This window comes from Gossypium raimondii, chromosome 8 (assembly GCF_025698545.1).
Source record: "Gossypium raimondii isolate GPD5lz chromosome 8, ASM2569854v1, whole genome shotgun sequence".
In the NCBI taxonomy this organism is placed as follows: Eukaryota; Viridiplantae; Streptophyta; class Magnoliopsida; order Malvales; family Malvaceae; genus Gossypium; species Gossypium raimondii.
The window spans coordinates 41,597,608-41,669,696 of NC_068572.1; the positions used below are offsets into that span (position 1 = coordinate 41,597,608).

General features: G+C 34.4%; 4 protein-coding genes and 1 pseudogene across 5 annotated transcripts; 3 read left to right on the plus strand and 2 right to left on the minus strand.

Annotated features, from left to right (window-relative positions):
- Positions 1-6,437: 6,437 nt before the first annotated feature.
- Positions 6,438-8,923, plus strand: LOC105791487 (S-adenosylmethionine synthase 2). Its single transcript, XM_012619567.2, has 2 exons — positions 6,438-6,586; positions 7,501-8,923. The coding sequence occupies exon 2, from the start codon at positions 7,510-7,512 to the stop codon at positions 8,689-8,691; it is 1,182 nt and encodes a 393-aa protein (XP_012475021.1). The 5' UTR covers positions 6,438-6,586; positions 7,501-7,509; the 3' UTR covers positions 8,692-8,923.
- Positions 8,924-27,988: 19,065 nt separating this feature from the next.
- LOC105791488 (pectinesterase) lies at positions 27,989-30,460 on the plus strand. Its single transcript, XM_012619569.2, has 2 exons — positions 27,989-29,157; positions 29,506-30,460. Exons 1-2 carry the CDS (start codon positions 28,182-28,184, stop codon positions 30,201-30,203), a joined length of 1,674 nt encoding a protein of 557 aa, XP_012475023.1. The 5' UTR covers positions 27,989-28,181; the 3' UTR covers positions 30,204-30,460.
- A 22,515-nt stretch (positions 30,461-52,975) lies between these two features.
- LOC105793326 (uncharacterized) lies at positions 52,976-54,094 on the minus strand. Its single transcript, XM_012622248.1, has one exon. The coding sequence runs from the start codon at positions 54,092-54,094 to the stop codon at positions 52,976-52,978; it is 1,119 nt and encodes a 372-aa protein (XP_012477702.1).
- A 1,705-nt stretch (positions 54,095-55,799) lies between these two features.
- Positions 55,800-56,594, plus strand: LOC105793328 (protein translation factor SUI1 homolog; annotated as a pseudogene).
- Positions 56,595-65,454: 8,860 nt separating this feature from the next.
- Positions 65,455-67,082, minus strand: LOC105791489 (two-pore potassium channel 5). Of its 2 annotated transcripts, XM_012619572.2 has the most exons (3): positions 66,707-67,082; positions 65,996-66,584; positions 65,455-65,912 (listed from the first exon to the last, which is right to left on the minus strand). In XM_012619572.2, the coding sequence occupies exons 1-3, from the start codon at positions 67,065-67,067 to the stop codon at positions 65,765-65,767; spliced, it is 1,098 nt and encodes a 365-aa protein (XP_012475026.1). In that variant the 5' UTR covers positions 67,068-67,082; the 3' UTR covers positions 65,455-65,764. The 2 variants fall into 2 exon arrangements, with proteins under 2 accessions (XP_012475026.1, XP_012475024.1); XM_012619570.2 differs by having other exon boundaries at positions 65,996-67,008.
- Between the last annotated feature and the right edge of the window lie 5,007 nt (positions 67,083-72,089).

Sequence of the window (72,089 nt, forward strand, 5' to 3'; positions counted from 1 at the left end):
GTATGAGAGAGTTTCGGTGGAGTTGGAATTTTGAGTTAGTAGGATAGTGGGGAGGAATTTGAGGGATTGCTAGGATATTTTTTTAATTTTATTTTTTCAAAATTCCTCTCTTTCCAGGAACACTGATGTCAAATTTTCTTTTGTTTTCCTCTGTTCTTTTATTCATCACTTTTTTTTGTTACTTCCTCTATTTTGCTTCGACCCGTCAACGAATCTTTGTATTTTGCTGTTCTATTTTCTTTCGATTGTTCGGTAAGTGGGGTTCTAACGCTTCTGTAGTTTTTTTTCCAAATTGCCGGTTGTAGCCTTATTTTTCTATTTTGGCAGCGGTGAATCGTGAAGTGAGAGGCTCTCCTCTTGTGGATTTGTAGTCGAAATCATTCGAGGTGTTGGGGTAAGTGATGAACGTTTGAATCGAACTTTTTTTGGTTTCGTGGTTTCGGATTAATCATAAACTAAGACTGATTTTGGAGTTTGGTTTGTTAATTTTAGGTTCTAGTGACCTCGGGTGTGTTTTTGCATCAAAATCGAAACAGGTGTGTACTCGAAATGCAGAAAACTAAACTTCGATAAAAGCTAAAAAACTGTTCTGTCGACACCGCACGGGCGTATGGTCGCTCGTGCAGTTGGTCGTATGCGAGACATGACCGTGTGATTGACGAGGGCATGGTCATGTGCAAGACAAGGCTGTGTGGGCCACACAGGCTAGGCCAAGTTGGGCATGTGGGCCACACGGGCAAGGCCAATCTGGGCGTGTGGGCCACACGGGCGTGTGGGCCCACATGGGCATGTGAGCCTAAATTTTTAAAATTTTTCCTAGGGTTGCACGGGTCGTTCCGATCGACTGTGAGCCTACTGTAGGGTCGGTAAGGGCTAACCAAACCCTAGATTATGTGATTTGATATTCTGATAGTATGCTTTTTATGTATGATTGACTATTCTGATATATATATATATATATATATATGATATTTGTACACAACCATGATAAGCATGTTATATCTATATTTGAATCTGTATTCTGTATCTGCTTTTGGGGTAGGATTGTATATATGGAGGAAGTGTTTTAAAAGGCGACCCTCGTCTATATTCTGACAGCTTGGCTGCATATTATCTGATACGTGTCGTAATGACACAATACGGTGTGTAGGGATGGGTGGGTGTTTTTAACCGTACATGGTGTGTTGGGATGGTCGAATATGATGTGTAGAGGATGGTCGAATATGGTGTGTAGGATTCTGCATAACTAATTTTGTTATCTTTTTCTGTAAAGGACTGAGATCCTATATGAATCTGAATGTATATGTGAATCTGTATAAATTGTATATCTATTTCTGTTGGGTTACACACTGAGTTTACGAAAACTCACATCTATTTGTCTGCTTTGTTCAGGTAATCTACAGACTTAGGCGGATCGGTGCGGCGGAGACTCAGCGGTGACCACTCGATCGTAAACTATTTAAACTTAGTAATTTATGGTTTATTTAAAATTCAAGATTCATTTGAGAGTTTGTAATTTCTAGGACTTTCTGGATTGTATGGTTTTTAACTGTTGATTTTTGGTTTGTTTGATAATTTGCATGCTTTGATAAAATGTTTTATGAAAACGATGGTTTTACGCAAATAAATGTTTTTCTAAAAATATAAACCGGATTTCCAAAATGTATCGATTTTATTAAACCTCCGCTATAATATGTGTTTTGGCAAATGAACTAATCAAATGACGTTTTCAATAATAATCATGAATGAATATGAGTTATAAAAGTTGAACGGTTTATCGAAACAGCTCGATTTTCAAAACCCATTCCTTGTGACATTTTTGGATTCGGCAATAACGTTTAGGCCGGGTCTAGGGTGCTACACAGATCTTGTATTTAATATAAATATTTATATATTTATATTTGTTTGCTAACATGTTTTTTCTTATAGAATTGCCTATTCAACGCCATAAGGAATAAGACTTCAAAAAAAATTCCTTAAATACCCATGAAATCAACAAGCACTGAACTCAACCACAACAATACAACAACCCAAAATTTCAGTTTTATAACTTAAAAATATTAGAGGGAATCAAAATATAAGTAATTCCTCCATAAGGAAAAAAAAACTCTCCTACAATTAAATGCAAGCAAGAACAAAATGTCAAAGAAATCTATGAAAGATGATTCAAGAAGGAGATTTATAGTACTTGAAAGAACATATGTTTCCTCCCTAGTTATTAGTTAATTTGTCTCCATTTAGTTATCTTTAGCATATATTTTAGCATTTTCAGTTCAGTAATTTACATTTTATAACTCAGTGGATCTTAACTTATTTATCCTTAATTTTGTCATATTTTGGTACTGATGTCACTGCATGAGTATTTCCAGATTGAGCCCAGAATTGCCTCTGCACTTGACAACTGTCCAGATAAGAACAAAAATACGTGAGCTGTCCAGTCTGGTACAACTAACTTGTACGTATAGAGGCAACATGATTCTGATGAAAGGACACCTGTGCTATTTGGAAAAAAAAATATATTGACGTGAAAAGAAAAAAGGGGGGGGGAGAGTTTTTTGGATCATCTTCTTCAACCTATCCCTTGAAGCTTTCGGCTATGGTAGCTTAAGCTCCTACAGGTGAACCGACATGAAAAGGATGCAGCTTAGCTCTTGACGAGGAGCCCTGAGTGCGACACAAAAGGGAATAGAAAGATTAAGTCAAGTTGTCTAAGAATAGCTATGTTGCAATTTAGTCCAACACACAAGTTGTCTATTTACTATATAAGGACCTCCAATTTAAAATTCTATAGCTATTTAGTACTTTTAGCTATTAGAACTCAATTTTTGCACTTAATGCAATTTAGTTCTTTTTATCAAATTAGGCATGTAAACGGTAAAATTTCTTAACGAAATTTTTATACAATATTTCTATCATACTATAAACCATATGATAAAAATAAATTTTTCAGACTTTGGATTTGTGGTCCCGAAACCACTGTTCCGATTTCTCTGAAAACGGACAATTACAAAATCTATTAACTTACATAAGGCTTCCGCCAAATGTTTTATCTAAAGATGTTTTTACTTGGCGTACTACTAATTTGATTTTTTTTGTCATAATAAGGTTTACTCCAAGACCTCGATACTTTTAAAAATTTTCAAGTGTTTTGTTAAACTCTAATAGTTTTATGTTGTGACATACCATACCTGGATCCTAAGATTAGGACGGGTGTGGGTGTTACATTGACCGTTAAAATAAATTAACAGACCAATCAGATGGTGACACGTGGTAGCTTCTAGTTTAATTTAATATTTTTCCATAAAAAATATTAACAAATTAGAAAAAAATATTAAATATTAAAAAATGAAAATTGATATAAGCTTATAAAAATTATCAAAATATAAAAATTCTAATAAATTATAAAAAATTATAAAATTAATAAAATATATTTAAAATTTTATAAAAATGTATTAAAATTATATAAAAATCATAAAAACTTTAATTGGATTAAATCAATCGGTTGGATCGATTAGACCAAAATCAATAAGGGTATCGATCCAGAGAAAACCATGAGATCGGCTGACCTGGGAACCAGACGATTGAACTAATTTTTCTAAAAATAATTTTTACTTAATTGATTTAGACAAATCAATTGAACTAGTCAATCGATGGCTTGACCAATTCGACCACCGATTCAATTTTGAAAACCTTGGTCAAAATATTTCATTCTAACATATGTTATTAGTTAGATACTGAAATTTTTGTTTGATAATAAACATTAAAAAATAAAATTCAGTTAAATTGCCCCGTTCCCAGGTCAACCTGTTTAATGGCTTTCTCGTGACTAATACTCTTGTTGATTTAGGCTATCTGGTCCTATTCAAGTTTTTATTTTTTTTATAAGTTTATATCAATTTTAATGTTTTCAATTTAAATAAAATTTACAATTTTTATTATTTCTTAAAGAATTCTAATACATTTTTTATTTTAAATACTTTAAATAATTTTATAATTTATTATATTTTTATAATATTTATAAGTTTTTATAATTTTATATCAATTTTATTATTTTTTAAATATTGGTATTTTATATTTTTTTTCTATTTTTACAATTATTTTTATAGGAAAATATTAGATTAAACTAGAAGCTACCATGTGTCACTATCTAATTGGTCTATCAATTTATTTTAATGGTCAACGTGGCCAATCACAGAAACCATTAATGAAGGAGCTTAATTGATTGTTTTAGTTAACGTAGGGGCTTAATTGGGTGCAAATTTAATACAAGAACTTAATTGATTTTTTTTTGCATTTTCTTAAAGGTTTTTCTGACATATAAACCATAAAAAATAAAATTAAGTAAAAACTAAGCAAACAAATATTTAAATCCTTTAACCTTATGTTTGAATTTATATTTAATGCATTGATAGTATATAATTTTATTTATTGTTAGCAAGATGAAGCCATAAATACAATTGAAGGGGCCGGAGGTGTATATATTGTAAAAACCTAAAATGTACCTTATTTATTTAAATACAGAAAACAATATTAATATTAAAAAGTTTCAAATTACAAAATCTAAAAGATAATCAAAATAGAATTTTAAAAGGATGAAAGCATAATTTTATATAAATTTAAATAATAATATAATATTTGTAAATAAAACTAAAAACAATTGATTAACCCATACATAATCCATATTTCATTCTTTTATGTAAACTATTTATTAAAAAGTTGAAAGAATTATTATAATTGCTTTTGATTCAGTGGCAAGGTTGAGGGCATGAGGACTTTTAGATTTTATGTTTGAGTCCTATTGTATGTGAACGTGTAATTTTTTTTTAGATTTATTTTGGTTATAATGATTAATTTTAGTTGGAACAGTTGATATAGTTGTAACTTTGAATAAATAAATAAATTATTTTTTTATTTTTCATTTTTAACCATACGAAAAATAACTATTTTTTAACTTACAATTCACACCTATAATAATTAACTCAACAAATTAAGTTAATTGAATAAATCTAGTGACTTTATTTTTTCCCAATTTATATATATGTTTCCAAGTATAGTGTTTACAAATATTGTAACAATAAGACTTGAGGTGGAATTGGTTGAACTTCCAAGTTTTGTGTTGAATCGTTATCGTTATAATTTAATCACTTTTAAACAATAAATTAATAATAATTAAAAGATTAAAATATAGAAAATATCTTTTAAAAGTCAAAGATAAAAAAGAAAACCCAAAATTACTTTATAAAAGCAAAAATAAATAAAAATTAAATGTTGAATTTTTTTATCATTTAAAACCGTTCTAGTTATTGGGGTCTCAATCAACGAACTTATCCTTCAATTCTAACTTGGTGAGGTTGATGTTTATATATGCAGGTAAAACAAAATTGAAAAAGTTGATGTAGCCACAATTGAATATTAACAATAGTAAAAGAAAATGAATATCATATTTTAAATTCCACTTCTATGGGCTGCAGTGCACTGCCACTGCCAGCCAACTAGGATTATTTATTTTCTTGGCAAGAAGAACACAGGGATTGGAGGCCATCTCACCAACCATACCAACCGTCACGTGGCGGTTATCCCCTCCCAAGCTTTTGGGAAAATCTCGGCTACCAAACCTTGTTTCTTGGTTCCTACGTAGGATCCCACCTAAACCCACTACTTTTGTGGGCTGAAGCTGCTACCTTAGCTTCTTTGGCACTTCTCTCTCGGCTTCAACATTGCTCAACTTGGTTGGTGGAAAGTGTGAACCAATTTTACTTAAAAAAAATAGCTATCTCTTTAACATCTAAAATTATAATAGATAAATGAGATTGTGCAATAATAGAACGATTGTAGAGAAGATTGATATATCATTAATTAATTGGATGAGAAGATGATAATCCTTAAGTAAAAATCAATACATAAATTTATACAATTACGTAAAATTTTAAAGAGTCATTAGATGATAAGCCACTTAAACGGAAACAATTAGGCATTCTATGTGGCTGAAGGCGAATTGCCGGAAAAGGTTGGTGATTGACTGGAGTTCCCCCTAAAATTGCGAGTTTTGCTAATGAAAATAGTACACAAATATAAATTATAAAAAAGTTAAAAGTTTTAAAAATAATTAAATAACAAAAATGAATGAAAAACTTGTACTTCATTTACCTTTCTTAATTTTACTATAATCTAATCTTCTTTTAATATTATTTATAAAATCTAAAATTTGATTCAAATTATATTGAATAATTTTACAAAGAAAAGAAACAAATGTCATTTTCTTCCACCAACCCCAAAAACCAAACCCCAGTCAGACAATCCCCCTGACATCCAACGGCTACTTTCGCTCCTCCCAAACTCTCATCTCACCCGTCAGATTCTGATTTTACCCAATTCCTACCCAACACCAAAAATATATATAAATAAATAATCCACACTGACTAAACCGGTAACCCGTAAGAGCCAATCCATTTTCTCTATAAATAGCCGCGTTCGAGGCTATTTTCATTGTGCCGTTGAGTTCCGCTGCTTTAGAGTTCTGGTCTGCTCAACACTCTTCCTTCTCTCTAAATCTAATACTCAGATCCGCGAGTAATTTTTGTCACAGGTTCCCTTTTTTACCCTTTTTTTTTAAAAAAAGAAAAAGATATTGTTTCTTTGTTTATTCATTTTATCCGTCGTTTTTGTTTGGAGATTTTGTTCTGTTGTTATTAGTAGCAGAGGGAAATGAGTGTTCTGACTTTGTGTTTTCCGTTTCTATCTCGTTTTTTCGTTGATTTTTTTGCTGAAATATTTGTAGATCTGTGCGGCTTTTGTGTTTGTTTGGAGTTTTTAGCGTGTATGTATGTTTTTATAATAAGATGCGAGATTTTGAGGTTTGACTATGGATTGTTTATGGAAGTTATATTGCAAAAAACGGTTCATTTTGTAAAGCTTTGAGTTGACATGAGTAAATAAATGTTGCCGCGCGATGACTTAAACTTTAATTGGTTTTACTTTTTTTTTTTTTTTACTTAAAGAGTAGCTAAGTTTTGAGTGGGATCTACTAGATCTGTAAATTTTACATCATTTTGTCTTTTAAATTGAGTGTAAAATATATATGGACAGTGATTTATATGTCGGTCAGTCATTTCTGTGCAGGCTTAAATTCTGCCCCTCTGAAAGTGAATAATTCCAAAGGCTGTGACAATAAGGTTCTTTCTTTATGATGTCGGAAAGAATAGGATAGGAAAGAGAGAAAATTTTGTTCAGCTGTTTCTGAGAATGAGAACTTACAGTGAAAAACTGTTAAATTGCAACAGCTTCCATGACTTTTCCTAAATTATTGTTCACAGTTCTGACTTTAAAGCATGGAGCTGTTGTGTGTTATGTTGATTCTATTGTTTCTTAAATTATTTTTTTATTTTGTTCTTATTGTTTTTATTTGCATCATATTCTATTGGCCTGCCACACTAAGTTTCATTTCATCAAGATGCTTCAGCCGTTGTACTAAGGATTATTTGGTGTTCTTGCAATATGCAGCTCGTTAGAATGGAGACCTTTCTATTCACATCTGAATCAGTGAACGAGGGTCACCCCGACAAGCTCTGCGACCAGATCTCTGATGCTGTGCTGGACGCTTGCCTTGCCCAGGACCCCGACAGCAAGGTTGCCTGTGAAACATGCACCAAGACCAACATGGTCATGGTCTTTGGAGAGATTACCACCAAAGCCAATGTAGATTATGAGAAGATTGTCCGTGACACATGCCGCTCTATCGGATTTGTTTCTGATGATGTGGGTCTTGATGCTGACAACTGCAAGGTCCTGGTCAATATTGAGCAACAGAGCCCTGATATTGCCCAGGGTGTCCATGGCCACTTCACCAAGCGCCCAGAAGAAATTGGAGCTGGTGACCAGGGCCATATGTTTGGGTATGCCACTGATGAGACCCCAGAACTCATGCCCCTTAGCCATGTCCTTGCAACTAAGCTTGGGGCTCGTCTTACTGAGGTTAGGAAGAATGGCACCTGCCCCTGGCTAAGGCCTGATGGTAAAACCCAGGTTACTGTTGAGTACTACAATGACAAGGGTGCCATGGTTCCCGTTCGTGTTCACACTGTCCTCATTTCCACCCAACATGACGAAACTGTTACAAATGATGAAATTGCTGCTGACCTCAAAGAGCATGTCATCAAGCCTGTCATCCCTGAAAAGTACCTAGATGAGAAAACAATCTTCCACCTTAACCCATCTGGCCGCTTTGTCATTGGTGGTCCTCACGGTGATGCAGGTCTCACTGGTCGTAAGATCATTATTGACACCTATGGTGGCTGGGGAGCCCATGGTGGCGGTGCTTTCTCTGGAAAGGACCCTACCAAGGTGGACAGGAGTGGTGCTTACATTGTTAGGCAGGCTGCCAAGAGCATTGTGGCTAATGGGCTTGCCCGAAGGTGCATCGTGCAGGTCTCTTATGCTATTGGTGTGCCTGAGCCCTTGTCTGTCTTTGTAGACAGCTATGGAACTGGAAAGATTCCTGACAAAGAAATCCTCCAAATTGTGAAGGAGAACTTCGACTTCAGGCCCGGTATGATCACCATCAACCTGGATCTCAAGAGGGGTGGCAATGGCCGGTTTTTGAAGACAGCTGCCTACGGACACTTTGGAAGGGACGACCCGGACTTCACCTGGGAAGTTGTGAAGCCCCTCAAGTGGGAGAAGCCTCAGTCTTAAAATCCAGCTTTGGCTGTCCTCGAATGTCTCTAATCTCATACATATGATGCCCCCCATTCATTTTCATTTTCATTTTCATTTTCTTATTTGTTCTCTTTCACCTTTAATTGTGTCCTTTTGTCAATGTCGTGTTGCAAAAATGTATGAGAATTTTGCTTATATTGATGCCACTGGAAGTAAACAATCTTCCTCTTATGATTGCTTAATGGAATTCTTGGCTACCTTAATCAAATTATTGTTGAAATGCCCTCTTTTCTATATATCACATTATTCGCTGCAATTCCATATTTCAGGCTTCGGTGCGCACACTTGACCTATGATATGCACGAAATATGGGTAAAATAGGGTCTCACCCTCTTTGCATTTTCACCTTGTTTCTGTTGCACGAAATCTCAGTAATCCCCCTTAAGTGAAATAATAAGTTAAGTGATATAATAAGTTGGGCTCTTTACAAAAGTTATAAAATATAATAAAATAAAATTATATAGTGGTAATTTCATTAAAATAATAAGTTTTATGACATTAAGTAAATAATATATTTTTAACAATTAAAAGAACATTTTTCATTCAATCTACTCCTATGTCATCAACTACAAAAACACAAAAAATTATTAAAAATGGGTTCTACATGCATTTTGAGATGCAAAATTATCAATGATAACATCAACATCAATGTTTTCCAAAAAGTCCCTCTTGATTTTTATTTTAAAATTAATTACTACTAATAAAAGGAATAAAACTCAAAATTACATGCAATTTTAGTCTAATGTGTAATGTTATACATGACTATTAAGTGAGTATCTTTTTATTTTAAATATCATATTAGTGAACTTATTAAAAAATTGACGGAGTTAACAATTGAATTTAAATTTTAAAATATGAAATGTAAAAGGATTAAATTTCAAATAAACAAAAAGTATAAGGATTTAAAAGCATATTTTAAACTATTATATATATAGTAGCTATTTTAGTTTTTTTTTTGAATAAATCGATTGAAATATATATAGATATAAAAACTTAAGCCAAATTGACTTGAAGGTTCAATAAAGCAGGCCTAATACATAAACTAAAAACATAAAACAGACTAGGCCTCTAACAATTGGCCCGAAATAAACTAAAAAAACAAATAAAGAAAAGGAATCCTATTCTAGAAAAGGAATCTTATCTAGGAATAAAACGAAAGCCGACATTTTGAAAATGGGTTTTTGTGTTTTGAATGTCTCTAATGATTGCTCCGATAGTCAATCTCTCGTATTCTGAACTTTGGCATTTTGTAATAACCGTCTTGAATCTCATATTATTTGTAAAACATTAAATCCCATAGAAATCCCTAATTTTAAGGCTTGTAACCCTGCATGTGCTTCTGTTGCAAATGGAGTTGCAATATTGGTATGGATAATTGACTTGGAAGCCAATATTTCACCCCCCACATTTCAAACTACCAGCCTCGAGGCAGATCTTAAGAGTTGTTGATCAAAAGTCACATTAAAGTAAGACGCCACACTCGTTCTCCTCTCGTCAGACTTAGGACCCCTGCTTGCCTCTATGATAAGTGTCTTCTCATCAACTCCTCTTAATTTTGAAATGTAACTTGAGATTTGTGTTGAGATATTCCTGCTTGTTGTGTGGTTGTTTCGTATATTAACTTATTTCGGCTTGTCCAGATTATCCAAATCCCACAGCAGAAAAGGCGACACTGTTCATTTGTCCCTTGGCTGAAAACCCAGGTTAGCCAGTTCCATACACTATCGATGTTACTATAAAGTATCCAAGAAAACTTTAAAAACCTCCATACTTCTATTGTTGTAGGGCATCGGCGAAAGACATGATTACTATCCTCCTCCTCCTGATTACACCGGGGACAGCGAGCATCAGCAACTACTCTTCTTATCTTTAGGTTAACAAAAGTTGGGATGTAAAAATATACAATGAAATCTTTAGGTTAACAAAATTTTTGAACGAAATTTTCACGAAATCTTTTCGTGAAATTGTAGGCCATAAAAATATAGTAAAAATAATTTTTCCTTATCGGATTTGTGGTCCCGAAACCACTATTCTGACTAGGCCCTAAATCAGGATGTTAAATTTCTCCCCCCTTTTAGGGATTTTCATCCCCGAAAATCTTACCTGTGAAAAGATTTGGGTACTATTCCATAATACTTTCAGAAGTGCAATACTTTTGTTCCTTAGTTGCTTGGTCTCTCGAGCTAATATCTTTACCGGTTCTTCATTGTAAGTCATGTTTGGCTGAATCTCAACCTCTGTCTGAGAAATCACATGTGACGGATCTGAACGATAACGACGTAACATGGACACATGGAACACATCATGAATCTTCTCTAACTCAGTCGGCAAAGCTAACCGATATGTTAAAGGCCCAACTCTTTCAAAAATACCCTATCACCAACTTGGAACTCAATCTCTTTTCTTTTCAAATCTGCATAGGATTTCTGTCTATCTAAAGCTGCTTTCAAGCAATCTCTAATGACTTTTACTTTCTCTTATGTTTCTTTAACTAGATCAACCCCGTAAATCTGATTTTCCTTAATCTCTGTCCAATACAAAGGTGTACGATACTTACGTCCATACAAATCTTCATAAGGTGCCATCTTCAAACTTGACTGATAACTATTATTATAGGCAAACTCTACCAACGGAAAATATTTCTCCCAACTGCCTTGAAATTCTAAAACACAACATCTGAGCATATCTTCAAGTAACTGAATAACTCTCTCTGACTGACCATCGGTACGAGGATGAAAAGTTGTACTAAAATTTAACTTTGTACCCAAAGCTTCCTGCAATTTCCTCTAAAACCGCAAAGTAAATCTCGGATCTCTGTCTGAGATAATCGATAATAGTACCCCATGCAGTCTGGCTATCTCAGAAATATACAACTCGGCCAACTTGTCAAATGAATATTCGGCACTTCTCACCGTACAAGTAATATCTCTAGATTTTCAACGCAAATACAATGGCAGCTAGTTCTAAATCATGTGACGGGTAGTTTTTCTCATGTGACTTTAACTGTCTGGAAGCATATGCTATTACTTTACCTTCCTGCATAAGTACACAACCCAATTCATTCAAGGATGCATCACTGTAAATCACAAATTCTTTACCCGGTTCTGGCTGTACCAAAACAGGAGCTTCTGTCAACAATGCCTTTAACTAGTCAAAACTCTGTTGACACTTATCAGTCCATTCAAACTTGACATCTTTCTGCAACAATCTTGTCAACGGGGTCGCTATCATGGAAAATCCTTTTACAAGCTGTCTGTAATAACCAGTTAATCCAAGAAAACTTTTAACCTCTGACACATTTCTAGGTGGTTTCCACTCAACAATTGCTGAAATTTTACTCGGATCAACTTTAATACCATCACCTGACACAATGTGTCCAAGGAATCTGACTTCTCGAAGCCAGAACTCACTTTTGCTAAACTTGGCATACAACTGATTATCTCTTAGAATCTGTAAAACTGTTATTAAATGTTCGGCATGTTCAGTCTCATCAGGAGAATAAATCAGAATATCATCAATAAACACAACTACAAACTTATCCAAGTACAGTCGAAAGATTCGGTTCATTAAATCCATGAATATGGTAGGAGCATTAGTCAAACCAAATGGCATCACAAGAAACTCATAGTGACCATACCTAGTCTAGAAAGCAGTCTTTGGAACATCTGATTCTTTAACCCGCAACTAATAATAACCGGATCTCAAATCTATATTGGAGAACACAGTGGCTCCCTTCAATTGGCCAAACATATCATCAATTCTAGGCAGTGGATATTTATTTATTTTTATTGTTACTTTGTTTAGCTGCCGATAATCTATACACAACCTCATCGAACCGTCTTTCTTTTTCACAAAAAGCACTAGTGCACCCCACGGAGAGCAACTAGGCCTTACAAAACCTTTATCAGTTAATTCCTGCAACTGAGCTTTCAATTCTTTCAATTCCATCGGAGCCATTCTATAAGGAGCAATGGAAATAGGAGTGGTACCTGGAATCAACTCAATACCAAACTCAACTTCTCTAATAGGAGGCAAACCTGGCAATTCTTCCGAAAACACATCGGAAAACTCTCAAACTACTGGCATTGATTCAATTTTCAACTCTAGATCTTTAGTATTCAATACAAAAGCAAGATAAGCTTCATACCCTTTTCTCAAACATTTTTGAGCAGACATAACAAAAATCATGGCAAGAGAACTATCTGACTCATCTGCCTTTTCTTCGAGTCTTGAACTTCAATTTCAGCTTTTCCCTTTTCTTTTTCTTTTAACAACTCCTCTGCCTTACAGGCTCTCTCAACTAGAACAACAAACTCTTTTATCTTTAGAACACCAACTGATAGTCGGATATCATCATTGAGCCCATCCTCAAATCTTTTACACATAATAGCTTTTGTAGATACACACTCTCGAGCATACTTGCAGAGTCTGACAAATTCACATTCATACTTAGTAACAGTCATCTTACCCTGCTTTAACTCAAGGAACTCTTTTCTTTTCTAGTCAATAAACCTCTGACTGATATACTTTTTACGGAACTCCTCCTGAAAGAAATCCCAAGTATCTCTCTCACTCGGTACAACTGACATAAGAGTCTTCCACCAATGATAGGCCGAATCTCTAAGGAGTGAGACAACGCACTTCAACATTTCTTAGGTGTACAAGATAACTCATCAAATACTCTGATAGTATTCTCAAGCCAAAATTCTGCTCTCTCTGTATCATCATCTTTAGTAGCCCGAAACTCTTCAGCCCCTTGTTTTCTGATCTTATCAACTGGTGGCCTTTCTCTTATAACTATACCTGTACCTGTAACTGGAGGAGCTACATGGGGAATCTGAAAATCATGAGGGGGTGGAGGTCTAATAGCCGGATTCGTACGAACAAACTCGGCAAACCATTCATTCATAGCTTGGAAGAAGGCTTTTCGACCCCTTCCTCCCTGACTAACTGTAATGGGCCTTTCACTACCATCTGATGGCACCGTCCCTTCTGCGGGAGCGGGCGCATTACTTTCTACATCATCTGCACCAGCTCGTTCGGGATCCATAACTATAAAAGAAAACATTTCAAAATCGTCAAGAGTCGTCACACTATCAAAATATATAAGTATGGCATGTATAGCTAGACTCTTATTCATACTGAATATTCCGAGAACCGACTAAACCTGCTCTGATACCAATAAAATGTAACACCCCTTACCCGAGACCGTTATCGGAGTCGAGCATGAGGCATTACTTGACTTAACTTAAAAGTTCGGGGCATAAAAATTTTCTTTTAAAAGTTATTTCACTATTCATAATAAGGTTGTCCACCTGCGCAGCAGTCACTAAATCAATTATAACTCGAGCTACAAAACTCAAAATTTAGATCTGTAAATTTTTCCTGAAACTAGACTCATATATATTTTTACCATAAAATTTTTAGAATTTTTGGTTTAGCCAATTAGTACAGTTTATTAGTTAAAGTCTCCCCTGTTTCACTGATCGTCTGTCCTGACCTCTCGTCACTAAAATTCAATTATCTCATTGTACAGACTTCATATGGTGTTATCAATTGTTTCTACAGAAAATAGACTTAATAAGGAATCTATAATATAAATTAAAACTCGTAAATATTTTTTAAAATTTTTAATGATTTTCCAAAGTCAGAACATGGGATTCCGAAAGCCACTTTGACCTTGTCTAACTAAAATACAAATATCTCAGAATACACAATTCCTTTGTCTACACCGTTATTTTTCTATGAAAATAGAATCAATAAGATTTAATTATATATCTCATCCACCCTCTAATTCATTTTTTACTATCCTTAGTGATTTTTCAAAATCACGTCACTACTGCTGTCTCAAAACTGATTCACTACCTAGACATTTAGTACAGTTTATCACCTAGACAAATTTTTTTACCTTTTCATGATTTCTATGCATAATTTATCACCTAGACATTTATAACAACAAACACCTTCATACTTAGCCATTTTAATAACTATTCATCATCAAATATTTACATATCATCTTTTGGCTATAATTTAAGAATATACAATCGAAATGACTAAGTCCCTATACATGACATAGCTCGAAACATTTATCGTCTTAAAATACCAAGTTGTGGTGGTTGATAGTGTGAACGCTCTCCGACGTCTTCAAGATCCCGACTATGCTTGATAATACTATATGAAAGAAAAAGAAATAAAAGAAGCAAGCATAAAGCTTAGTAAGTTTACAAGTAAATAAATAACAACATTTAACACAAATAATGATATGCAAGTATCATGTTCTTAAGTTTCCTCTTTACTTACTCTCATTTACTTGTTTATTTACTTACCTATTTAGATAGCTTAAGATTACAACTTACTATTCTCTTGCTGAAATATTGGTTCTCACTGATATCATAACATATTCTTAACTCTTATAACTCACCTGAAGTTGCTAATTATACTTTTACTTGAACTTCCATAGAACATAATATGTTTTCTAGTCCGTTGAGTCACATTGGAATAATAAGGATACTTGGGTCTCTTTTCTGATAATAACATGCCAAAGCCATGTCTCAGACATGTTCTTACATGGGATGTTTCTTGTACTGCCAATGCCATATCCCAGATATGGTCTTACATGGGAGTTCTCATATCGGTTCCCATGCCATGTCCCAGACATGGTCTTACGGGGGACCTCTCATCTCGGTGCCAATGCCATGTCCCTAACATGGTCTTACATGGGACCTCTCATAACTTCAATGATGCCAATGTCATGTCCCAGACATGGTCTTACATGAGATCTCTTTACCCAAATGTCATGACATTTGTATCCAATACATTCCTTATGTTTCAATGGGACTTTTTAACACTGATTCTCTGTCATCTCATACTTGAGTCAACATTAAATAAATTCATGAAATAAATATATAATTGCTGGAAAATAAAAAAATTATTAATAATTGTTAAAATATTGCATTTATTTACCGTAAACTTACCTCGGTACAAAATATGATCAAATCTAGCACTTTAGTCCTCAACCTTTTTCTTTCCCCGGTCTAACTCTGAATTTTGTTCTTCTTGATCTATAATAGAAAATTTAGCTTATTTAATACTCACATTCATCAAAACAGTCCTTAACTCGAATTTTGATAAAATTACATTTTTACCCTTAAACTTTTGCATATTTACACTTTTTTCCCAAAGCTCGGAAATTAAACTTCATCCCTTATTCTTATGTTTTATGACATGCTGAACATTTTTCCCTTCTATGGAAACATCAAATTCCCACTCTAACACTTACTTATGAACATTAGGTATTTTTACCGATTATGTCGTTTTACTCGTTTTCACTTAAAATCACTTAGCAAAAGTTGTTTAACATAATTTCAAGCTTCATATTCTACCATAAAACATCAAAATAAACACACTTCACCTATGGGTATTGTTGACACCATTTTTTTGATAAAAACGGGGTCGACTTGGATTTTAAAAATGAAAATGTAAAAGGGGAGTCGCCACCAATCTTTTTTTGATGAGGTGTGATCGGGTCACCTAGAAAAGTGGTTGTTTTTAATAAATAATTTGATTTTATTAAAACAATGATTTTGGTTCACAAAATTCAGAAAAAAAGCGGGTTCGTGAGTCGTTTACGTACGAGGAAGGATTAGCACCCTCGTAACGTCCAAAATTGGTATCTAGTTGATTAATTAATGTCTTAATACCGGAATTTAAAAATTTTAAGAGCAAATTAAAATACGATCTATTTTTATTGAGATGTTGAAAACTTTTTGGGAAAGAAGACATATTTCACGTTAATCGAGAAAGGGAATTATATCCAGTAAGTTAGGACACAATGTCTTGAATTCCCGATACGTAGAAGAATGCCAAAAAACTCACTTATTTAAAAGATATTTAGCTATCTCGAATTTTAAAAAAGGGATCATGCCTAGCAAGTTAGGACACGATCTTTTCTTAATTCTCGAGATTGTTCAAAACTTGAGGAAAAAAGGGTCATGCCCAGTAAGTTAGGACACAATTTTTTCTTAATTAATGTTAATTTTTTAAAAAATGCTTGAGTTAAGCAACAAAGGTCCACTCGTCCTGCGATAACAATATGTCACATCCCGTAAGTTAGAACACGACATTTGAACCCTCGAGAATGAGTTTGCCCTTGCTTTTTTTATTGAAATTTTATGTGTTTGGAAATTTAAAAGGATATTTCGTTATTTAGGTTAAACGAGAAAATTGAGACCTAGTAAGTTAGGGTACAATTTCTCGAACTTTCAAAACGCGAAACATTGCCTTATTTTGAAATTTGTTACGAATTTGGGTAAAAGAATAGTGAAATGTAAAAACTATGCGTTTGATACTTAAAGGGAGTTATACATAGCTACTAAATAATAATACAACATACATCCACATGATCGTGACATAATACACATAATAATATACACGCAAGGATTTGATATAAACAAATCCTAATATTATCATGCACGAATAAGAATAATGATACAAATAGTAACATAATAGTAACAATAATAATAACAACAAAAGCCATAATAAGAACATATCTAAACTTCAAAAGATTTAAAAATAACAAGTAAACAAATAATAAAATAAAATTGCAACAATAATGGCAAACATAAAATAAATAAGCCAATTAAAAAATGAATGAAACAATAAGATAAAAGCTAATGTAAGTTTGACCCAAAAATTAAAAGTGAGTAAATAAATATTAATTAGAATACTTAAAATTTTTTTAACAAAAATAAAACATAAAATTTAATTAAACAGACTGTGGACCGAATTGAAATCGGGTTGAAAATCGGGGTCAAAATCATAAATAAATAAAAATAGAGTTGCCGAGGGACCGAAATAAAATGTGGTGAGGACATGGGGGACTGACTGCGCAATATTCCCCCGACCCCTATGCGCGTCGCTTTGCGCAGGACTAGATCGGAAAAGACGCGAAATTCTGTGGCCGAAATTAAGTGAAATAAAATGCTACATTAAAGGTGCCGCAGAATTGGAGGGACCAAAGGCGCAAATTACCCATTAGGGCAAGAATGCGCAGGTCTTCCCCTTCAAACCGCACCGTTTAACGGCTTATAAAAACCAAAATATATTTTTTTTACTTCACTTTTTCAGGTTTTCTAAAAAAACTGCAGGAGCCTCAATTTTTTTCTCAACACCCTCCCCTCTCAAATGGCCGACGGTCTCTCAAGGCCTCCGTCGCACCACCACCGTGGCCGGTGATTGGCGCCTGAAAATGGGCCCGTTAACCCCTGCTCCTCGGCATCTTTGAGAGCCAAAGCTCTCTCAACCCATGGGAGTCGAAAACAAGGAAGGTTCTCGGCCTCTTGGACCTAATTCGGGCGACGGAGGAGGGAATTTCCGATGGCGCAACCACGACCACTATGGTGAGTTCCCTTTCCCCTTATTCTTTGCTTTTGATTTTTTATTATAGTTATTTAAAAGAGATTTGCAAAAGAAGAAAGAAAAATAAAATAAGATAAGACAAAACAAATAAAAAAGATAACCAAGAGAAAGTTCAAAATCAACCTTTAAAATTCGGTTTCTAAGTTTCGATTCTCTGATACGCGGTCGTAAAAAAAACTACTGCAATAGGCCAATTTTGGCCTGGCTAAAAAACCATTTACATAGCCCAAATAATTTGGCCCAATAAGGCCTAAATTGCTAACCCTAATCTGCTAGCCCAAAAAACACAAAGGGTATAGCAGAAACCTTAGTAGCCGCCGCAGCAATCACACCCTCGCACGCCGCCTCAAATGGCGCGCATGCGCTCCTCCAAGCATGTACCTGCAAAAGGCAACAAGCAGTATAGGCAAGAAAATCAGAAAATCGAAAATCAAGCATATAATAGAATGATTTTTTTCCCTTTATTTTCTTGTTTCAATACGGCTATAAAAAGCCAATTAAAATCTGTAAAAGAGGGGGGATTTTTTTTTGACACAGAGAGAAATACAAAGAAAAAGATTTAAAATAGAGTTAAAAAAGAAGAAAAGTTGAATACAAAGGTGATTTTTTGTTTCATTTGTCGAGGAGTTCATCGTTTTTTTTTGTTTTTTTTATTTTTTATATTCTTATGCATAAAATAAAAGGTAGGAGAGAATGAAAGCCTACCTTTTCGTCGGAGTCGTCGCTTTGCCACCATCGCCGTCATAGTCGGGGCTTTGGTACAGGGAAGGAGAGCGGCGACACTCAAGGGGTTAAAAGAGAAAACCTAGTAGAGCAGCCTTTTTTTTTTGGAAAAATGAAACAAAATGATTTTCAAGAAGAACCTGTTTTATTTTAATAAAAGCAAAAACGGCGTCATTTGGTGTAGGTTGGATTCATGTGTTTCTGCTTTAAGGGGGAATTTGCGTGATTGGCCCCCCGGTTTATCTCATTGTTTTGATTTTGTTCTTTTAAAATTTACCCTGTTTAATTTGAATTTATTCATCTTAGTCCGTGTCACTGCGCAACATTGTGGGATGGCGAATTATTTCCGATATGATCCCTCATGTTGTCTGCATGTTGCACCTTGGCCCTTCTCTTTATTTCAATTCTGTTTGTTGCCTTTTAACTTTGTTTTAATTTTGATCTAATCCTTGAACTTTACTTTAAATTGCTTTAATGTACATTACATTGTAATTTTTTTTTGTGTATTGCTTTATTTATTTATTTTAAATTTATGTATATAATGTCTGTTTTAAATATATACATATATACATATTATTTAGTTTAATTTATTTCTTTTATATGTTATTTTAAGATTTACTTTCAAATTGTTTTATTTTAAATTTTTACTTATTATGTTAAATTTTATAGGTCATTCACTTTGAAAATTATCTATTCTAGGTTATTTTTTCGTGTATTATTTTTAACATTAATTATTTTAAAATTATTATATATCGTTATCTTTATCATGTACTGTTGTTTTTAAATTATTATACATCATTGCTTAAATTTGCCATATTTCTCATATTTTATGTAAATTTAATATATTTTGTATACATTCTTTGATATTTTTATTTTATAATTTTAAAAAAATTTATCCATTATATTTCAAGTTTTTTAGATTTACATAGAAATATCTTTATATAAATATTTTTATTATACGCATATACTCACATGTACATTATTTTATGTATTTTGATTTTCTCTTTACAATACTTACTTTAAGATTCATTTAAATATTGTAGTATTTACTTTTAACTCAATGTATAATTTATTTCAAACTCTCATGTATATGTATCATTTTTACACTTGGTATTTCCTTTAAGATTAGGTTTTAATTTCAGCATTCAAATGTGGGTGTTAATATTTACATGTGATATGAGATTGTTTGCCCGCATATGTATTATATTATTTATTCGTATTTATTGATTATTGATGATTATTAGTGTATACTTCAGCTTATTAATTATGGTTTCGTGTTGTACATTAACGTCTCAATATCGCATTTTTTTAAAATATTTGGTTTCATTAAAGCATTAAAACCATTTTGTTCAAAGGTTTCCAAAATAACGCAATACTCGCATTTAGGATTTTCAAAGAAAATTGGGCCCTAACGTATTGGGTTCTAATTTTCTTCGTTAAATATAACAATCGAGAATTGCTCTTTAATCAAAAATAAAATGAAAAGCTTGTTGTCGGGAATTTAATATGTTGTATCCTAACGTATTGGATGTGACGTATTGATTTCTCGAGACAAAGATTTAAAAAAATAATACTAACAAAGGAAATATTCCAAGTTTAGGATATTGAGAAGTTGTGCCCTAACGTATTGGGCCGCGATTTCTTTATAAATCTTAAACAAATGAATATTCTTTTAAATTTTATTACACGAGTATTTTGGACTAATTCATTTTTGAGGAATTAGAATGTCGTGCCTTAACGCATTGGGCGTGACATTTCTTTCTCCGAAATGATAAGAGTCTTAATAAGTAACATTTTTTAAGTTTTTATTAAGGATCATATTTTTAAATTTTCGACATTAAGACACTAATTAATTAACTAGGTACCAGTTTTGGGCGTCACGAGGGTGCTAATCCTTCCTCGTACGTAACCGACTCCCGGATCCATTTTTCTAAAACTCGTAGACCAAAGCTATTTTTTGGGTGATCCAATCACACCTCAATAAAAGATTGGTGGCGACTCCCAATTTTTGTTTTTTTAAAGTCGACAACTAATTTTTTTGTTTTTTTCCAAAATAAAAAATGGTTTCGACAACTACAACGAGACTACTTTGGCTTTTATAGCCATATTACAATCGTTTGATCTTTATCTTTTTTGTTTTTCTCTTTTCTTCTTTGTACTCCTCTGTTGCTTTGCATTCATTCCTCTCTGCAGGTGTCGAAGTGTGACGATGGCGTGCGAGGAGATGGAACGACGCGCATGGGCAGAGGCGGCGGGGAGCTGGAGCGGCGCACATGGCAGAGGTGTGCATGCGGCTAGGGTTTCCTAATCCTTTGCTGCTGAAAGTTTTTGTTGTGAGCTAGGTTTTTTTAATTTTCTTTGGGCCTGTTAGGTTTATTTAATTTTGTGTAGTGGGCTGGTATTGTAATTTGGGCTTTGTGGGTTCTGATGGACTACAAAATTTTTTTATTTATTTTTTTGGTTGGTTGGTTTGGGTCATATGGGCCCCGGGCAAAAATGGGCCACTACAGGTATTTTTCCAAATATGAACCCTAGGTTAAATTATTGCTAAAATAATCTAAATTAAGCTATCGTGATTCTAAAAACGTAAAGAACATTAAAAACGGGGCTTAGAATCACTTACTATGAGCTTGAGAAAGTGAAGAAACCCTAGCTATGGCTTCCTTCAAGTTTTGGCAGCAAGCAAGGATGATGAACACAATTTTTACATCTTTTTCCCTTTTAATTCTATTTATTTACTAAATGACTAAAATGCCTTTACTTAAAAAAATCCTATTTCACTTATCTCATGTCCATTTTTGTCCATCACTAACTAATGGTCTAATTACCATATAAGAACCCCTAATTTATAGTTCCATAACAATTAAATACCTTTAACATATAAAACTCAACTTTTGTATTTTTACAATTTAGTCCTTTTGACTAAATTAAGTGCCCAAACGTCAAAATTTTTGAACGAAATTTTCACGAAATCTTTCTGTGAAATTGTAGGCCATAAAAATATAGTAAAAACAAATTTTTCCTCATCGGATTTGTGGTCCCGAAACCACTGTTCCGACTAGGCCCTAAATCGGGATGCTACACGTTTCTACTAGCCTTTACTCCTCGAATTAAATTTCATTTTGTTGCTAGCCTCATAAGACTAGATAGCCCCTCTCCACAGAATAGGAATAAAAACGGGCTCAAAGGGTCCCATTGTCTAAGACCTCTAGAAGGGAAAATATTTTCTCCAATAACACCATTAAAGACTACTGAATATGACACTGTAGTTACACATTTCATGAGCATATCAACCCATTCTGAATCAAAACCTAATTTCTTCATTATTTTTTCAACAAGACTCCATTCAACCCTGTCATACACTTTACTCATATCTAACTTCCGCCATAAGCCCTTTTTTTTCCCACCCTTTTATTCTTCAAAGTATGAAGAATTTCATAGGACAATAAAACATTATCACAAATCAGTCTCCCTGGTACAAAAACACTTTGAGATAAATCAATACATTTATTCATCACAAGACAGAGACGATTAGCAATGACTTTAGCCAACAGTTTATAAAGCACATGGCATAAACTAATTGGCCTAAAATGGGTAATATTCAAAGGATTAGGGATTTTTGGAATTAACACGATATTAGTTTTATTTATTGGACTGATATCCATACCTCCATTCAGTAGATTATGGCAAAACGATGTAACTTCTTCCCCAATAATTGGCCAGCATTTTTGGTAAAATAATGTCGAGAATCCATCCTCACCTGGTGCTTTTGTTGGACCCAATTCTGCTAGTGCCTCGCGGATTTCTTCTTTTATGTGCCTCACCTTCAACTTTAAATTATCCTCGTCAAAGATGCAACGATCAATTCCTGCTAAAATATTATCATAATTGCCCCTCCTACCAACAGAAAACAACTGTTAAAAATACGACTTGGCTATACCTTCCATTTTTGAAATTTCTTCCGTTTCCCTACCATCATCAGATTACATTCTACTAATGAAATTTCTCTATCGTTTCTGAGTTGCCTGTTTGTGAAAAAAAGTTGTATTCTTATCTCCATATTTCAGCCAATTAACCCGCGCCCTCTGTTTCTAATAATGCTCATCTTTTTCAATCTCAAAATTAAGTTAAATTTTCATGTCAATGAGCTCTGTCAAAGTTTCATCATTTCTTTCGTTTTCCACCAGTTTTTCCAGTTTTGAAATTAGCGCCTCTTTCTTCCCTTTCCTGCTATGTTGAATCTTTTCAGCCCGTTTCTTCAGACCTCTCTTGAGACTTTCAAACTTACTCAATAAATCTCCTGTGGCACTCTCCCAAATATTTCTAACCTCTAAAATAAAGGTCTCCTCCAAAACCCACCATGCTTCGAATTTAAAACTTCTATTAATTTTTCCCTTATCCTCCTGTTCGGTGGTGATAAATAGTGGGCAATGATCTGAAAAAGAATGAGGTATGTGTCGAATTTGAAATTTCAGGAATAAAGATAACCATTCATCAATAGCCACTCTCCTATCCAGACGTTCTTGAATATTTGTTTCTGGTTGATTTCCCCTTTCCCAAGTAAACTAGCTTCCAGAAAATCCCATGTCCCTTAATTCGCAATCCTCTAGAGCCTTACGGAAAGCTTCCATTCTACCCTCCTCTCAAGGTAAACCTCCCCTCTTTTCAAAGCCATACAAAATTTCATTGAAATCACCACAAACCATCCAAGGAAGCTCCCCAACATTATGTAGTTGCCGCAACAGATTCCACGTTTCCTCTTTATCATTTGAATAGGGAGACCCATAAAAACCAGTAAACCTTCATTTATTACCTTTATCTGTGTCCTCAGTTTCCATATCAATATGTCTTTTTGAATAACTGTGGAGCCTAATATTAAATCCCCAGGCCAAGCCAAACATAATCCACCACGAGATCCTGTCGAATCTACATCAATACCATTAAAAAAACCATATCTTCTTCAAACTCGTTCCATCCTCCTATTGATTTTTGTCTCCATAAAGAAGACCATATGGGGATTATATAACCTCAGCCAATGCCAAAATAGTTGAACTGTCCTCGAGCTCTCTAAACCACGGATGTTCCAACTTAATATTTTCATTGTGATCGGTCGGCTTGCCTCTTGGCAGTCGCCGACATTACTTGATTAGCTTCCACCACTCTCCGGTTCCTTATCGCCAAAGTACTAACCTCTTCCTTGGCTGTTACATCTTTGATCTCCCCCTAGCTCTCTTTTCCCCTCCTCTCTGATTAACACCCTGTCTTCTAAATATGTGATTAGCCCATAAATGATTTGTCATCCCCATTAAAGGTAAATAATTTCCCTTTCAGGTTAAATCTTAATATTGGATCTATATTACTATTTTTCCCATATTTCTCCTTAAACCCCTTACACTATATCCTAATACTTGAATTCCCTCACGATTTCCACCCCAATCTCCCTCTTCTTCTTCGCGCGGCCAAATACTATTCATCGCTAGAGCTCTTCTAGATTGTGCTCGCAAAGATAAATTCCATCCCATCTCAGCAACTTCCACTCCTAGTGCCATCTTCACTTCACAAAAAGAGTCACTATCCCCAACCGTCCATAAAAAAAACAAAAGAGAGATAATTGTTCATATTTAAATGTGACATATGAACAATTGCCAAAAATACAAAATCTGCTTCTTCCTTTTCAGAGGGTCTCTTATGTCAATTTGAACTCTTACTCTCATAAAATTTTGATTTTCTTTTTCCAGATTAGAACAATCGTACTCCATAAAAGTACCTATAAAATTACCCAGTTGTATTGCCAACCTTTCAGAGAAAAAAACCAGCAGGAATGATCTGTAACCAAAAGGGAGTATGAATTAAAGGGACTATTAATGGGTCCTCCCCCAATTGTAACTTATATAACAGCAATAAGTGATTATTGAAAGTCCAAAGGGACCCCTTTAAAACCCTCTCAATGTCCATAACATGAAAAAATTGGAATAAATACATTTTCCCTCCTAGATATCGAATTTGCACACCCCGAATTGGATGCCAGAGGTTTGCCATTGTACTTTTCATTGCTGGAAAGTGAATAATGCTAGCAGTTAAGAAACATCCCACTAATTGGAAAACCCCAACCTTTCTTCCTGTTTGTGACTCAAATTGAAACTGTAAAACTTCTTCTTCCTCATCATTAATCGTTAACCCAGCAAGCTCTGACTCCATGGTTGTAGACAGACGCAATCGTATGAACCAAATCGCTAGAATAAAAGAGAAAACTAAAGGACTTACTGTTGTCACAAAACAATAGACATAAAACCCTAAAACCTAAAACCTGCCAGAGAGAGCAGACAAAGACGTGCCAGAGAGAGCAAACTTTTTTTATAGTAGCTATTTTAGTTACACCTAGGTCACCGTTGTACAAATCTCGTAGATTAGATTTTCTTTTTTTTTTTTTAGATTTCTATTATTAAAAAACCAATTATAAGTGGATATGTCGTGATGGTTATCATAATAAATCAGAATTTTTTATTTTAATGTGTCGAAAAAATATAAATTATGTATTCAAGTAAGAAAAAAATATCCATACTATCATTATTTAAGAATTTTACTTAACTATCGATAAATTAATCCAACCTCAATTTAATTGTAAATTTATTAAAAGGATAATTATTTTATATATTGTTCTTGAGTAAAATTTTTTTGTCTAGATTGATGTCATTTGTTTTTAGAGTATAGTAAAATAATAATTAAAACAACACTTGGCATTAGTTTAGATATGCTTATTGAGTTTTTACTCCATTAATATTGATGAATATTTACCTTACTAAAAATCTATTATTTATACCAAACAACAAATAATGTTTAAGAATATTTTATTTGAAATAAATATTGGACAGAATATTTACCCTACTAAAAATCTATTATTTATACCAAACAATAAATAATATTTAAGAATATTTTTATTTGAAATAATTATTATTTTAAAGATATTTTTATCTTTTGGGCCCCTTTTATCATCAATGAAATAAACATTTTTTGGGTCCCTTTTAATTTTGGGCTTTGGGCGGTTGCACCTCAAAACAACCCCTAAGGTCGGCCCTGACAGGGTGGAAAGCAAGCACATCCCACCAGGTTTCCACAAGGTAATCCTAGAATAAATTGGTATCTACTATCTGGCAATGCTACCCGATTGGCTAAATTGTCAACATCCACTTGGTTAAAAGAAACACATGTCCTCATCCATTTTACGATATAATTTTTATCTTATTCAAATCGAGGTGATATTTAAATAAACTTCTTCTAACAATGCACACAACTACAAAAACAACAGCAGCAAACACAATAAACAGATCTATTTTTGCTACGATAGGTTAATTCGGCAGATATAGGTTCCAATTTCTCAAGTTTTTAGTTTAAAATTTGCATAGTTTGATTGAAAGAACACAATGTCTTGAGACATCCAATTGAATTTTAATAGTTGAGTTTGGACTCGAGTATTGACTCATATTTGACCTCGAGTAACCCTAAGATGTGTTAAATAAGGTTGTTTGACATCTATAATGTATTATTGTATTATGATTGAAAATGTTTTGAAATATACCATGAATAATTGCTTAAATTATTTTGTAAATTGAGACAATCTGGGTTACTCCAATAACGTAATGTGACATCACTCATTTAGATCCGGTGATCAGGTCAGGTGTGGGATGACAGTATATATTACTATGCAAAACTAAAATATATAGTGTGTAATAATAAATACGTAACATTTTGTATAATATAACTTTTGAGTCATTATTTTGTATAATACATTTTTAGCTCATCCAAATATTCCTTCAATGTTTCCATTTTTTATTGGGATTCATGTTTATCGATTTTAATAATTTTATTTTTGAGTTTAGTTTTATCAATTTTATTGGGATTCATGTTTTTTTAAAAGTGCAATGTATCTTATTGCATCAATATTTATTGATAATCGGTACTCGACATTAATATAATATAATAGAATTTTATTTCTTACCACTATCACACCTACTCTTACATGCTATATATGCAAATATTTTCCATTTTGATAATATAAATTTTGGCCCCTAAATTTGACAATTAAGTTCATTTTGGTACATGCACTTTTTTTTTCCATTTTGATACTTGAACTTGGCAATTAATTTCATTTTGATCCCTAAATTTGAAAAAAAGAGAGAGTAAAAGTTTGATGATGGAACTCAAAGTGTCATATTTAGTATTTTAATAACTGAATCTGTGGTTGAACATGTCAGACCATCGGTTCTTGATTCAACCAGTTCGATTGTTGAACCAACAACAATTAAATATAATATTGAATTTTTATAAAAATCTAAAAATTATTAAATCAGTTCAACTATTGATTTTCATCTCAATTTTTTATTTTTATCAATTTTAAGTAGTTTTCAAGTCAATCAGTTCAATTTCTTTTTTCAAACCATTATATCAATTAATTCTTGATGTTATTATAAAATCTTGAAAATGAAATTCAAAAAAAAATATATATATAAAAACTAAAATGGTTAGTATGGTTGTGAGGACCATAAATCCACCCGGCCCCACGTAGTTTTCCCTCCCAACGACTTCTTTGTCTGACTAGACCAAATTGAGTAAAAAAAAAAGTTGGAAGCTAATTCCCATATATATGTACAACAGTTTGAATGTTGATAATATTTTCTGAAGCGCAAATTGTAAAGAGGACACATCGGTTAAAAACAAAACAATAAGGCCAATGTTTTAAGTTCTTGTTTCAGGGAATCTGATGTCCTGTTTTAGTCAAAACATGATATATTTATGTAGTAAAGTACTAAAACTTAGGAAATTATATGAATCGAAAATGTTGATATACATTTAAAAAGATGAAATCAAAATTTGTTTTCTTTGTTTGTGAAAGATGAATACCAAACGTGGAAACTAGAATAAGATAAACACCAAAATAACTGAACTTCCTTCCTTTGGGGTCTAAATCTCTATTAAGTGAAACCTTTTGTCTCAGACCACAACTTTGTAACCTATCCACTTGAAATTTGGTAACCATCGTCCATTTTTAAGTAAAGAATCCTAATTTAGAGGATCCCACTTGCTATAAACACCATCCCCCAATATACACCGATTTAATATAATATTTAACAAGACAAAAGGCCAAGAGAAATTCTGCTATCCAATACAGTTATTGCTCCTTTCTTTTTATCCTTCTCGGTTGGTTTAAGGTTTAAGAGTCATATATAAAGTGGTGCTCTGTATGGTTCTTCACCATAGCCAGCCGAAGGAACATGTCTCTTTAATAATAATAATAAGAGAAGAAGAAGAAGAAGAGGAAATTAACAAAGATGAGCAATAAAGTGGTTGTTGCAGGGGTTTCTATCATTCTTGTGGTGGGAGTCGCTATTGGCGTTGTTACTACAATTAATCATTCTCGTGATGCTAAGGGTAAATTGTCTCCTGAAATGAAGGTTGCGACTAGCATTTGTGCACCTACTCATTACCCAGATACTTGTCAGAAGACTTTCGACTCTATGAACAGCACTGATCCTAAAGAATTCGTTAAAAAGGCTATCTATGCTGCTGAAGAAGAAGTCAAAAAGTTCCTCAACTTTTCTAACTCCAAGATTGCTGAAGCTAAGGACAATGGCCTCACAAAGATGGCCTTGAATGATTGTAAGGACATGATGCAATATGCCATTGACTCACTTGAGGCAACATACGCTGACGTAGATGGAAGTGATTTGCATAACATTGATGATCGCATAAACGATTTTAGGACCTGGTTGAGCGCTGTTATCTCATACCAACAATCATGCTTGGATGGTTTTGAACATGATCGCAACTTGAAAGAAACCATGGAAGAGGCTATTGTTGCTTCTAGTGAACACGCAGCTAATGCTTTGACAATTGTGACAAAGTTGATCGAAATTCTTACCAAGTTAGGTTCCGAGTTGGCTAGTCCTGACACTCGTAGGCTTTTTTCTGTTGAGGAAACAAACTATCCTTCATGGTTTTCAACTACAGACCGCAAGCTTATAGCTAAGATTGATAATAGCAATTTGAAACCAAATGCTGTTGTGGCTAAGGATGGTAGTGGCCAATTCAAGACCATTGCTGAAGCTTTAGCTGCCGCTCCCAAGAACTCCATAAACAGACATATAATCTACATCAAGGCTGGAATTTATGATGAGTACATCACCGTGGACAAACAATACACCAACATCCTTATATTCGGTGATGGTCCAAGAAGAACTATTGTCGCCGGTCGTAAGGGTGTAAAAGATGGCGGTGGAATTACCACCTGGCAAACTGCCACTTTCTGTAAGTTTTTAATAACTCAAACCATTTTTTTTGATCTATGAATATGTGATTTGATTAATACTAAGGTTCATAATGTTGACATTAGCTAATAACTCGTAACAACTAGTAATATAAGTAACATACAATTGTAAGCTTTACACATGCTCATAAAACAAATGATCACCTCAGGTAGAGAACAAGTTGGCCTTATAAACCCTTGAATGTGGTAGAGGATGGATGCTAATTGGATTCATAATAAATGTAGGTCAATTGCATACAATAATAACATTCACTGAACTAGTTAATTTATGACAATATATTCTTCATGATGATTTTATAATATATAACTCTTTAATTTTAATGTTTCAGCGGCTATTGGAAATGGGTTTATTGCCAAATCCATGGGATTCCAAAACAATGCTGGTCCTGAAAAGCATCAGGCAGTGGCACTTCGAATTCAATCAGATAAGTCGGCCTTTTTCAATTGCAGGATGGATGGTTACCAAGACACCTTGTACAATCACGCAAACCGCCAATTTTTCCGTAATTGTGTCATCTCTGGAACTGTTGACTTTATCTTTGGCGACTCTCCTACTGTAATCCAAAACTCGTTGTTAATTGTGAGGAGGCCAATGGAAGGTCAATCTAATATGGTGACTGCACAGGGTAAGACACGGATTGATGAGAATACCGGTACTGTGATCCAAAACTGCAGGATTGTCCCTGAGCAAAAGCTCTTCATCGACAGATTTAAGTTCCCGACATACTTGGGCAGGCCATGGAAGCCGTACTCTACAACTATTATCATGGAGTCTACGTTAGGAGACTTCATTAGGCGTGAAGGATGGATGCCCTTTGCTACTCAAAATCATGAAGATACCCTCTATTATGCGGAATACAATAATCGTGGCCCTGGTGCTAACCTCGATGCAAGAGTTAATTGGAAAGGTTACCACAAGATAGACAAAGCAACGGCGATGAAATTTACTGTCGAAGCATTCCTTCATAGCAAAGAAAATTGGTTGCCTTCAACTGGTATTCCGTTCACTGCTGGATTAAGATATTGAAGACATTGAAATAAAAAAATCATGGCCAAAGAAAGAAGTTTATGGTGTTATCTGCTGAAAATCTATAATTTTACACTATAATTGTTGGTCTGTGATTCCTTTTTACACTATAATTTTAGCGAATCAACAAATTTTGAATCTTCATCTTAGAAGTTGATACGAAATTTGCTCATTTAAATTTTCATCGCTTATGATTTTGTGTAATTAGGGAAAACAGTAAGATCAAAATAATGAAGAATATTTTTCTTTAACTCAAATTATATCTTGGTTATCAACTTTTTTCTTTTAACTTTCTACAATATGTATTTTAAATCTTGGGTCTATTTTTTCATTAATTATGTTCAATTTTATTTTTAAAATATATGATAACACGGCTTTTTTACCTGTATATTATAAAATAAAAGAAAAAAGAACTTAAATGGTATACCAAACAGATTATGCACCAAAATGATCCATCCAAGCAAGTGGAGGATAGTGCATAGGCGGCACCACCCTAAAAATCTGACATGTTTGACTACAATATATATATAAAATTTGAAATGCTATCTAAATAGGCGGTACCAAAAAGAATATGGGTCAATTACAACTTGTATACGACCAAAATCGGACCCACTGCCGATCCGCTGTCGTTGATGAGACAGGACAACTGGTGAAGCCTTAGAGAAAGGCGGCACACCCACTGGTCATACCCATTTCACAGGCGGCACCGGGTTGCTGATGCCAACCTCATAGGTGGCACACCTCTGACTCCTGTACTGGTGGCAGCGACGGGACGGGACTATGCCTGTGACTTGTGTTTTGGGGACCATTATAAGGTCCCCAATGCCTCATTTTGGCCGGAAGGGAGCGGGAAGGGGAAAAAGAAAGAAAAAAAGAGAAGCAGAATAGAGAGGGAAGGAAAAAGAGGAGGAAAAAAATAAATAGAAAAGGGAAGGAGAAAGGGGTGCAGAAATTGTGTTTAGGGTTTAGAAAGATTTGGAGTTAAAAAAGTCATAAAAGGTAATTTTTTTATTATAAATAAATGTTAATTTGTTTTTGTTGTTATTGTTGATTTATTTCGATTTAATTTTTAATTTTATTTTTGTAATGTATTATTTGGTTAAAAAGAGCTATTAAGGTATGTTTGTATTTATTTTATATTTTCATTCATTCATAAGTAAAAAGCTTATTTATGTTATGTATAAAGAATGTTTTATTTTTTTTGTAATTTATTTGTTATGTGTGTTTTAGGTTTATTAGATTTACATTTTATGTAATTTATTTGGCATGTTATTTTATTATTTTAATATAAATTTTTATTTTTATGTAGGTAAAAGATGAGACCATTGAGATGGAATTTGTAAATGGGACCATTGAGTTGGAATTTATGAGATAAATTAGGAATAATAATTTACATGTTCTAATTTTTAAGATTTTTCTAATTGGAAATAAGAGTTTATGTTTTTAAATTTTATTTTATGTTTTTGTAAATATTATAAATGAAATTTCTTTTGAATCCTTTTATGCAAAACAAATTATATTTTTGACAATAATTAAGTTGGCATGTTATTATATATATATATTATATTATATTTTAAACCAATACATTTTACTTATTATCATTTTAAAATAATAACAATATTCGTATTTTTTAATGATACTATTCTAACATGTAATTTGTTTCCGTAGATGGAATACCAATCCGTGTATTGGAAGGTCATACACTGTATCGATATATCGTCTGATGATTGAACAACATGTTGGGGAAGGGGTAAGTTATTCCAATATTCGTGACATGTAATTACTTTGTATATCTTACTCGAACCGTGTTAACTTTTAGCCATGTTATTAATCGTGCAATTCATCTGGATGCTGTAGCGGAGACCAAAAATTGCGGCTGTTATACCCTTGTCTGCCTATATTCATTCACACCTGTGGTGCATTAATGCACCAATTATCAATTTCCAGAAGTCAAGTGGTATAACGGGGATCGAGTACTCCAACAGTTTGGTTGCATCTAGTATATCCTGGCTTTGCCAATGTAGTTAGGGAAGATCTACGGGATTAACAAGAGAGGAAAACATGAAAATAATTGGAAGGTTGTGTACCAGAAATATATGGCGCGAAGACCTCAGATGGATATTTCTTTCGATTTGTAACCATCTTTAGAGTACATACAATGGTACTCTAGTATGGGAAAACCATATTTACCTGGTGGGCAGTCGACTGTAGTCCCTCCGCACATGCATCGACTTGGGGCATACGATTCAGAGGCTGAGCCAAAGCCAGAGCCCAAGCTAGTGTAACACCCCTAACCCGTATCCATCGCCGGACTAGGGTTACGAGGCATTTCTGGACATATCAGAACATTTCACGATCACTTCACAATCATAAGTCATACATCATCATTTCAAATTCAAATATCATCATAAAGTCATTTTCTTAGGTCAACGAGACCTTAAACATGCATTAGGAAGAGGTCGGGACTAAACCGAACACATATAAAATTTAACGAAAGCTAACATTTTTCGAAGTTGCATAGGTCACATGCTCGTGTGGTCAGGCCATGCGGCACAAAATTAGGCTTGGATTAAGCCACATTTCTTCTCCTACTCATGCATATCTAATCCACATCATTTTGTACCATTTCATGCATACCTTATCCAAATCATACACATAATCATATTTTCAACCAATAAACATGCCTCAAAGCCATTCAATATATGCTTTATAAATACATAACTAGAATCATTTGCACATCACCTTAATGGTATTTGAATACCTTATAAAAATTTAATATTTTTTCTTCATAATTCTATACATGCGCATATTAAACCAAATAGATCATATCACATGGTTTTTTCCATTAGCATATGCAACATTAACAACTTCACAAAATTATCAAGTATAACCTTGTTTCAACCTTATAACCTTATGCACATTTCACCATACCAAATCAATTACATAACATTCAAATATCTCAAGTATAATCAATCATATTTCATTTCAAATACCGAGCATATATCAAGATATCCATTTGTATACATCTATTTTAATAACTTAAGCATATTTGCATTTTAAGACAAAACAAACCATATTATACGGCCTAATATTCATCCAAACATAAAACCTTATCAAAAGAACCAAATTTCATAACCGAATATACAACCACTTTTATAACATATTTCGAAATCAAGTCTTAATCCAACAACTTGACCTTTAAATACCGAACCACGAAACAATCATGTCATAGGCGTATGAATTTATTTTACCTATCATTAGCCAAATATAAATATACATCATATATCATAATTTATCTCACAAAATGACCTAAGAAATTTCCATCATTCACAAATCAATTTACAAGGCAATTTATACTTCAAAACATAGGTCATTAATAAGCCACACAAAATAGCCAAATTCACATAGCATAGCATAGTCATTACATAGCAATTATAAACACATACCAACATTATCATCTAACCGAATCATTAACCATATTAACATCACTCAATCTTTTAAGCTAAAATGTTATCTCATAACTTAATATCAAAACAATATATCACTTATAGTTATTCAAATGACCATCAAGTATATCCAAAATATAATCATCATTTTACCACATTAACAAGCCACCTTATACCACTTTTTCATGCTTTGAAAATAAGTTAACTAATAAACTGAATATACATCTTACTACCCTTCTTCATTGCCGAATCATATAACCAACATTAGCACCATGATCAAGCCATTTTCGCATGGCTATACACATACAAATTTTAAACCAAATATATCAAAACTAGCCTATACATGCCACATAACCAAAAACTCAAAGCTTTTATTTACCGAAGAGATAACCGGATAGTGTGATGAGATCTCCTACGACTTCTAACCCGAGCGAGTCTCCGAGCCACTATAAACATTGAAAAGGAAACAAAGTAAGCTATAAAGCTTAGTAAGCTCATATCTTAAATAAACTTATCATAACATATAATTTTAATTCAATGCCATAAGCATGATATGCTATCTCACAGGCCAAACATAAACTTTTCTCAAATTTATAACATGTTCTCATTTCAACTTACCACCATTCAATAATATAATCACTTACATAACTAAATTTAGCTTCCTCAAGTTTATTCAATTCAATTTTCATATGACATTCCTTTCATAACTTCATATAGCCAAATGAGCACATTTTGGAAAATAACATATTTAAACACATATCTTTCTCGTATAAATCACATATCATCGCTTATATTCATTCTCACCTTTCATTCTCAAGATATGTATAACATTTTTCATACCTGAATCGGATAACTCATTCACATAGTCATTTGCTTCTCGATATTACCCGTTGAACCATTCAGAATCAATAAGGATACTCAGAAAGCTCGTAAAGCTCGTACAATGCCTCATCCCAGATATGGTCTTATGTGTTATCAAATATCAATGCCACTGTCCCAGACAAGGTCTTACATGAAATCATATAAGATGCCGATGTCCCAGACATGGTCTTACACGTAATCTCTATTCGATGCCAATGTCCCAGACATGGTCTTACACGATATCACATCTCGAAATCCTAATGTCATGACATTAGTATCCTATACTATTCCTATGGTTCATACGGGGCTTTCGAACATCACATCATTGTCAATATTTTCTCGTATTCATATATTCTACTTCTAAAACAATTCAATATCATAATAACATATATAACTCAATCATAATACTTTTATTTGCATAACCATTTAGCATTGAATTCAATCACATAAATAATAAGCATTTATAATATAGTTTCATAACGTTTATTAACTTACAAACTTACCTCGTTCGCTGAAATGACAAATTATGTCGACTAATCTGAACTTTAATTTTCTCCTTGATCTAGATTCGAATTCTACTTTTCTTGATCTAGATATATTAAAAATCAACTTATTTGTTCAACCATTCATTCAATTCAACTCACAAACACACATTTAAGCACTTGTACACTTTAGCCCTTAAAGTTTCACATTTATGCACTTTAGTCCTTATTGCATAAAACACAAATTACAATAATTTTAATTAAATCCAAGCTTAACCGAATTCCACATACATCAATAGCAGCCCATATTTTCACTTAATCACACATTTAACCACATAATTTTCATTTTTGTCAATTTAATCCCATTTTGATATTTTTATCAAAAAATTCTTAATAAAACTTGTTTAAACAACGTCAAAAATTAATAATCTATCCTCAATAATTAAAATACACATATAATCATTAATAGCAACATTCATAAACTTAAGCAGTTTTGAAATCAAAGGTACGAGATAGCTAGTACTCGATGTAACAATCTCAAAAACGTAGAAATTAAAAATCGAGTAAAAATGGGCTTACAAATAAATCATGAAGCTTGGCTGAACCTACACTTCTCCCATGGCTTTTCTGTTATTCATTTTCGGTGGAAAGAATTGAAGGAGAAAGATAATACAATGTTGTTTCTTTTAATTTAATGATAAAAATCATTAATTTACCTTTTTAACCTTAACATTAAAACCTTTAAAACGCTTAATTAATGGCCATATAAGTCCACTAATATTAACAATGGATTAATAACAACATAAGGACTCCCCCTTTTTAATTCTATAGCCAATTAGTGCTTTTAACTAACAGAACGCTACTTTCGCTTTTTACATGATTTAGTCTTTATTAACAAATTGAGCACTCAAACGATCAAATTATTTTACGAAATTTTCTCACATACAAATTCACATATTGTAAACTTATAAAATAATATAAAAATAATTTTTTGGTCTCAGATTTGTGGTCCCGAAACCACTGTTCCGATTAACCCTAAAAACGGGCTGTTACAGCTAGATCCCGAGCGGTTGCATACACATTCTAGGGATAGTTCTTATCATCCGAAGTTGCGGGTCAATGACTATTTCTCGGGCTCGTCAGGACACATATATCATTCAAGGTTTGATATCTGCAGTCCAATACCACCGCAGTACAACACTCCTCCCGGCTCGTATCTATCGCATTACTCTACTCCTCTCTGGTCGTATCCACCGCAGTACAACACTCCTCTCGGCTCAAGTTCATCGATGACGTTCGAGGCATATGATTTTTCTTCTGTGTTTTGTACACCCCCACCTACAACTGAAGAGAATGTTGGTCGCCGCAATCACCCACAACATGAACGTCGACCCCCATAGAAATATACCCTTAGGAGACCACACCATTAAACCATCAATTTTAGGGGTTTCTTGCAATTTAAATATTACAAAGTTTGTACTTTTTTATTCTAATAAAATATAAATCAAGAAAAAGAAAATCTTTATATTTATTTAATTAGATTAATTGCAACACTAAAACTTGGAACAAACTTTGTGGTCATAAATTAAATACATTACAACATTAAAATTGGAACAAACTTTGTAATATAAATTAAATACATTACAACATTAAAACTTAGAACAAACTTTGTAATATAAATTAGGTACATTGGATTACATAAGCTCAATTCCTACCCTATCGTGACGATTGTCCAATGTAGTAGTTTCGCTGCGGGCATTTACTCTAATTATGACCAGCTAATATGCATAATCCACAATGCTTACCTTTGGATTTCTCCCTAATGTCCACTTCATTATAGATTCTGGATGATTGCGGATGACCTTTCAGATTCCTACGCAACCCTTTTGTCTAGGACAAGCTCGAAAGTCGTCGGAGGCACCTCCCATGTAGACAGGTCAGGCACGACAGGGAACATGTTCTCTCAAACACGCAATGTGCACTCGAGGGTGTACACATCATCAATAAATTATTCAACATCGAGCGAGACTTTAGCACACAGTGCCACAATATGCGCACATGGATAATGAAGTGTTTGGAAGCTCTTGCAATCGCACCGCCTGTTTCGGAGATGAACTCCATAGGACCTAAGTGGCATACCAGGTTGACGACCGATTGTCTCTTTAATTCAAAATGTTTCAAGACGTCGTGAATATACTTATACATTCATAAACCTCATTATTCGACAGTTTGCAACCATTTCATTCCTGACATTTTCAACAAACATGTGTCCCGTCTCCATCTGGTTGACTTGTTACTGACCCATTCTTGGCATCAAGGTAGCCAACCTGTAGAATGTAACCGAAAAGACAGATGAAATCGAAAGATGTTGTGTTTTCAATAACACAGAGTTGATTCCCTTCGTCAAGTTTGTGTTCATATGACCATAACGAAAGCGCTCGTGGAAACTTTGAGCCCATTGCCACGGCTACATGGTACCCAACCACTGTCTGAAAGATGTGTTCATTTGACCCTCCATGTCACTCTCAAGTCGATTCATCCTTTGGCGAAAAATGTGTGGCTTTAGCTCGTGTGCTGTGTATCTATTAAGAAAAGATAAACTACAGTATTGCCCTAAAACATTAAAACTTATATTGAAAAGATAAGGTTATCCTTTACCTATTCTCACAACTTGTCTCCGCCAGTCTGCATTCTTATAATCTCGACGGAAGTTAGCCACGATGTGCCAGATGCAGTAAATAGATCTTCATGGCATACTGGAATGTCTAATGGCGATAATTATCCTTTCTCTTTATCAGAGATGATGCAAATATTATCGTTGCTAATAACATACCTCTGTAGGTTCGTAAGGAAGAATTCTCACGATTCCATGTTCTCCTTATCTACGATGGCAAATGCTATCGGAAGCACGCTCATGTTCTCGTCCTGAGCAACAACAAGAAGTAAGATCTGTGTATATTTTCTGTATAGCCAGGTCCCATTTACTTGCACAAACAGCTTGCAATGGAGAAATGCACGTACACATGGATCAAACATCCAGAACATCTGATGGAAAATTCTTTTTCCCAATTGTAATTGGTCATCCGGGTCGTAATAAGGTCGTGTCTGTAACTCAATGACAGTCCCCAGTACGTACTCCCGTATAGTGACTATCCATCCCTGTAGCTCATTGTACGACGCATTGAAATTCCTGTACAATTGCTCCATTGCCATCTGTTTAACTATCCACGCCTTTCGGTATGATACTCGATACTGGAATCATGCTTGTATTTCGGCAATTAGTATTGAAACTTTAATGGTCGGCATGTCCTTCACCATTGGCATGATACACTTACAGATAGTTTTGGAATCAATTTTTCGATGATCTTCTGTCATACGTGTTGACGTGCATTTTTAAGGTCCAACAAATTTTTGTATCTCCTACATCTGCGACTTTTGAATAAATGCGACTCGTACCTGCCAATTGCAGCCTTCCATCGACTTCCAACATTCCCTAATATATAATGTCGGTTTAGACACTATGACTTTGTAGTCCACTTATATATTCATTGATGCGATCCCGACCGCCTCATATTACGACACAACTCAACGCCATCGAGATTGGCCTAAACAAGAGGGGCCTAAGTGCAAAATGAAGCTTAATTTTAGTTTGTTCATTTGTGTGTAGGCCTTAATTAAGCAAGATGGGGTTGGAAACCATTGCTGGAATAATCAAACAATAAAAGATGTCCAATTCAAGTGTTCCATGTAATTTTCTACAAGCTCATTCAGTTCATTCATAGCTTATCAAAGCTCATTAAGCTCAACATTAATTGGTTTTAGCTTGTGCATCAATTTGTTGGAAAATCCAATTCGATTTCAGCTAAAATTTAGCTTTATTTAATTTATGCATTTTGAGCTACTTAGTTGCCAGAATAAACTTAAATACTATTTAGTTTAAGTATTAAATGTGTCTTTAGTTATTTAATATGTCTAAGTATTTTCGGCATTAAATTTTTCTTAATTAATTAATTTGTATTAATTTGCACAACCATTTAATTTCTCTGAAATTTATTTAATTTGTCTTAGCTCAAACAGCTTTTTAAAGTGTCTTAGACTTAGATAACTTAATTGAGCTAGTTAATGTGTCCTTACCAAATTTTAATTGATGTTTTTAGGTGACCATTGGAAACACGAAAATTTGTGTTTCTACATGCCCTTTTTAACTTAAAATCATGCTATTTCGGTTAAATTCTTGTCGAAAAAAATTAAATATTATAAAATAATAAAATTATGTTAAAAATATGAACATGATGAATTTTAATTAATTTTATAGTTAATTTTGATTAATTTTGACTATTTTTGACAGATTCGCACAAAGGGCGAAAATTGGCTCGGCAGACAATGCTCAAAGAATAAAATCGAGAAGCAATTTGAAGCATCGAGGAAAATTTATTTCCAGCCTAAGATGGTCCAAAAATGTGTGTTAATTCATAATATAATTAATTTTGATTTATTCCCAATTTAATTTGGCCCAAATAAATTATTATTAATTAATTATGGAAAAAAGGGTCTAATTGAACTGCATTGGTTGAACCGAATCTACTGAACCAAACTAGCCACCAATTGGGCTGCCCAGAACCATCCATATGCTGACCCAAATCAGCATTTTAGTTGACTAAATAAGCTTGCAAAGAAGCCCTTGAAGAACTTTCAACCTTGCATTCAAACCCCACCAAAAAATATGGCTTTATGGATTTGCCCCAGGCTATTTTTAGCAAAATTGAATCTCTCAACTTTGCCATGTGTGTGGCCAGCCAAGGGGGGTCTCTTTGGCTGATGGAATTTTCTATTTTTAGCAGCCACAATCAGTTATAAAAGCCACCCCTTTCTGATCATTCAACTCATCCCTCACACTCTCATTCTCTCTTCTCCTCTCTCACTTTCTCTCAACTTTTCCTTCCCATTTTCCCTTTTGTTCAAGTGCCGATTTCTTCTCTTGGGAAAGAGGTCCTCATCAGCCATTTTTGAGCAGAAATTAAAGTGTTCATAAGCTACCTTTATAGCTGAGGACAACGAAGAATGAAGAACAGAGAAATCAGTCAAGCCACAGAGAAACACCGGATTTGCTTCTTGTTCCCTATCTCTTTAAATTTCGTTATTTTTTTTGAAAACATGTTTATGAATATTTATGCTATTGAAATGGTTATTTTAATCAATCTAGCTTGAATTTAATCCGTGTTAGGTTGATTATATTTTGCCTACTTGAATTATTGAAATTGTGCTTGTGCTGTTATAGGCCTCGGTAAGATGTTTGATTAAGTAAAATCATGCCTAAGTTATTCTTGCAATATTAACTGTTAGATAACTAATGAATTAATTATTAAATCGTATTGAAATTTTAATTAGTAGACACAATACTTAATCAGTGCATGTTTATTCTTCTATGGTAGCTGAAGTTAATTTAGCATTGTATTTGGCGATACATATGTCTTGCATAACTTGCAAGATTATTCTGATTAAACTATTTCAAGGAAGAAATACTCTGTTACCTCACTTGATCTTTTATATGTTTATGAAGATTGATTAATCGCTTGGATTGACATTGAAAAATGTTCAAGAGATTGATTAATTTAATAAGTATGTATGAGCAGTAGTTAGCAAATTACTGAGCTGCCGTGAATTTGTTCGTAGCAGTATAAACATAAGTTTAATAATTCTAAGTTAAAGGAATGTAATTAATCCAACACAATTATATAATCTTGATTAAATCTTATTTGAAATCGTGCATTAGGACCTTTTTATTTTTAATTTTTTTTACTTAGTTTTTAACCCTTAGTTTTTAATCATCTTTAAACCAAAATATTTTCCATCACCAAAGTGTTTTAACTTTAATTTCATAAATATTCTTTTTCTACAGTCCCTGTGGGTACGATAACTCGACATTTACTTATCACTTTATTACTTGTTGCGATTGTGTACACTTACACATTTTCGTCGTTCCAACCATTCAGCTGAATCCAGCTGGTACATTGATTGGCATTAAAGAGAGGAATGAATTTAAGACCATCAGCTGTTATGAGCTTCTCCAAGTGACTGTTTAAGGAGTTCAATAGACAATGAGCTGTTCACACAAGCCCATTTAGTTTCCAAACATTTTCACATGATGGTGGTTGTTCCAATTCGTCCATTCACACCTTTTGACCATTTATATTCAAGCATTCACACAAAGGGGGTTGTTCGTGTGCCAAATGACATTAATTTTTGGCTACTGTTCATTTGATTGTTTAAGGAGAAATTAAAAGGCTATTATGACTCTTTAGCTGATCAAGCATTGAATCAAGTTTATTCAGCTCATTAGAGTTAATTATTAGCTAAATAGGAAGACCAAACATGTTGTCCATTGTCGTTTATTATGTTAGAGTTCATCAAAGGTCTTGTAGTTTTTAATTAGCTCAATTAAGTTCATTAATAGCTCAATTAAGCTGAGTGTGTGTGTCTATTCGACTAGGGCTTGTCTCATGCCTATAAACACTTTGTTTTCAGCTAGTTGTAGGAACCTTTTGATAAAATTTATGAAATATTTTAGACTTTGTGAGTTTTTCACTCTTATTGTTCTTAGTGATTTGATCTGACTTATCTAGCATTGCTAGTGGTGTCATCTTATCTCCATTCTTGAACTTATCACTTTCAAGTATGGTGTTCACCTATATCGTAGGTTCCTATCTCCATAGATAACGCGTCTCGGTCCTATCCAGCTATCCATTCTCCATCTTAAGACTTATACGAATTGGGTCCTAATCACTATTACGGGTTCGTTCGTGTTTCAAGAACATTATACCCATCTTCCATCATTTTTTTAACTTTGTTTATCTGCTACCAAACAACTATCTTTTTATAACTTAGCTATTTTGTTAATCCGAAAACAAGAACTACTTAATTTGACGATCAGGCAATCAATGACTCAATTACTCCCGTAAGCGAGTTCGTATCATTTGGTATCAGAGCTAGCCAAATTGAATAAGTAACTTCGTTTTTAAAGCCCCGAGATTAAGTAAAAAATAAAAAAAATCAAAATTAAAAAAAATTGTAATTACAAATTCAGAAATACATCAAGGTAGACGTTACTAGTGTTTTTCCCGAAAACAAAGTTTTTCTCCTAAAACCTATTTAGCCACACTTTTTATTGTTCTTTCTAGCCCACCTTTATCTCATCTTTTGAAGCCGACCCACTCAGATTGTGCTATTAAGACAAAATTAGTCCCTTACAAACTTTGGGAGGCAAAATTGAGCGGTAAAAGGAAAGAGTGGGTGTAAGTGCAATAGAGTGACGAAAAAGCCTAAGATTGAGTGCAAACACGAGTGGTGTGTCATCTATTTTTTTCTTTGCGAGAGATATTCGTGAGGTTTGTGGTGAGGATCATTTACTATTAACTGTCTTTTGTTTACTATCATTTGCTGAAATCATGTTCTAAGGATTTTCTAAGTTTGAATTATAGCAAGCTTCCAAAGATGAAGGCTTTGTCATCAAAAGGAGTTTAAACCTTCAAAATTTAGAGAACGAGCAGCAACGAGAACATCTCGTCCATACCCGCTACCATGTACAAGGTAAGATTTGTAGAGTCATTATTGACTGTGAGAGTTGCACTAATGTGGCCAGCACAACGATGGTGGAAAAACTTGGCCTAACAACTACCAAACATCCACGCCCTTATAAGCTATATGGGTTCAACGACGGAGGCGAGTTCAAGGTTAACAAACAAGTGATCGTTGCCTTTTCAATCGGTAAGTATCAAGATGAAGTTCTATGCGATGTGATGCCTATGCACGCCTGCAATTTGCTATTAGGAAGGCTGTGGCAATTGGATCGAAGAGCTACTCATGACAACTATACCAATAGGTACACATTTAAGCATCAAGGGAGGAAAATAACTTTAGTCCCACTCACTCCGACGCAAGTCTACGAGGATAAACTCAAACTGAAAAACTATGTTGTAAAAACAAGTGAGGAAAAAGAAAAATGAGAAGAGAAAAATGAAAGTGAAAAAGAAATTGAAAGAAAAGAAAAATAAAATGAAAAAGAAGAAGAGGAAAGCGAGAGAGAAACAAAAGAAAATGTGAATGCAATGAGTAACGAGCTTGAAAAAAAATCAAGTGAAAAAGAAAGAGAGTTTGCAAAAGAAACGAGTAAAGAGAGTAATCAACAAAATGTGATGATTACTTTTGCTAACTCCTGTTTGAGTTTGCTTTGTAATTTCACTTCATTCCAGGTTTGTAAAATTCCATCTAAAGACAAGTTCCAACTTCACTACCTTTCCGAAAAATGACGTTTCTAATTAATTGAAAAATATGTCCTTCTTCCAATCTTTCAAGGTAAGCAAGGTAAGGTATCTTTTGAGATTCCATCCGATTGGAACTTATTGATTTCCGTTGATAAAAGTGTTCATGTTATTAATCTTAATGAAATTCCTTATAATGTTTTGCCTGGTTGCTATAAGTTGAATCGATTTGTTGATTTTAATCTGATTAGTGTCTTGGAATGTTCTTTTCATCATTTGTTCCATATTGATTCAAATAATCTCGAGTTGCAAGTTGATTTGGTTGTTGACTACAATGCTTCGACTTTAAGTTAGCAAAACATGATTATTGTATGTGATAAAAAGTATTCATGTAAAATGCTTAATCTGATTGGTTTTGACTGATACATGAATTCTTTCAATCAATGCGATGAAATTTTGTGGATATTTTTGTATGTTTGAAGGTATTTTGAAATTATTTGTACATACATGCGATTAAATCCTATTTGTCTAGCATGATTGCGTTGTTTATGGACTATGTCTTTGCATTGTTTTTGAACATAAGTGACCCAAATCATGTGTTTAAACCTAGAGCATATTTTTATAAGTTGTTGGTGAGAGAAAGTGAGCACCATCATTTTAATTTGTATAGATATGTTGGCACTTTGTATTTATTTCATGTTTTATCATTAGTTTCGAAAACAAAGTATGTAAACTTTACTAGTGTACAAAGACAAAATCAATTCTTTGTTTGCAGAAATCATTGCTTTACATTGTGGTCGACAGCATTGCAGTTTCTCTTGCATGTTTATAATTTTCGATTACTTCAAATTCCTTTTTTGTTACCAACCATGAAATCTTCATGTTAGATTGAGAATGTAAGAGAAAACTTTATTTTTGATCCCGGAGATTATTGTTCTATTTTTTGTTCAAGGGATTTGAACGGAGAAATTTTCTTTTCCAAGATTATAATTTGTGAATGTCTTGCAATTTTGGTTTGTTACCATCGATAAAGTTTGTGATTCATTTTGAAAAGATAAGACCAACTAGTAACCTTTATTTTGGCATTGGTTCATGCGTTCCATTCTTGAGTTGGATACCGACAAGTTGTTTTGTGCCCATAACTTATAATGTCACTAATTTGTTTCACTTTTGTGAATTGTTGGTGATTAAGAAATTCGTGCCACATTTTGGGATGAGCAAACAATTTCGTGTGTTCAAACCGGGAGTTTACCATTCTGGTTCGACATTGAGAGAGATCAAGCCTTACAAATTTTGTGAAGATAAGTGTGAGCACAATGTGTGCTTAATTGTTGATTGGACATTAAATAAGAAAATGAAACTTGTACATCCTGATTACAACTTTGAATTGATTCCTGTTTCTTCTATGTGGTTGTACATGAAATTCTTGATTCATCTTGAAAAGGTAACGCCAACTTATGTTTTTTATCCTTGCATAGGAACATATGTTCAATCTGTGCATAACATTTCAGAAAGTTCCTTCAAGTTCATCATCCATGTCGTCACTAACCTCTTTCATTTTTGTGAAGGTGACACTTTGAAATGGATTCCTCCTAAAGAGGGAGGGCAAGCAATTAATCTGTTTCCTTCTCGAGTCTTGTGTAGTTTCCAGGTTTGTGACGATGAAAATTTTTTTTCGAGCAATTGGTCCGATTTGAGGACAAATCATCTTCAAGAGGGAGGGTATGATGCGATCCCGACCGCCTCATGTTACGACACAACTCGACGCCATCAAGATTAGCCTAAACAAGAGGCGTCCAAGTACAAAATAAAGCTTAATTTTAGTTTGTTCATTTGTGTGCAGGCCTTAATTAAGCAAGATGGGGTTGGAAACCATTGCTGGAATAATCGAACAATCAAATATGTCCAATTCAAGTGTTCCATACAATTTGCTACAAGCTCATTCAGTTCGTTCATAGCTCATCAAAGCTCATTAAGCTCAACATTAATTGGTTTTAGCTTGTGCATCAATTTGCTGCAAAATCCAATTCGGTTTCAACTGAAATTTAGCTTTATTTAATTTATACGTTTTGAGCTACTTAGTAGCTGGAATAAACTTAAATACTATTTAGTTTAAGTATTAAATGTGCCTTTAGTTATTTAATATGTCTAAGTATTTTCGGCATTAAATTTGTCTTAGTTAATTAATTTGTATTAATTTGCACAGCCATTTAATTTGTCTGAAATCTATTTAATTTGTCTTAGCTCAAACAGATCTTTAAAGTGACTTAGACTTAGACAACTTAATTGAGCTAGTTAATGTGTCCTTACCAAATTTTAATTGATGTTTTTAGGTGACCATTCACCTGAATCCAGCTGGTGCATTGATTGGCATTAAAGAGATGAATGAATTTAAGACCATTAGTTGTTATAAGCTTCTCCAAGTGATTATTTGAGGAGTTCAATGGACAAGGAGCTGTTCACACAAGCCCATTCAGTTTCCAAACATTTTCACATGATGGTGGCTGTTCCAATTCGTCCATTCACACCTTTTGACCATTTATATTCAAGCATTCACACAAAGGGGGCTGTTCGTGTGCCAAATGACATTAATTTTTGGCTGCTATTCATTTGGCTGTCCAAGGAGAAATTAAAAGGCTGTTATGACTCTGTAGCTGATCAAGAATTGAATCAAGTTTATTCAACTCATTAGAGTTAATTATTAGTTGAATAGGAAGACCAAACATGCTGTCCATTTCCGTTTCTTATGTTAGAGTTAATCAAAGGTCTTGCAGTTTTTAATTAGTTCAATTAAGTTCATTAATAGCTCAATTAAGCTGCGTGTGTGTGTCTATTCAGCTGGGGCTTGTCTCATGCCTATAAATACTTTGTTTTCAGCTAGTTGTAGGAACATTTTGATAAAATTTATGCAATATTTCAGACTTTGTGAGTTTTTCACTCTTATTGTTCTTGGTGATTTAATCTGACTTATCTAGCATTGCTAGTGGCGTCATCTTATCTCTGTTCTTGAACTTATCACTTTCGAGTGTGGCTTTCACCTATATCATAGGTTCCTATCTCCATAGACAGCGGGTCTCAGTCTTTTCCAGCTATCCATTCTCCACCTTAAGACTTATACCAATTGGGTCCTAATCACTATTATGGGTTCGTTCGTGTTTTAAGAACATTATACCCATCTTCTATATTTTTTTAACTTTGTTTATCCGCTGCCAAACAACTATCTTTTTATAACTTAGCCATTTTGTTAATCCAAAAACGAGAACTACTTAATTTGACGATCGGGTAATCAATGACTCAATTACTCCCGTAAGAAAGTTTGTATCATTCATGCTATACCGCTTAATAGCAAATACGCACTATTCCTTACTTTCAAATCTCTAGCCCACGAGCAACTCCTCAAGATCAGAATCTACGGCCAGCCGGTGAGCAGGTAGTATTTCAGGGTACTCTGGGAACTCGGCTACGTGTTCCGCGTCGGGGTCTATGAGCGACATGTGTGCCATAGGATTATTGTGTATCACAATATGTCAAATATGGTTCCCGACTGAAGACCCGTTAATGTTTCCATCATCATTCATGTCTTCGTCGTCAATATCATCGAGGACCTCATCCACATCGGGATCACTATCACTATTGACCTTGTGATCACAAGGATCACTACTATCGTATCCATCATCACCAACCACATCAATATAGGGTGAAATATTAAGATCGATATCGATCCCGCATATAGTCGATTGACTATCATCGTATGATATTGGAGCCACCATACACGGTTCTTGAGCTCCATGTTCTTCACCTAACGCAGTGAGATCTTCAGTTGGCTCCACACTAACTAACTCAGTAAATAACTGAATCGGTGCATTTTGGTCACTCTAATTCCCACAATAAAGAACGATCATTGTCTCCACGTCTTCATCGTCTACAAGTTTCATTTCGGTGAATTTGATGGGATCTGTCGAAATTAGAAAATTGTAGAAAAGTTTAGAGATCCTTCTCCCAAAACGTCTAAGAATTTTTGCTCTAATTCTTTCCTTCATATCATCGAACGAGACATTTCTATTAAATCTCATTGCTATTTGTTGGCAACATTCAGATATACATCCAACGGTTGTTGTCAAGATTCTTCCATCGAAATAAACGCATACGAAAAACTGATTATCCATCTTTAATACTCAATCTATTAAAAAATAAACAAAAATTCTCAAAACAATTTCGAACAACAAAAAAATACTTATTTTAATAAATAAAAAGAGACCAAAATTATATCAATATGCAATTTTTTTCATTCATAAGCTCAGACTTTTTCATTCCTCATTTTGTATATGAACAACATTTATCTTTACATTTAACCACTTAAATTCATTTCTATATTTTCTTCCATCTCCGATCTTGTATCTTCCTCTGGGAAATTCTCTATATTAAATTCTGAGTTCTCTTCAAATTCATCTTCAACAATCCAATTTGGAAATTCCTCAAGATCTTCTTCCTCTTCAATCTTTATAACGGGTATTGAATTTAGAAATTCTCTTAGTAATTTTCTAACAACTAATTTATCCATCCATAGTATATCAAACACATTTTGCTTCCCAGTGAACTTTGGTGAACCTACACTTTGTCTCGCTATTTTCCTTTCTCGTTAAGAGATTATAAACTTCACGAAGTATATAACTAGATTCCAATAGGTTCGTGGTACCAATGTCTTCCAAAGTTGGTCTAAAATGATTTGATGCTCCCGTTCTATTAATGCCCCTCTAGGGTTAAGTATTGCACTTTATTTTTTCTAATCAGTTCAACCATTCCATAATACTTCTTGCATCTTTTGATTTACGGTAATAAGGTGTTGAACGATGTCTTCTTCAGGTTTCATTCTATAATCTTGCAATTCTCTCATCATCTTATCAACTTTCTCCATTTGTGCTGAAGTTATTATCTCATCAGGCAATATCAAATTTATTGCCATTTCTAACAATATTTATGACAAAATATTTTTATTTCGATTTTCAGTATTTATCTATTTGTTGCTATCACTAACTAACAATTATTTTATAATAGTTACTAACAAAATAACTTTCAAATATATTAAAATTTTTAAAACATAACATTCATAACCTAACAAATCACAATAAACCTTAAACAAATAATTAATCTAAACACAAAACTTACTAACAAAATAACTTAAAAATTAATATAAATTTACATTTATAATCTAACAAATCACAATAAACAAAATAACTTTAAAACAAAGCTTAAAAATAACACTAAACAAACTATATAATACTAACAAAATAATTTTTTCTTATCATAATCTATTCTATTTGAAAATAACAATAAAAATAAAAATACATTTTCTTTCTTTCTTTCTTTCTTTCTTTCTTCTCATTCTTTTCTTCCTTATGTTCTACTATTTTTTTAATAGATATTTAGTATTGAGCTGGATGGGGGGAAAATTGGAACTGGTGTCGCCTATCAGATAGGCACCATACCCCTGCACTTATATTATTCCAGTACAAATGTGGTGCCGCCTATCAAGTAGGCTGATAATATACAGATAAAAAAGCCTGATAACACCTTTCACAGATTTTTTACACATTAAAAAATGAGAAAAAAAGTATGATATATACAAAAATTTCTAAATGTTTTTTTTTCATAAAAAATATTCATAAAAAATCTTTAAAAAATATTAAAATTTAAAAAATAAAAATATTTTAATTATATAAAAATTTCAAAATTCAATGTTATCCATACCAAACTAGAGTGGCCAGTCGAACTAGGAACTAGTTGGGATATCAGTCCGGCGAGAGGTAAAAAATGGTTGACCCATGGCAGTTCAGACTACTTGAACCGAGCTAAAACATTTGTTGAATTGGTTTTGAACCGATCTAACCAATTGGCTCCCAGAATGACCGGTTCAACTAGTTCAAAGTAAATAAATTATTAAAAATAAAAACTATTTAAAGATATATAGAAATTGGTTCAACTGCTAGGTCAACTGGTTTTTTAGCTCGATTCAATTAGTCTATACCGGTTTGCGGGTCAACCAAATTTTTACCTTTGTTGGACTGATACCCTAGCTAGTTCTTAATCCAAACTATCCAGATCCAGTTTTAATAACATTGAATTTTAGAATTTTTATATTTTTTTAAAAAAATTATTTTTTATTTTTAAATTTGAAAGAATTTTTCTTTTTCATTTTATAATTTTTTTAAATTATAATTTTAAATTATTATGTTTTTTTTAAATTGACAAAAAAAACTATAAATTGTGCACAAAAAATGACCCACCTCTCAACTATAACCGCCTAAGAACTCAAAAAAAATCAGCTAATCATTAATCTCTCTAATCTTGCCCACCAAAAAAGTCTCCTTCCTTAGTTTTAGGGTAGAAATTTGGGGGAAAAAACGTGAAAAATGGTTAAATGGGTTGGATTACTTCTTCTTTTATGTTGTGTTATTTTATTTTACTTATTTTAGTATTTTTTTCCATTTCCTATGGTTGTAGTTAGATCTAAGAGGCCCTGTCGTCTCTGACAAAAAGATCCTGAAAAAAAAAACAATTTAAAAAGTGAAAGATCTGCGGCTCACAACAGGCATCTGACCCCCCAAAAGGAAAACACTGGCAGCATGTTTGGTTGGCTGTAATACCAATGCATTACAGCTCAATTCAGTGGGCCCCGCATTAAAACTTTGTTTGGTTGGTTGTAATGGGCTATTACAGCCTCATTTAATATGGCTTTATTCAGGGCAAAAATGTCGTTTACAATTCGGCACTCTCCCCGCGGAATAGGGATTCAACGAATGGTTGGGTGAAAAATTAGGCTAGACTTTCAAATTTACCCTTCTCTTTCTCACCGTATGAAGCAATCTCTTCTTATTTCATTCTTCTTCCCATTTTCTTCCATCCTTGTCTCCCTCTTTTTCATGCTTCTATCCTCACCAACTCTATCTCCCTTCGACAAACCCTAACAAGGCCTTTAATTAAGAATCGTTTTTCTAACTCCAACCCTCAACAAGGCTTTCGATTGAGGTGAAAACTTGAGAAGAGAAACAATCGGCAGTCCTCCCTCAGGTAACTCTTCTCCCATTTTGATTTCCTTTTTTTTCTAGTTTTTTTGTTAAATTAGTAGAAATAATAGGTTTCTTTTCAGTTTTGAAGATTGTTACTGGTTTTATATGATACGTACCAGAAATCTAAGAGATGAAAAGAGGATGAACGGAGAAGAAGAAGAAGAAGAAGAAGAAGAAGAATAGAGAAAATAGAGAGTATTGGAATATTATTCTTTCATTCGATACTGTTACCTCATGTATTGCATGCAGTTTTAAAGGAAAACTAACAAGGTGACGTGGACAATTTCTGTTGTAATTAAAACGCACCGTAAAGCTACTCTCTCAAAACTCTCCGTTTCAATTAAACTTAAAAACTCTCTCCCCCAAAACTCCCCGTTCTTTACGATCCCATAATTTCTTTTCTACTAATTCTTCAGTTCATAACAATACTCCTTCCCAAGAAAACATTCTTGACCTCAAGAATGAAAGTGAGGAAATTTAGACCGAATTGCCGCAAGAGACTCCCACGTGGCATCTTCAGGGAAAGAATCAGCCCATTCGATTAAAACTTCCGTCACGGCCTGATTTTCTTTTTTGACTATCCTCCTGTCCAAAGTGCGGATTGGTTCTTTTGGCAAAACACTATGAGCATCCACCAATGGTAACTGCTGTTGAGTAGGAGCTGATCCCACATGCCTTTTTAATTGGGACACATGAAATGTGGGATGAATTCAAGAATGTGGAGGTACTTGAAGAGTGTAGGCCACTTGACCCACTTTTTGAAGCACCGAAAAAGGTCCATAGTACTTTGGAGACAGCTTATGGTTAGCATGTTTCCTAATCGAAAGCTGTCTGTAAGGTTGTAACCGTAGATAGACCAGGTCACCAACCTGAAAGATTCGCTCTGAGCTGTGCTTGTTAGCCAATTGCTTCATACGGCTCTGTGCTCTTTGAAGGCAAAACTGTAACAACTTCTTAGTAGCTTCCCTAGCTTGTAAGCTGCGGTCCACCACTGCCATAGTAGAAGCACCAGCCAAGTATGGCATATGGGTGGGTGAGGGTTGTCCATACTAGGCCTCGTAGGGAGTGAGTTGAATGGAAGAGTGAAATGAAGAGTTGTACCACCATTCCGCAAGGGGCAGCCATTTAAACCAATAGGCTGGTGTCTCCCCTGTCATACACCTCAAATAGTTCTCAAGACACCGATTTAGAACTTCAGTCTGGCCGTCCGTTTGAGGATGGTAGGCTGTGGATAGCAGAAGTCTAGTACCAGATTTCCTAAAAAGCTCTTGCCAAAACCCACTCACAAAGATTTTATCACGGTCTGAAACAATAGAGTCGGGCATACCATGCAGTTTGTAGACATTAGTCAAATACTCCTGAGCCACTTCTTTAGCTGTAAATGGATGAATCAAAGCCAGAAAATGGCCATATTTCGTAAGGTGATCAACCACTACTAGAATCGAGTTTTTCTTGTCTGAAACTGGCAACCCTTCAATGAAATCCATACTGATGACAGACCATGCCCGGTCAGGTATTGGCAAGGGCTGTAAAAGACCAGGAGAAGCCACATTCTCCTATTTGCATCTCTGACAAACAACACATTCTCTGACCCATCGCTTAACGTCTGTCGTAAGTCCCTTCCAGTACACTAGGCTCGACATTCTCTTCTTGGTGACATGTATCCCAGAATGGCCCCCAACGGCACTTGCGTGAAAATGAAGAAATAATTCTTGACGCAACTGTAAATCCTTCCCTACTATAATCTTCCCTTTGCGAAACAGGAAACGACCATCCCACAAATATTTTTTATCAGGGGCTTGTAACTGCAAAATAGTTTGGATTCTCCTTTGGAGTTGATTGTCAAGAGTATAGGATTGTTTCACCTGTTCTAATAGGCCAAAAATAACCAAACTAGCTGACAGTTGGTAGTACTGTTGTCGAGAGAGGGCATCAGCAACCCTATTATTAATCCCCTTTCAATAAGAAACTTCAAAATCATATCCAAGCATTTTCGCTATCCACCGTTGCTGAAAATGGGTAACAGCCACTTGCTCTGATAAAAATCGCAAACTTTGGTGGCCTGTACGAATTCGGAAGTGTCGACCCACCAAGTAGGTGTGCCATTTTCGAACTGCTAGTAGAGCCGCGAGCATTTCTTTTTCATAGATCGACAAAGCTTGATGGCGCACCCCAAGTACCTTGCTATAAAAGGCTACCGGTTGCTCTTGTTGCTGTAAAACAGCTCCAATGCCAAACCCGCTGGTGGCAGTGTCCACTGTAAATTCCAACTGGAAATTTGGAAGCACTAAGACAAGAGCTGTACATACAGCCTGCTTCAATTTCTCAAAAAGCTTCAGTGGCTTGAGCAAACCATTCCCACCTATTTTTCTTTAACAGATTCGTTAGAGGACGAGCGATAACACCATAGTTACGTATAAACCTCCTGTAGTAGCCAGTGAGGCCGAAGAAACTGTGCAACTCCTTCACTGATTGAGGGATCGACCATGATAATACACACTCAATCTTAGACGTGTCTATAGAGACTGTTACTTCATGCAAAACATGTCCCAAATATTGAATGCGAGAAGAACCAAAACAACATTTGAATTTTTTTTCGTATAATTGTTGTTCTCGTAATATAAGAAGAACAGACCTCAAATGGTGCATGTGCTCCTCCTACGAATTGGAATAGACCAGGATATCGTCGAAGAAAACAAGCACAATCTTACGCAGTAGCGGTTTGAAGACAGAGTTCATGAGGGCCTGAAAACTAGATGGGGCATTTGTGAGGCCGAAAGGGATGACAAGAAATTCATAATGCCCATCATGAGTGCGAAATGCCATTTTGTGAACGTCCGGCTCCCACATGCAGATTTGGTGATATCCCGACCTGAGATCCAATTTAGGGAAGACGCGAGCTTCTCCAAGCTCATCCAATAATTCCTCAATAATCCATCTTTTTTTTACCATGACAATAGGAGAAGCAAACAAGCTGGTGCTATCACGTATGATACCAGCAGCAAGCATTTCTTGAATAAGTCGTTCCATTTCATTTTTTTGAAATGCTGGATATCGATAAGGCCACATTTTAATCACTGTCCCTTCATCCCTTAGAGGAATTTTATGATCATGTAACCTTCGAGGTGGCAACCCTTTTGGAACCTGAAAAATGTCCTCAAACTCACTCAACAGTTCATGAAGTTGGTCCTCGGAGTCTTTGTCCTTCTTGGTTGACAATGTCACTTGCTCAATTGAGCTCAAAAGTGTAGTAAAAGGTCCCATCGTTTGCCCCATTGCTGCAAAGCATTTTGGATTAAGCTCACCATTTCCAACCGCTAGTGAGCTAGGAGTAATGCCTTGAATGACACACGACTGCCCTGCTAAATTGAACTGTATGGTCAGAGAACTGAAATTCCAAATGATGTCCCCTAGACCTAATAACCACTGTACACCTAACACCATATCACAGCCCTTTAATGACAAAACCATGAAATCTATCTCAAATTTATGGTCCTGTACCTCCCAAGTAACCCCTTTGCAAAGTCCTCTAGTAAAAAGACAGATGCCATTAGCTACAAAGACCCTTAGTTGCTCTTGATGCCATACTAGTAGAGATAACCTATTGACCAGCCTTGTATCTATAAAATTGTGGGTGCTGCTTGAGTCAACTAGAATAATAGCCCACAATACTCCTACACGTGCGGCCACCCTCATCCTGTTATGCCCCTGCAAGCCAGTAAGGGCATGCAGTGAAATTATTGGTGACTTAAGACCCTGACTTGTTAGATGATGCATTGCTAATAGATGGAGGACTCACTACCGTTTTTGTAGGAGAAGATGAGTACTTGGAGTTGATCGATGTGTTGGTCAAAGGTCGAGGTGAACTAATCCCCCATGTCGTCAATCCTTTTCCCGAATAAGAAATGAGCACTTCGATCTTTCTAGCTATCTAGATAGTGACCAATCTCGGCCTTCAAGTTACTAAGAAAAATACTGAGAGCGTAAGACTCCGGTAGATGCACTTGGTTCAGTAACCCAACAAACAAATCCCGGTACTGTTCAATAGTACCATGTTGTTTCAAGTTAACCAATTCTCTCATTGGATTACCAAACTGTCCATAGCCAAAACGAGCCTGAAGGTTTTTAATGTACTCTGACCAAGACAACATTTGCAGACCGCCATTCCTCTGGGAGTAAAAATGGTGCCACTCCAAGGCTCGGCCTTCTAAATTCAACATTACCGTGCGAACCTTACTAGCCTCCGGCGTACCTTCAGCCTCGAAATACTGTTCTAATTTGGTCTACCACCCCCTAAAATCCGTGCCATCAAACTTAGGACAATCCAATCTGCTTCAGTTAACAGCCACTCCCGGCACAAAAACGTGATCCTTCCAGTAGACACCCCCTTATCCGTAACCACTGGTTCTGCTGAAGCTAGGGGTAATTCTGTTTCCTTGGGAAAAAACCCCGGAGGAGCTCCCAAAACCCCTTTTCCTTTATCTGTCACAACATTTGCCGATGTAGGTGGAGGTCCAAAATATTGGCTTAGCAGTGCTTGTATATCCCCTCGAAACTCAGTCTTAAAGTCCTGCAACCGCGTCTCCATTTTAGTCTCCAAACGGGTCATTTTTTCTTGGATTTTTGAAATGTCCTGTTGCAGACTACTAACCTCCTTCTGTAAATGAGTCGACATACTATCACCAGCCATGTAGAGATCATGTTTGCTCTGATACCTTTTGATAAGTACCAGAAATCTAAGAGATGAAAAGAGGATGAACGGAAAAGAAGAAGAAGAAGAAGAATAGAGAAAATAGAGAGTACTGGAATATTATTCTTTCATTCGATACTGTTATCTCATGTATTGCATGCAGTTTTAAAGGAAAACTAACAAGGTGACGTGGACAATTTCTGTTGTAATTAAAACGTACCGTAAAGCTACTCTCTCAAAACTCTCCGTTTCAATTAAACTTAAAAACTCCCTCCCCAAAACTCTCAGTTCTTTACGATCCCATAATTTCTTTTCTACTAATTCTTCAGTTCATAACATTATATTGCTAAACTTTAATGTCCCTTTCATGGTGGTTCTTCTTTTCATGGTGTTTTTATATGTATTTTGTTTTTTATATGTATAAGAATGGTTTTTTTGGGGGGGAATCAATTAAGCATTATTGCATGCTGAAGCAAAAGGGAGGGTAAGCCCTTTTTTTATTGTGATGAGTGGTGCAGTTTACAGAAAGGCTTGCTTCAATGCTGCCAAAAAGTTATTCCCAATTCCCAGCTTAGGTAAGTCTCTGTTTTATGCTTGTATGTCATACAAAGAAGAGTCACTTTGTGTAAATGATATGACAAATCTTTAAAGGATAGCTGTTAGCCAAAGGATATAAGTGCCTTTAATTTTTCACTTTGTGCTCTTCTTTTTTTCAATCTCTTGTTTGTAATGTTTGAGTATAAAATGAGATGCAGAAGGGGGAAAATATACAACCTTTTTCTTTATCACAAAATGGAGTATAAAGTGAGAAAATATACAATCTCTTGTTTGTAATGTTTGAGTATAAAGTGAGATGCAGAAGTGGGAAAATATAGGACTCAGGTGCTAGTGTAAAGGAGTATGTGCACATTCGTATTCAGTAATGTAACGGTAGGAAAAGCTTGACAACTGTCCAAGGGTTGAAGAAAGATTTCAGCTACAACAAGATACTCAAAGACCTCAAAAAGGAGTTTTGCTGCAATGGTACTGTGGTCCAGGACCCTGAATTAGGGCAGGTGTGTTTATAATCCTGTAGATATTGTTAACCTTGTTGATATCCATTATCGGTGATTGGTGGTTAAGATTGTTATGTTGCTCTTTATATCCAGGTTATTCAACTTCAAGGTGACCAGCGCAAGAATGTGTTAACCTTCCTTGTTCAGGTAATTGTTAGTGCTTTTTAATGAACATCTAATCTATTTTATTGTTCGAGATCCTAATCTTTGTTGCCTTTGTTTTCCCGACCAGGCTGGCATTGTGAAGAAGGAAAACATCAAAATCCATGGTTTCTAAATTGCATCTGCTTATGGTTTTCTGCTAAGTCACCTGTGCCTCGTGTCGAAGTAGGAAACAAAACTTGATTACAACTTGATTAGAGTATAATCTATATAGTGTTATGTCTTCTTTATATTGGTTTGATAAAAAAACAAATGCAACTCTTATTTATTGTGTTTTTCAGTTCATTGGATGTTGTATTGTTGGATGATTATGAAATTTATGGAAGTTTGGTTCTTTATAATTCAAAGTTAAAACAAGTGTTGTTTTAGACATTGAATTATTTTTTTCCATTTAGTTTACAGTTAATTTGATTACATATGAAGAAGCTTCAAGATTATTTGAGTACTTGGTGGTATGGATGTTTGAGAGAATGATTTCTTTTCTTCTATTATTGTTGAATATTGGCAATATCCCACATTGTGAAAAGATAGAAAGGGAGGGGGTTTGGTTTGTTATATATAGAACCCCTCCCCCTTAGGTTTCATCATCCCAAAATCTCATTTTAAAAATCCAAGTAGCTAATTGTAACTTGGTGTTGATCTTCTCTTTTGTAATATTTCTAGCGGAAATATTAATTTGGTAGTGTCTGAGGACGTAAGCTAAATTGGCCGAACCTCGTTAAAATTCTGGTGTTTTATTTCTCATTTGTTTGCTTATATTTAATAGCTTTATGTTGGTTATATTTATTTAGTTATTATTGCTATAAATAACTAAGTGAGTTCTGTCTAGTTGTTGGGTTTTAAGTGGGACTATTTGTGACCCATCCAATTTAGCTGGGAATTTTCTTAGTATAATTGTTGGCATAATAATTATCTAAATATTTTTGATAATATTGTTATTAATATTATCGACGCTTCCGCAACAATTGGTATCCGAGCCAAGGTTTTGTAGTATGCTCTGTGTTTGCAGCTTAGTCTGATCTTACACATCAGAAACATTTCCTAAAGCTTGTGGGTATTCCGTATTTGGTGGCTATTAAATAGAAGCTGTGGCAAAAATGACAGAAGAAAAACCATCCACTTCAACAACTTCTACCTCGTACATTTTGTCGAGGGTTGGAACTGCAAATACGAGATTTACAGTGGAAAGTTTTTATGGAACAGGTCATTTCGGCATGTGGCAAAGTGAGCTTCTAGATGCCCTCTTTCAACAAGGTATAGATATTGCCATTGAGGAAGAAAAACCAGAAGGGGTTGATGATAAAGAATGGAAGACCATCAACCGATTGGCATGTGGTACAATTCGATCATGTCTTTCCAGAGAGCAGAAGTATACATTCAGTAAAGAGACTTCTGTAAGTAAGTTGTGGAAAGCATTGGAGGAGAAATTCCTAAAGAAGAACAGTCAAAATAAGTTGCATATGAAGAAAAGACTGTTTCGTTTCAGTTATGTTCCTAGTACCACGATGAACGAGCACATTACCAATTTTAGTCAGCTGGTGGCTGATTTGTTGAATTTGGATGTGACTTTTGAAGACGAAGACTTGGTATTAATGTTGTTGGGATCGCTTCCTGAGGAGTTTGAGTACCTCGAAACTACTCTACTTCATGGAAAGTCGGAAGTAACTTTCAATGAAGTAACTGCTGCATTGTATAGCTATGAACTACGCCGAAAAGATAAGTTGAAAGGTTCAGGTGAAGCAGCAGTGGAAGCATTGGTAACAAGAGGTCGTCAGCAAAGTCAGTCTAAGGGGAAGAGAAGAAAGTCCAAAGGTCGAGCTGTTGCTAAAGATGAATGTTCATTTTGCAAAGAAAAAGGACATTGGAAGAAAGATTGTCCAAAATTGAAGAAAAAAGGTAAGACTCCGCAAGATGCAAATGTTGCAGAATGCAACAGTGAAGCAGAGTCAGACTTTTCTCTTAGTATGTCATCTTCAACATCACATGCAGATGAGTGGATCTTGGATTCTGGTTGTTCCTATCATATGTGTCCCATTTGGGAATGGTTCTTTGAATTTCACAAACTAGATGGAGGGGTTGTTTACATGGGTAATGATAACACATGTAAAACAGCCGGGATAGGTTCAATTAAACTGAGGAATCATGATGGATCTACTAGAATTTTGCGGGATGTACGATATGTCCCAAAGTTGAAGAAGAATCTCATCTCTTTGGGGTTGTTAGAATCTAAAGGCCTAGTTGTGACAATACGAGATGGAGTTCTTAAAGCAACTTCAGGAGCATTGGTGATGTTGAAAGGCATAAGAAAGAACAATCTTAATTACTACCAAGGTAGTACAGTGGTGGGGACAACAACAGCAGCAATTTCGAGTACCAAGAAGGACGCTGAGGCAACACAGCTGTGGCATATGCGTTTGGGCCATGCTGGTGAAAAATCCTTGCAAACTCTAGCCAAGCAAGGATTATTGGAAGGTACAAAGACTTGCAAACTTGAATTTTGCGAGCATTGTGTTCTGGGAAAACAACGGAGGGTGAAATTTGGCACTGGGATTCACAATACTAAAGGTATTCTGGATTATGTGCATTCTGATGTATGGGGACCGTCCAAGACTCCATCACTTGGAGGAAGACGTTATTTTGTCACCTTTATTGATGATTTTTCCAGAAGAGTTTGGGTGTTTCCTATGAAGAACAAAGATGAGGTGCTTGAAGTTTTCCTTAAGTGGAAAATCAGACAGGAAGGAAGATTAAGGTTCTCTGATCAGACAACGGTGGAGAATATAAAAGCGATCCATTCCTGAAGATATGCCAAGATTATGGCATAGTAAGGCACTTCACCGTAGGTGGAACACATAACGAGAATGGGGTGGCAGGCGTATGAATCGAACGCTTATGGAGAAAGTTCGATGTATGTTATCTAATCTTGGATTAGATAGAAAGTTTTGAATGAGGTCATGACGTCGCTCAACATCTCATCAATCATTTGCCATCATCTGCTATAAATGGCAAGACTCCTTTGGAGGAATGGTATGGAAAACCTGCTACTGATTATGACACCTTGCGTATTTTTGGTTCTATTGCATATTATCATGTGAAAGAATCAAAGTTAGATCCAAGAGCAAAGAAGGCTCTATTCATGGGCTTCAATGCTAGTGTTAAGGGATATCGTTTGTGGTGTCTAGAGGCAAAGAAGACGATAATCAGTAGGGATGTTACCTTTGATGAATTTGCCATGTTGAATAAGGTAAATCCAGAAGGAGTGAGTAGTACTTCGCAGCAGGTGGAGTGTACTCCGCAGCAGGTGGAGTTTGAGCAGAGTGTGGTAATTCCAGCAGAAGGTACCACTAGTGATTCTTCATTGGCAGATGCAGAGTCAGATGAGGAAGAGGTTCCCACCCAAGAACCTCAACAGCAATCAGAGCCAATTGCAGTCAGAAGGCAGAGACGAGAAATTCAGAAACCTACTCATTTCACTGACATGGTAACTTATGCACTTCCAGTTGTTGATAATATTCCATCCACTTACACCGAAGCCATTTAAAGTTTAGAGAATGATAGATGGTTAGGTGCAATGGAAGAGGAAATGCAATCTCTAGAGAAAAACAAGACGTGGAAGCTGGCACAACTACCAAAAGGGAAGAAGGCGATTGGTTGCAAATGGGTATTTGCAAAGAAAGAAGGATTTCCTGACAAAGAAGATGTTCGTTACAAGGCAAGGTTGGTGGCTAAAGGCTACGCTCAGAAGGAGGGAATTGACTATAATGAGGTGTTTTCTCCAGTTGTTAAACATTCCTCCATTAGAATTTTGTTGGTCATGGTAGCGCAGTTGAATTTGGAGCTAGCTCAACTTGATGTGAAGACCGCGTTTCTACACGGTGATTTGAAGGAGGAAATCTATATGACTCAGCCAGATGGATACAGGGTTGCTGGTAAAGAAAATTGGGTTTGTAAACTTAGCAAATCGTTGTACGGATTGAAACAATCTCCGAGACAATGGTACAAACGATTTGACAGGTTCATGAAGGACCAGAAGTACAAAAGAAGCAAATACGATCATTGTGTGTATTTGCGCAAGCTTCAAGATAGTTCCTACATTTACTTACTCTTGTATGTTGATGATATGCTGATTGCAGCAAAGAGCCAAATGGAGATTGATAGACTGAAGGCTCAGTTGAGTAAAGAGTTTGAGATGAAGGATTTAGGGGAAGCCAAGAAGATTCTCGGCATGGAAATAACTCGGGATAGAAAGAGGGGCAAACTTTGGTCATCACAAAACAGATTTGGAGAAGGTACTACAACGTTTGGTATGTCGAAGGTACAAAACACTAAGTACCCCACTTGCTCCTCATTTTAAACTGAGTAACCAGTTATCTCCAACGACTAAGGAAGAACGAGAGTACATGGCAAAAGTCTCATATGCAAATGCAGTTGGAAGCTTGATGTATGCAATGGTATGTACGAGACCAGATATTTCACAGGCTGTTAGTGTTGTTAGCAGGTACATGCATGATCCGGGCAAGGGTCATTGGCAAGCTGTGAAATGGATTCTGCGGTATCTCCAAAATACCATAGATGTCGGATTGACATTCGAGCGGGATGAATCACTTGGTCAATGCATAGTTGGATATTGTGATTCTAATTATGCAGGTGATTTGGATAAGCGACGGTCTACAACTGGCTATTTGTTTACTTTAGCAAAAGTGCCAGTTAGTTGGAAATCTACCTTACAGTCCATGGTGGCTTTGTCTACAACAGAGGCAGAGTATATGGCAATTACAGAGGCTGTGAAGGAAGCAATTTGGCTTCACGGATTGCTTAAAGACTTGAAAGTTGGTCAGAAACAACTTAAGGTATATTCTGACAGTCAGAGTGCTATTCATTTAGCAAAGAATCAAGTTTTTCATGCACGAACGAAGCACATAGTCGTTCGCTATCACTTTGTGCGGGAAATTCTCGAAGAAGAGGAGATACTTCTCCAAAAGATTCACACTACGGAGAATCCTGCAGATATGCTGACTAAGGTGGTTACAAGGGCCAAGTTTGAACATTGTTTAGACTTGATCAATGTCTGACACATTTGATATGGCGTCGTTGGCGCAAATTTGAAGACACTATTGAAGTTTGCGTTATGAGAAGATGTTTGAAAATGTGGAATATCGCCAAGGTGGAGATTTGTTGAATATTGGCAATATCCCACATTGTGAAAAGATAGAAAGGGAGGGGGTTTGGTTTGTTATATATAGAACCCTTCCCCCTTAGGTTTCATCATCCTAAAATCTCATTTTGAAAATCCAAGTAGCTAATTGTAACTTGGTGTTGATATTCTCTTTTGTAATATTTCTAGCTGAAATATTAATTTGGTAGTGTCTGAGGACGTAAGCTAAATTGGCCGAACCTCGTTAAAATTCTGGTGTTTTATTTCTCATTTGTTTACTTATATTTAATAGCTTTATGTTGGTTATATTTATTTAGTTATTATTGCTATAAATAACTAAGTGAGTTCTGTCTAGTTGTTGGGTTTTAAGTGGGACCATTTGTGACCCCTCCAATTTAACTGGGAATTTTCTTAGTATAATTGTTGGCATAATAATTATCTAAATATTTCTGATAATATTGTTATTAATATTATCGACGCTTCCGCAACAATTATTACATAAAAAATTAGCTTCAAACTATTTACCATTTTGGTTTTCCATGGCTACTATTCTTTTGCCTTTCACTGGAAGATACTGACGGTTTCCATGTAACATTACATATCCCTTCGTATTGTTGTATTGGAGCTTTTACATGTGATGCATGGTGCATTCTATTACTACTGCAAGATACACATAGATGCACTTGTTCTTTCTCACTTTCCTTTTTCTGTTCACTGTCTATTACATTGTATTTCTAAGCATTTGTCTCGTCGATTTGTTATTTTCTACTGGCTTCTATTGATTTTTGAGTTTTTTTTATAAGATCAACAAAAATAAGATTAAACTTTTTGTGTTTGTAATATTTGGATGGTATAATGACATGATAGAATGTCATTATAATGTTGTAAATTTTGGATGTTGTAAAATTTTATAACATATGAATTATGTCATATAAACTAATGAAATCATGTAACTTTTTGTTAATATATGAATATTATGTTTGGATGTGAAATATAATTCTCAAGTTATTGTAAAATAATTAAATTATTTGTTTCACTAATAATATTTTAGCACATTAAATATGTATTGTAGTTTAAAAATAATAAAGTAGATTATATATTATTTTATAGTATTATATATTATGATTTTAATTCATATAATAATAATTTTATTAAGAATTTTATTAAATTATATATTATTTTATTAAATTATGTTTAATAATAATTATGTTAATATATGGTTAAATTATTTTTATTAAATTATTTTAATAATAATCTTATTAAAATTTAATAACAATAACAATAATCATCTACCTAAAAAATTTTGCTAAGGGTATTCTAGTCATTTTAATTTTTTTCCTTATATTATTACAACATTATTCCATTCAACCAAACACAAGAATAATATTACAGCTCTATTCCATTCCATTTCATTCAACCAAACAATTGAATTACTTATTACAGCTCTATTCCATTACAGTGAACCAAACGTTTCCAAAAGTTTCCAAAAGTTTTAAGCGGGTGGAGCTGGGAGGAGAACAAGCTGTTTGAGGTGGCTCTGGCGGTGGTGGATGAGCAACAGCCGGATCGTTGGGAAGTGACTTGACCATAAACTTGGTGGTGAACCTCAGCCAGTATGCTGGACTGATGGAGATAATAAGTATGCATATATAATCTCTTTCTTTTCTGATCATAGCTTCTTAATGTTTTGATTCTCTTCTCCCAATTCTTTTTGTTGATATTTATGATGTTTGTAGTATTTTGGGTTCGATTGGACATAAACTGATCCATCTCCACAGCTTAGACACTGCTGGTTACTGATGCTGACCGCCACAGCTTGTGTTCCATAAGAATGCAGAGCATTTCAACAAGCCTGGATGTTGTTTTAATGTTTCATTTCTAAAGGTGTATCTTTTTTTTCCTAGATGTAATTAATCTTTTTATTGTCTAAAACTGAATTTGTGAATTTGTTTGAAATTCTTTTTAACTCTTTGATTTGTAGGTATATTTAGACATGAATATAACCTCTCTTTTTTCCATTATAACTTGAAAAAGGAAACTTTGCAATGTGAGTAAAAAAAAAAGTAATACCCGCGAAAATTAATAATATTTATAGTTATGGCAGTTTTTATCCAGTGGGATTAACTAAGCTTTTATTCACGCAATGATTTTTGGCATTACTGCCTGGAAATGAACAATGACACGCAGGATCAATGCAGAGATGGTTTTTTATATTTGGTTTTCTCTATTGCTTGAACGTCAAACCTCAAAATGATACGCAAACTTCCCTTTCAAGCATGTAAAGATTCAACAGTAATTTACATATTTAATTCATATACAGAAGAAAAAATACTGATAAGGAAACATCTACTAATGTCAGTTGTTTGGGTCAATATTTGCAGAAGAATGAGATGGTTTTCATGGCTAATAACACTCATGAACATGAACCAGGATCTAAATATAATCAGTTGGCTATGATAATGAAAACTAGAAAATAATGGCAGAAAAGATGAAAACAGGAGGAGAGCGCATGGGCGGATAAACAACAGGAGAAAGCTGTTGGTTAGAGCCTGCTCCCTGCCTTTCCCATCTTTCTCAGCTCACTCAAACTAGTCTCAATGCATCTTTCAAAGCCCAAGTCAAGCCTGGCATTTGGACAATCACCTCATGCCTCAATCCTTCTTTTATGACCAACTCATGAGCCATTATGGCGGTTTTAGCAAACCAGGGAAGTGGGTTTGAGTCTACGTTGTCATCTCAGATATTTATGCTACAAAACCTAAAGTTCGGAGGATTACAGTACAATATTACTAAACTGAAACTGTACTAGCAATTTTGAGTGCCCGTTGAAAATACAAGGTTTTTGAGTACTTTTCATTGGACGAATATGTAATATATCTGCTAGCAAGATTCAAGATTTCGGTTTGCATCAGTTTTGGAAAAAAAAATATGCTTACTGTGCTGTCCTCTGATTTTCAAGTCCAATTGTAATCTCATTGAATATCAATGCTAACTGAACCCAACTATTTTCTTTTGATCGTTTTTTGGTGACATCAAATCTCAGATTAGAACACCGACAACCCTTTCCCTCTACCTGAAAAAAAAGTATAGCTTCTTCTCAACTGCAGAAAGATATTGACTCGGCGGTGCATCCCTATCCCAACTCTGTCATACGCCCCTGTTACCTTGTGTTTCAGGGTTTAATCTGCCCCATTTACAACAAATTAGAACACTAGATTAGTTTTGTCATAAAAAAAGAACACTAGGTTAGTTTAAATCAAAATTAAAAGTGTTATACTTACACGAGCTCCCCTCATCTCCTGCCAACCTCGTTGCTCAACGCCGTAGACTAGAATCTTTTTGTGACCTAAGAACGAGATCAAAACCCTACGAGCACGTAACTTTGCGAACCCAAAACTTCACAGACTCACACAGTAAGGACTAAGGACCACACTCTTGACGTGGAAAGAATCTGCCACCTGGACATCACATATATCTATTGTTTTGATATGACAACTCATACCTACAGGATCAGGACATCAATCAACTGGGTTCCAAGATGTATGAAACTAATACGGGACAACATGTGGCATCTTGAGAATGACTGAGATGCCCCTTCAAAAATCTACAGACAATTCTCTTCCTTATAGTCTTTGCTATCTCTCTTTTTATTCTCAAATTCCAATCTCCTCAAGAAATCCAAATTCTGATCACCTTCCCTCGCAAACAACTTCAAGTATAAAGAAAATGAATACTAAACAACAGTCGCCAGCAATAGGAATCATATTCTTTAGCTAGTTCCAAAGAAAAAAGAACAAAACTCATTAACAAGTCAATTACTGCACCTTGCATGTGTGAGTCTGTTTATTTTGGTTCTTTTTAGTTATTCTTGTACTTGAAATACCAAAACAAACAGCAGCCCTGGGATTTCCCATGCCAGGATCTTCACTGGCTGCTTCATTGCAAAAGTTCCAAGTTTTAAACTTCAAAGACCACTCTCAATCCTCAACCCATCTCTTTACATATATATTTTCTGGACAAGTGGTTATTTATCTGCAGCTAATTCAAAGAAAGAAAGGGTAAAAGGGAAACATCATTTAGAAATATATCTACTTTCCATTGTATTCCATTGTCTGGATAATGAATACATTGACAACAAAGATTTACAATTCAGATTTCAGACCCTAATGATATCAGAAGCATCTTGTTGCCCATTCTATCTTTCTGCTAATTCCATTTTCTTTTTCACATCACAGCGGCTTGAGAAACGTATAGAATTGAGTTCTTCTAGCTTGAATGTGCATAAAATTTCCCATTCAATGCTCATCCAAGAATGAAATGATAACCTCTAGAATCTCTAGCCAAAAGAATATAAGTTATAAATTAAGCTTATCTGAAGAATAATATCACAAGCGATTTTCTAAGAGCTGTGGAAGAGTTAGTTTCCCAGAGTTATTTGTGTCCAGCTTGCTGAACTGATCACATATCTGCAATATATCTTTCTCCCCAATCTTCCCCATCTCTTTCAGCTTGTAAATGACATACTCCGATTTACTGCAACCACAATTTTCAAGAAAAAATAGAGATTAATTGTCATATATTCATAGAAAAATAGCTAAAAAGGATTGAAACCCAACCTGATGAAGCCATCGTTATTGATGTCAGCAGCTAGTAAATCCTGAATAGTGATATCTCTATGCAACACCCACTTGGCAATCCTCCTATGCCGCTTATCGACCCTAGCTTCAGCCAAATACAAAAAGGCTCTAGCCACAGCCAGCGTTGAAATCAATAGCCAAACACCCGCAAACAACCTTCCAGGCAGGGTCTTAAATGCCCTATCTCCGTACCCAACCGTAGTAACAGACATAACCGACAAGTAAACCGAGTCGATCCAGTCCAAGTTCTCCAAGAAATACAACATCAAGGTTCCAATTCCAACGCACAGCACCACGACCCCAAGTGCTAACCCAACTTTAAGCCTTATCCTCATCCTTCCTTTATCTACATCAACGATGTAGTTCCTAGCTGAAAACCCTTGTTGCGATTTCTTGATGTGGATACCAGTCAAAATCATGTTCTCTTGCAATTCCAGGACATAACTTACAACCCCACTCAACAATATGTCTATGAAACCAAAACCAACCAACACAAAAACACAAGCGAAGATCTTGGTAGCTGGGGTTAAAGGGGTTATATCACCGTAGCCGATGGTACACATGGTGACTATACAGAAGTAAAAAGCATCAACAACTGGGTGAGTCTCGATACCCGAGAATTCATCTCTGTTGAAAGAGTAAATAGCCACACCGAGCAACAAGTAAAGGGATAGCAAGAAAAAAGCTTGCCTGATAATGGTGCTGGACTCGGATTTTGGTTTAGGCAGTTGGGGTGTTTTAGGCTTCCGGTCACGCATGACAGCCATGGCTGGAGCCGTTTTACATCGATGGAGATAACCATGCTTCTTTGAAGGGGGTTGAATTTGTGAGTTGTCTTGGATTTCTGATGGTGTGCCATGATGGTCGTCTTCAACAGTGGGTCGAAGTTGAGGTTTTGATTGGAGGGAGAGAAAAGGCTCATTTTCCATCTCAGAGACAGTGGTCTGAGATTGTGGGGGTGGTTGAGGGACAGTTGATTTCTAAGTGCTGTGGGGTAGTTTTGTTTGAAGGTCGTCCAATCTTTTAGCTTAATGGGACCAATGTTTGCCATTTGTGACGATTAGGTTGAACAAGCATGAACCAGCATGTTCCTTCTCTTTCCAACCAATCATTGCATGTCCATAGCTAACGCTGCTTAAAAAAAATATTACTTTTATACCAACAAAATTACTTTACTACTAATCATATAAACTATGCACGTCCCCTATAATTAGGATCATCATTGTTCATACTAAAATAATTGGTTACCTCACATCAGTTGATTTGTTTTTTATTCCGATTGGTTATTTTTTAATTTAAATATTAATATTTAGATTCAATGATATTGAAGTTTTGAAAATCGAAATTTTAAGACTTGAGTTACTTTCATATAAATTATATATAAGTTATTTGGGAAATGTTTTGATCCAGCATGAATAGTTGCCACGAAGCACTTCAGTTTGATTACGACTTCAACACAGGCCATGTGTTTCAAGTTGCAGTTGTGCTTCATTCCTACTAGAAGCTTGCTTAGCTCAATGTCATTTTGAACGTAGAGGTTGACTAGGACTTCGTGCTTCTAATTTGCTGCTAAAAAAATAAGAGCTTCCCATAGGATATGAAGTTTACAGAACCTCCTGTGGATGCACCCCATGGCATTGTAGAATGGCTCCATATAATTAGGTTAACCTGCACTATCTGTAACAAAGATGGCATTTCAAGCAATGGAGATGCTGTGCTGACCTGATTACTGATGCCTATATTCCTCTCTTGCATTACCATAGCTTGTAGGAGTTGGTTATCTAGAAAAGCTTGGGTGTATAGTTTACTCATGATTTAGTCACTAATAATATAGTTTATTTTAATCCTATTATTTAAAAAAAATTAATGAATGTATGTACCAAAAAAGCCAACTCACATATAGAATAATAATCCATAATATATCATAAACGCAACTTCCATTGGGCAAACTTCTTCCAATTTGAACTTCAAAGCCATTAATAAAGTTTGGTGTAGTATTTAAATGTAATTTTTATTCTACAAACAACTTTCAAAAATTGTTATGTGTTTTTTAATATTTTATTCTGCACCTATAAAACATTTGTCTATCTCGATCTTACTTATGAAGTATAAAAACTCTACTAATAGTGTATCAAATATTATTCTTATAAAAATATGTTGTGTTACGAAATACAAAGGTTAATATAATTAAAACCTTGATGATATGCATTTTCTAATTTATACTAATTTTTATTTCTCTTAAAATTTTTAAGATCCATTAAACCAAATACTCTTAAACTATTACCTAGATTTTAAATTAGTCTCTAAATTTCAAGATGCTCTAATTAAACTTTCAAAATATTAATATTATAGCAACCAATACATTACATTAGCCTTTTTGAGGGGAGGTCAACTCCATATGGAGAATTCTGTAATGTGTTGTTCGTCGAGAGTTGGCAAACCCCTCAACAAATCAGTGTTGTCCCTGATGATGATTTTGTCTCTTGACTTTAATAAGAGCTTGAGTACTTGAAGAGACAGTCCGAGGAGACATGGTTTCAAATCCCCACCAAGTTTTAAATATTGAGATTTTTTTAGTGGGTGACCATGTAGGCTCTTCTCAAACACCTGACAAGTCATTTTTACTCTATTGACCTCGCCGCCTTTTCAAGTAGCCTTTTTAGACACTTAGGCTCTCTATCCCCCCACCAACAAAGACAATATTGACCGTTGAAGAATTTGTCGGCTTTCGGCTAACAACACTTCGTAAATTTCTCCCAAGGAATTGACTTCTCCTCAACAAGCCTAGCTATCAATTTAGACAATGTAAACAAAATTTAAGAAGATTACATTTTTTTTTAACTTGTTAGAAACCTATTGTTCATTTAGCAGGTGTATAGGTATTCACAATTTGATACACATGTTTTAAATATGTATCAAATTGTCATATTGTATTTGAGTTAACATTTAATGCCCAAGTTAATAATTAAACTACCAAATAACCTGATAAAAATACTATTAGTACTTTGAGAAGTCAATTTAAGACATAAAGTCTGCCTTTTCTATAACAGTCATCCTTTATAAGAATTATAATAACTTTTTATCTATAACTGTAACACCCCTAACCCGTATCTATCGCCAACCAATCAAAATCAAAACATTAATGAGCTAACGTTAACCAATTTCACTTTTACATGCCATTATAACCAGAATCAAATCATCCAAAATTATCGATAGAACCAATGAATAATGTGATATATCTCCAACAAGCTTCCAACTCAATCGAGCTTACGATAATAATTTCAATGCATCAAATAATTATACATATTACCAATAATAATTCAATTCCAATAATAAAACACACACATATATATATATTCATTACCAAATAGCATTCACTTCAATTAAAATTATACAGAATATAGTTCATACGAACTTACCAAAGCTAAATTGCGTAAATACCAAAATTTAGGGACATTTTGGAAATTTTCTATTTTTTCAAATTTCCACCCAATCTTGATCTAAATTAATATTTCATTCACTTTACTAATTTAAATAATAAAAAATTCATTTCATACAATTTGGTCACTTTTTGACATTTTTACAAATTTACCCTTAAAGTTTTACTTTTATTCAATTTAGTCCCTGAGCCTAAAACGTGCAAATTATCCATGCTAGCTGAATATTCATATATATATATATATATATCCTCCTCCTCTCCATTCCACATCCTTAATTTATATAATATGCTTATAAGTAGCATTATCTATGATTTTACTATTTACTTGTAAATTTATTCAAAACTGTCCATTCGAGTCATAGCCACTAAATTATTTTTATCTTGAGCTACAGAACTTCAAATTAGGATCCACTAATTTTTCCTGAAACTAGACTCACATATATTCTTACCATAAAATTTTCAGAATTATTGGTTCAGCCAATAAGTACAGTTTATTCTTTCAAGTCACCTCTATTCTACTTCTGACAGTTCCGACCCTTCTTCACTAAAACTTAATTATCTCCTTGTACAGAATTCAGATGATATCCCTGTTTGTTTCTATTGAAAATAGAATCTTTAAGGATTTTAAACATATAAATTATAACTCATAATTATTTTTGTACAATTTTTTATGATTTTACAAAGTCAGAACAGGGGAACCCGAAATCATTTTGACATTGTCTCACAAAATATATTATATCTCATGATTTACAATTCCATTACTTACACCGTTTCTTTTATGAAAAACTAGACTCAGAAAGATTTAATTCCATTTTTTTTTCATCCTCTAATTTCATTTCCACAATTTATGGTGATTTTTCAAAGTTAACCTACTGCTGCTGTCCAAAATTGTTTTAGTGCAAAATGTTAATTACTAAGTTTATAACTTCCTTATTCCCTTTCTCTATAATATTTCTCATCACTTTCACTTATTTCTCTTCACTAATATATCAATAACATAAGAATTTATATACTGAAAACTCTACTATAACATCTTTTCCATGCTATTTCAATAATATCAAACTTAAAAATATATTGAAATCTCAATGTTCTTACCTTGTCCTATTGATTTCAACCTTTAACTTGATTTTCTCTCTCCTCCAGCATCAATTTCTTGAATCCAACTTGATATTTTAGCTCCACATAGTCTCCTTGTTATCTTTCTCTCTTGATGGCTATGGAAATTATTTTGATTTCTAAGTGAAAATGGTGATTTTTTTTGGTGGAAGGACCAAATTGTAAAGAAAGCAAAACTTTCTTCCTTCTCTTCTCTTCTAACGTGAATTGCATGGAAAAGATGGTGGGTTGGTTCCTTTCCATCTTTCTTTCCACTTATATATACTAAATAATAAAATAATAAAATATCATTTAAAAATCAAATTAAAATATTAATAAACTAATATTTATTTATTTAATTAATCTAAAATATCTCCAACATATCATTATCTTCTCGATTTCTCTCTCTTCTAAATGATCATTTTTCCCTTTATGATCTTTTAAAATTCCATCCTTGAGTCATTACTTAATTTGGTAAAATTACTATTTAGTCCCTCATAATTCTTCACCTATTCAATTTGGTCCTAATTCATCCATTTTCCTTAGTTTCTAGATTATTCCAACCTTAAAATATTTTCACTATTAGTCCTTCAACTTTTTCTTATTTTCACTTTAACCCTCTAATTTTGAGTATTTACCTTGGGCAACAAAACTTTTCTCACTTTTGCGATTTAATCCTTTCTTGAATTAATATGTCATAATTTACTTCTTAATGTTGACATAACTCAAAATTACCCTTTTATCACTTTATTTCCTTATTTTACTATATCGGAATATTATCTTACTTTCTTCTTGTAGTAATTTTCGGGTATTACAATAACAAGAATAAATATGAAATATGAAGTACATTCTTTACTAAAATAATTTTCTATAACAATATTTTCTTTAAAATTTTTTTTTTGATAAAATGATTGGGAACTTTATTTATTAAAAACAAAAGCAAACAAAGCCCAAAATTTTTAGGCCCAATCTCAAACAAAATGAAAAAGATGAAAAATCTCAAACAAAATGAAAAAGATGAAAAAAAATTCGGCTTCATTAATAACCTCCTAAAAATTAAAAGGAAACAAAGCATTAAATGAAAAGTAAACAGAAATCTTCCCCAATCAAATCCTAAAACAGCTGGCATCCATTTCTTCCGTATAGTCAAATCGTTATCCAACCTTCTGACGATAGCAATTCCCCCAAAAAAGATATTAACTTTTGCTATCTGTTTTTAAAACATTTCTTCCATACTCTCCTTCAATCCGAGTTTCTTGATTTTCTCATTTTTCAAGCAAGAACATATCAATCCAGATCTGCTCCCATCAGGTAAACATTTTCCTCTCTGTCTAGGGCTCTTTTTGCCAGCTTGTGCGCATTTGAGTTTTCTGATCTATGAATGTGTTGAAAATTTAGTTCTTGAAAACACGATTTCTAGTTGTGGATATCGTTGATAATAGCCTCAATCACTGATTTATCTATTAAATTTTTTCGACATTTTTTGATGACTGTTTTGGAGTCCCCCATGATTTTGATTGATGGCATTCGTAGAGAGAT

Bases quoted from the DNA above. Each gene is read 5' to 3' on its own strand.
- LOC105791487 (XM_012619567.2), top strand. From the start codon at position 7,510: ATGGAGACCTTTCTATTCACATCTGAATCAGTGAACGAGGGTCACCCC.
- LOC105791488 (XM_012619569.2), top strand. From the start codon at position 28,182: ATGAGCAATAAAGTGGTTGTTGCAGGGGTTTCTATCATTCTTGTGGTG. The intron at 29,158-29,505 runs GTAAGTTTTTAA...TTAATGTTTCAG, and splicing joins CTGGCAAACTGCCACTTTCT to CGGCTATTGGAAATGGGTTT.
- LOC105793326 (XM_012622248.1), bottom strand. From the start codon at position 54,094: ATGCATCATCTAACAAGTCAGGGTCTTAAGTCACCAATAATTTCACTG.
- LOC105791489 (XM_012619572.2), bottom strand. From the start codon at position 67,067: ATGGCAAACATTGGTCCCATTAAGCTAAAAGATTGGACGACCTTCAAA. The intron at 66,585-66,706 runs GCAAGCTTTTTT...ACTTCTGTATAG, and splicing joins GAGTCCAGCACCATTATCAG to TCACCATGTGTACCATCGGC. The intron at 65,913-65,995 runs GTTGGGTTTCAA...TTGTGGTTGCAG, and splicing joins AATAACGATGGCTTCATCAG to TAAATCGGAGTATGTCATTT.